At 35.5% G+C, this 53,957-nt stretch overlaps 4 protein-coding genes across 5 annotated transcripts; 3 read left to right on the top strand and 1 right to left on the bottom strand.

Annotated features, from left to right (window-relative positions):
* Positions 1 to 4,663: 4,663 nt before the first annotated feature.
* Positions 4,664 to 14,146, bottom strand: LOC123310017. The gene is made up of 2 exons (XM_044893375.1): positions 13,997 to 14,146; positions 4,664 to 10,127 (listed from the first exon to the last, which is right to left on the bottom strand). The coding sequence occupies exons 1-2, from the start codon at positions 14,073 to 14,075 to the stop codon at positions 4,777 to 4,779; spliced, it is 5,430 nt and encodes a 1,809-aa protein (XP_044749310.1). The 5' UTR covers positions 14,076 to 14,146; the 3' UTR covers positions 4,664 to 4,776.
* Positions 14,147 to 19,575: 5,429 nt separating this feature from the next.
* On the top strand, positions 19,576 to 32,774 carry LOC123309411 (probable cytochrome P450 301a1, mitochondrial). 2 transcript variants are annotated; one of them, XM_044892522.1, is made up of 10 exons: positions 19,576 to 19,942; positions 20,433 to 20,626; positions 24,273 to 24,549; positions 25,358 to 25,551; positions 25,630 to 25,831; positions 27,234 to 27,396; positions 27,663 to 27,832; positions 28,430 to 28,508; positions 32,374 to 32,580; positions 32,639 to 32,774. In XM_044892522.1, the coding sequence occupies exons 2-10, from the start codon at positions 20,446 to 20,448 to the stop codon at positions 32,750 to 32,752; spliced, it is 1,587 nt and encodes a 528-aa protein (XP_044748457.1). In that variant the 5' UTR covers positions 19,576 to 19,942; positions 20,433 to 20,445; the 3' UTR covers positions 32,753 to 32,774. The 2 variants fall into 2 exon arrangements, with proteins under 2 accessions (XP_044748457.1, XP_044748456.1); XM_044892521.1 differs by having other exon boundaries at positions 19,577 to 20,013.
* An 836-nt stretch (positions 32,775 to 33,610) lies between these two features.
* Positions 33,611 to 36,881, top strand: LOC123310109. Its single transcript, XM_044893497.1, has 2 exons — positions 33,611 to 33,897; positions 36,536 to 36,881. Exons 1-2 carry the CDS (start codon positions 33,790 to 33,792, stop codon positions 36,872 to 36,874), a joined length of 447 nt encoding a protein of 148 aa, XP_044749432.1. The 5' UTR covers positions 33,611 to 33,789; the 3' UTR covers positions 36,875 to 36,881.
* Positions 36,882 to 37,508: 627 nt separating this feature from the next.
* Positions 37,509 to 39,110, top strand: LOC123309744 (glucose-6-phosphate 1-dehydrogenase-like). The gene has a single exon (XM_044892982.1). The coding sequence runs from the start codon at positions 37,534 to 37,536 to the stop codon at positions 39,079 to 39,081; it is 1,548 nt and encodes a 515-aa protein (XP_044748917.1). The 5' UTR covers positions 37,509 to 37,533; the 3' UTR covers positions 39,082 to 39,110.
* Positions 39,111 to 53,957: the final 14,847 nt, after the last annotated feature.

Genomic DNA, 53,957 nt, shown 5'->3' with positions numbered 1-53,957 from the left:
ATGAATTCAATTGTTGGTTATGTTTATAGACTGCTCCACATGAGTTAGGGATATTGACTTAAATTGCAAAAAAATATTGTTAAAATAAGATTTTTGTGATGAAAATTCATATTAATATGATTTCAAGTTGCAAATTAATTTTAGCCTGTAGGTCTGCAGCGTATACAGGGTGGTTAAGAACAATCGAGTAAAATAACGAAATTTTATTCCCAGAGAATTCAAGCATTTTAAGACTATCAATACAATATATGGCCTCCGCTGGCATCAATAACAGCTTGACATCTTCTTTGCATACTACACATGAGGTTGTTGAACATTTCTTGAGGAATTTGGTTCCATATACGGGGCAGAGGCTCTCTCAGGTCATTTAAGGATTCTGGGGTAGGTTGATGATTATCTAATCTTCTTTGGAGCATATCCCATGCATGTTCTATGCAATTCAAATCTGGTGAGTGTGAAGGTATTGGTAAATGTGAAATACACCAAGCTCCTCGCGCGCATTCTCAACTATGGCTGCACGGTGCGGTCTAGCGTTGTCGTCTAGAAATTGAAAAGTTTCACCAATAGCAGCGTGAAAATTTGGCACAACATTGTCTATGACATGCTCCCTATAGTGTAAGGCTGTCATATTCCCAGGACAAATGTGTAGATCTGTGCGCCCGTTGAAACATATCCCGGCCCATACCATAACACTACCCCCTCTGAATGGATGGACTTCTTGGACATAGCGACGATAACGGGGTATGCGTGGGATTGTCCATATCTGGATTCATCAGTGAAAAGGACACTACGCCATTGATCGTTCCAATAGATATGTTGCCTTGCCCATTCCACTCTTTGACGCTTATGGCCACGTGTTAATGGAACTCCTCTTAATGGACGTCTAGAACCTAGATTCACCTCTCTCAAACGTCGTCTGATGGAAACTTGGACCTTGGTCTTTCCAACACGGAACCTGTCTCCCTGAACCTATTCCAAAGTCGAGATATCACACATTGGCTGACTTTCCGCTACAACAACCTGAGTTAGGCCACCCTGTAGCATTCCGATAGCCATATTAGCCTCAGCGTTTGTTAATTTACGTCTTGGCATTTTCAGAAAACTCGTTTCAAATCGAAGCCGTTGATAAACTCACTTCATTTCAAAATAAGAACATTCATGAAGCATATGCAAAGAACCAAACTTCAGAAAAAAGGCGACCAGATTGACGAAATGTCTCATACTGATTTTTATTGGATCGATTCAAGTTGTTATTGAGTTTCAAATGATTTTACAACGATTTTCTCGAAGACTACATACTTTTAAAAACGATTGAATACGATATCCCTAACACTTGTGGAGCAGTATATTAAAATAATAAATATTTTATAAATGTCGACATAATAGCAACATTGGCGTCGTACTTGTATCCAGAAGAAGTTGGTGGGTGTAGTTTAGTATCAGTGCTAATGTTATCATAAGACGATTACAGAGATTACTTGAACCCTCCAACTGAAAGGAAGGGTTTTATGTATTTAAAGATTTCTTAGCTCACTTAACTTTGCAGGGATAAGCTGTTACCAAGTTATTCAGCTGAGAACATTTTCGATCAAGTGGCTCCACAAACAAACAACTAAAAAATAATTTCTTCTTTTTTGTAGCTAAGATGTCACAGATAGACACACCACAGATACAATTTATCAAGGTTTACATTTAGGATTACTGGAAACAATATGTAGATATTGGTTTTTAGAACTTTTGCGTTCATATTTTAGGCAGGTGGTGAATAAACAAGCAATTCCCATCATGAAATATAAGAGCTACCCATATTAATTGAAATCCTACGAAAGTGAAAAAAATTTTTATTTTGTAATTTTTTCTTTGAATGTTTACAGTGTTTACACTTTTGTTATATCCCTGGCTTACCTCATAGATATTTAGGTTCATTTAATTTGAACCATCATGAAATATCTCCAGAAAACTTATGTTTTTATATCACGTAATAAATCATACAAAAGCATAAATGTGTGTGCTCTGGAATATTTCAATGAAATTAGTAATTTATTGTTTCAGTTTCATGAATGTCGACATAAAAATCCACTTCTTTTTCACAACATCCTTGAGTGAACAAATGAGGTTGAACAAGAATAAAAGCAAATTGCCAAAACAAATAAGTATTCTAAACCTCGTCCATTCATCCATTCGAAACATCGTCGTTGACGTCATCTAAACCCACGCTCTAGCGCTCTAGTCAGTATGGGGTGAAGACTAATGCAACCATATATAAGAAATTCAATGTGAACTTGAGAAAATACTCGTTGAAAGGGTCCTGTCCTTCATGTCATGAATTAAGGCAATCAAGCGAAAAGAAATTTCCGATCCTTCTCTCTTCGTAAATAGGATGTTTTAGATCTACAGTAACTTTGTGCAATCTGCTGCACCTTGATTGAATTTTCTCTGTACGCTATTATCAATATTTGAATCACATACAAATGTTTGCAATTTTGTTATAGATAAAAATCATTTTTATTGAGAAATTTGAATTAGGAAAATTAGAATGAATTTATGGAAGACTGCGAACTATAGGAAAGTTTCACAGAAAGCCAATATAACTACACTCTACTTATTGTTGTCTTGCCAATAAACTAAGGAACAAATATTGAATTCAATCATGAGATCATGATGAATTGAAACTACAAAAAAATTATCGGTATTCTCACATTGAAAGTATCTAGTCCAAGAAGATATAGGAACCACCTGTTTTAGTAAGATGCATCGTTGAAAGAGATTTGATATTTTGAGCAAGTAGGTACCATATACAGCTAATTCTTGTCAGGTTTCCAGGGGTGGCATAGCTTATTATGAAAACTTGAAATGCTATATCTTTTTATCTAGGCCGAATTGGAATAAATGGTAATAAAAACAGTGTTTCTTTCGATCTCAAGAATCTGCTGTTTAAAAATATGTATGTACAAGTCGGACCCTGTAGAGAATAATGAGCTCTTGTGTTTTATCCTGATACTTGCTGTAGGAATCACCACTTAGTTATATACGAAGCTTTAGGCCTTAGACTTAATATCGACAAAACCAAAATCCTGGTAAGTCCGTCAGAAAGCCTTCAAACACATATCAGCCTGGAGAATGAAACTCTGGAACAGGTCGAGCAGTTCGAATACTTGGGAAGCTTCATTAATACTAGGGCTAACCTAGACACGGAAATACACAACCGTATCAATTCGGCATCACGTGCATTCTGGAAGCTAAAGGTCAGAGTGTTTCAAAATCACGACCTCAATCTAAAGACCAAAACAGCTGTTTACAAAGCGGTCGTCCTCCCAACGCTTCTTTACGGAAGCGAAAGCTGGACGCCCTACAGGCGACATATTAAACAGATGAACAAACACAACAACGTCATCTACGACAAATAATGCACATCAGATGGTTCCACAAAGTTTCGAATGCAGAAGTCTTGCAACGCGCGAGTTGTACAACAATTGAGACTCAAGTAACGAGGGCCCGACTCAGATGGAGCGACCACATTCTGAGGATGCAAGACACAAGACTCCCCAAAATAGCTCTGCATGGCGAGTTCACAGAGGGAGCCCGAAAACAAGGAGGCCAGTATAAGCGGTGTAAGGATATACTACATCAATCCCTAAAATCAGTTAATGCCAATCATAACTGGGAACAAGTAGCGTAGGACAGGTCACAGTGGTGGTCTTTGGTACACAGTTATAATGGAGACTCCAGAAGGATACAGTGGCGGCCAGATCTGGTTGGTGACTATCCTTGACTTGAGTGTGGAACGATCTGCACGTCACGGTTGGGCGGGTTGGGTCTCTTGAGTCACAGTCGTAATAAGCACTAAGAAATCACAAATCTGTTCGCACCTTTGATATTTTTTTTGTTTTTGTCTTTTGTAGATTTATTCCCGGTAACGGGATACATCAATGAATGAATGAATGAATGAAGCAGTTAGTCTAATGGTGGGTAATCTATGTAAGCCTACTAAGATCCAAGAAGAATAAGAAGACCTAAGAAATCAAATGAATTGGCAGACAGCGATGACGTGAACGTCATCTCTGCCAATGAGTTGGTTCCTTTCCAAGGTTCAAATTCTTGTAAAATTCTTTTATAAATTGTAGAAACTCTGTATAAACACACCCTAACTCCGTCAATTCCTAATTCATTTGATACGCCCAGGCAAATGTGAGACACCTTTCGTTTGGGATTTTGTCATCTTTGTATGAGAAATGGCAATATTATTCGAAGAAATATACAACAGTGTTTCTAACAATAGTCACTGTAAAATATACAGATGGTATGCGCCATCTATCGACATATGTGGGTGTTTATGCGTCATCTGAGGCCGTAGGTCAATAAATATGCTATCTGTATAACGTATAATCCCTTTCGTGAGCGGTTATCAGGCCCGGATCTAGGGAGAGGGCGCCAAAATTATCGTTGAAAAAAATGTCTACATAACGATCCATCTGCTGATCTGCTAGGTGATTTCTGAATATTTTATAACATTTAGCACTCTGTGGATTTCAGTCTTGTTTATGTTTTGAAATCTTGGGATGAGAGAAAAGCAATAGGAACATTGTATAAAAGTATCTGCACAATTTATTCTTAGGAAATTCGTATTAATTTTCTCTAAGTGGACTATTGGTAAAAAAAGAACTCCATGTTAAATTCCCTTTAATTTACAAGACTATAGGAGGATCTACAGCAATTACTTGAATAAAAATAGAGGCTTTTTCAATATGCCTACTTCAATTATTTTGAAAACTCGAGCTAAGAGATAGTAATGACCGTCCTTATTTTGATATATGCTCCTTTCGAATTCTTGGCTGCTTTACTCTGCACCTGGATCGTTTTATTTTTTATGACCCCATTGATTGCCTCCATTACATATGTAGTAAGTGTTTCGAGGAAGTTGTCGCCAACTCCTCTAGGAGGATTTATCCTAAGGCCTACAGTAAGGGTGCTCTGTTGCTGCAACAAAGCATGTAGTCGCGACTTGTACATCTTAGCCAATTCTGCTAAACTGAATTGGACGCTATACGCTTGTGACAAGTCCAGAGGTATATCAATATTTGAAGAAGGAAGAGGATCCTTCTCAGGTAGTACTGTTACGGTCAAGGTCGCGGAAGATTTCACATTATCGCTCTTTTGTTGAATCGCAATGGAAACTTCGTTGTAGGGGAAGTAATTCTGAAGTATCCCCATCAAAGATTCTGAGATCTGTTTCAGAGCACTGTTTGGAGGAAGAGCTAGTTGGAAAACCAAAGTCACCGTTTTTCCTTGCTCTAAGTATACTTGAACCTCCGTGAACATTGTGGGGAAAATTCTATCGAATTCTACCTCCAACTTACTACCAGGTTTCGTCAAATCTATATCAATATCCTCTGCACATTGCGTCGGTTTTTCAAGTTTAGAACGCTTGGATGGTTCAAATGTTATACTCATTGAGATGTCGATCAAGTAACCATTGAAGTCGAAGTCAGGTTTGGCCATCCAATTCTTTTTGCAACCACAGAACGGAGACGTTAATGAAGGCGCAATTACTTCAGAAATTATGTCCATAAAGTTTTCTGTTGATTCCTCAGGAGGACGAATATTCAAATTAAGAACGGTTGGTTTCATCTGATCTAAATGTTTCTGAACGTCGCGGATTATATTCGGAAGAGTTTCTTTCAACTGCGACTTGATAGGACGGCTTGGATTGGAAAGGTCCAGTACGATGTTTTCGACTGCTGAAGATCCATCGATGATATATGACTCGATATCTACCTCGAATTCGATCTTATATATTGATTTGTCCAAGTTCCTGGACAAGAAAGGCGTGATACCTATGCAAGTTGTGGGGAACCTCCGCTTTATGGACGCTTTCAAATTCTCCATTATTTTTCGAACTTCCGCCTCATTCGATTCCGTTGTGAGGTCTATGTCCATAACAAATGTTAATTTTCTGCGATCATCGAGGAAAGTTTTCAAAATAGGTGACCAGGAGTTCAAAGTATCTTCTATTCTTTTTTCAGGAGTTGCTCCTGGACCTCCGACCCAAACATTAAAATGGGTCGATTTCTTAGGTGGCAATATTTGAGAGAGCGATCCTTTCAATGTGACCTTGACCGAAAATGACGAGGATTCAAAAGACTCGATACTCAAAATGTGTTCTATATCGGGATAAATCACACTAAGTTCTTGATCTAATATTGCTAGAGTTTCCTCTACGAATTTCGATGATGGACTTTTTGGTTTCGAGAAATTGAGAACAATATCTGCTTTCTGTCCTTGATTTAACGAATCCATCATTTTCTTCTTTGTTTCAGCCAATTTTTGTTTTATTGCCTCCAGAATATTCTGCCCTTTTTCTGCTGAACCGATGTGAATTTCTGTTCGTTTTGGTGATGTTATGTCGACAATGATCTTCGCTTTCGTCACTGAATCTTTATCAATCTGTTCATCTAGTATGTTGGTCTTGAATATGTAATTATCGTTGAAATGTTCGAAGTGTTCGACCATTAACTTCGATATGAATTGTAATTTTTGCTTAGAAATACCCCCAGGAAATTGCAAAAGGAATCCAGCTTGGTACATTTTCTCAACCTTCAATGCATTCCTTATATCGATTAAAATTTTTCTAATTTCAGAATCAACGGCCATTGCTATATTGTCATCGGGCCTTATTGTCATCTCACACACGGATTCATTTCGTATAGTCATATCCCATGTAAGGTCTCGCGGTGGTCTTTCTATTTGGAACGAATTTTCATCAGCGTCCCATAGGATTCCTCCGAGAAATCCTGTATCAGTCATTTCTTTAAAATTTGGTTGGATTTTTACTACAACATCTGTACGCTTAACGAAACCCCTTCTATCCTGGACTCCTCTCACCTCGAAACGTATATTGTGATTGATAAATAAGTTCAGGATCAATTCTTTGATTTCATTCAATTTCATGATTTGATATTCAATTCTTGAGTTTTCTATAGGCTCAATGTTGAAAATAAGAATGACGGGTTTTGACTTGAGTTCGGTGATTATCCTTCCCAAGTTAGATTGCATCCATATACCGATTTGTACAATGGGGCTTCCCGTAGTTTTCGTGACGTCAAGTTCAAAAATACCCGGACTTTCTCCAGTCGAAATGCTGATTTCTTCAGGTGTCCTTCCCGGATATAATCTGACGTTTAGTACGATTTCCGTAATGCTATTCTGATCGCCCATTATTGCATTCGAAATAATTTCGATGAAATATTCGGGGAAATATCTGCAGAGATTATCCATGATTCGGTCTGATGTGAAATACATGAATTTCTCGTCGGAATTCTTCGGTGGTTTTATGAGGAACTGAACTATGTGAGAGTCATCTTTATTTGAATCTCCACCAATTTTTCCGAACAACTGTGCGATTACCTTTTTCATTTGAGAGTCCACTGTGGCACCTTCTCTGAACAATTCCAATACGAATCTATTGGGGTAGCTTACCCACTGAACATCTTCATTTCTTTGTTCCGGTTGTATGAGTATGTTTATTTCTCCCTTTTTTATGAAATTTTCCGTATCCTCTATGCAGTTTATAGTGGTATCTAACCGGAAATCTGGGAAAACATCGATCAATTGTGACAAAATAGTGGAAGCAATAACCTCCAGATCGATCTTCGTTGTATCTTCTTCTATTACTATCTCGTAACTGAAACCAACTGTCTTGTTTTGCTTCAACTGTTGACTAGCAGCCGATGAGGTATTTTTCAGTATAAATTGTATTTCAGAGATAAGTCCGTTAATGTCCCCGTTGAAATCTAACTTGTTTTTCAACCAAGAACCTGGTAGAAAAGCAACCTGATCCTTTCTTCCTGGCTGAAGTAGTACTTCGAAGATTGTCATGATAGTATTTGGTTGGAGGCCACTTTCAACCTTACCACTTATCGATATATAACAGCTGGGGAAACGCTTGTTGAGTATTTCTTTTATTTCTTCCAAATATCTATCGATTGATGGGGTTCCTTCAGACGGGGAAGTTTCAACTACGATTTCAAAGGTTTGAGGAATGCGTCTATCCAAATTTTTCTGGAAGTTCGGCGGGAGATTTGACAAGAAGGCATTTATTTCTTTCTTCAGGTCAATTCCTTTTATTCCCAAATTGATATCGGCAATTGATGGAAAATTTGAATCGTCTAGTTTTGGGAGTATATTGACGTTGAATGAAATTTCAGAAGGATTTTCTTTGACGGGGATTATGGAAATTTTTCTATTTGGAATTTTCCTCTGCATTATAACTGTAAGTTGGTGCTTTATTAGTGATATATAATTAGATCCGAAATTTCTGGGAGGTTTAACCGACAAAGATAAGGAAGCAGGTTTGTTACTGTCCAATAAATTCTGCAATTTGGGAAGTACACTTGGTAAATGAATTGAAATTTGTGATTCGAGGGAAGCACCAGGAGTCTCTAGATTTATTTCGAAATTTCCAGTTGGTGGAGTAGTTGCAATATTATAAAACGGTTGCAATTCTACGAGGAAAATCAGATAGTCTCCATTTCCGACATTATTATTTTTAGGCGACACAGATATACCGCAATTAGGAAAATAAGTTTTGAGTTGTAGCCGGATCTTGTCTTGCATTTTTTGCAAGAAGCCCGAATTCGAACTTTTCGGGGGTCTTACCTTCAGACTGAACGAAACAGTCTTTCCTAATCGTATATCTGCGGTTATTTTGGGCAACAGATTAAGTATAATAGTACGCACTTCAGAAATCACATTGATGCCTGGTGAGAAAAGATCCAATAAGATTTCGATTCCATTTCCTAGGATGCTGCCTCCACTCATCCTTTGTTCTAGAGATACATCGAAAACTATTTGAGATAGAAAACCTCCAAAACCTATCAACGGTCTAGCAGCAACATTAATCTGGCAATCCTTGAAATACTTCTTCAGAGCAAGCAAGAGTTCGTTCTGTGCGATCCTAATGTAGCCCGAACCTTGTTTGGGTGGCGTTCGCACACTGAAACTTAGACTCACATAGTTACTGGTTTTTAATTCCGCCTGTATTTTAGATAGAATCTGTGGGATACTCTTTTGAAGGTCTGTTTCTACACTTACTCCTGGTCGTGTAAGATCGATTATTATCTCGTTCTTGAATCCGAATAATAAACTCCTCTTTCTCATTCTTAACTTTCGGTCGTTTACGGATTTAGCTCGTGGGCATTCGATTTGAAGGGCGAATGTATTTTCAATGTTTGTTTCAGCGGTGAGTTGTGTTATTATGTACTTTTTTTCAGGTGAAAAAGCTTGGAGAACTTTTTGGAAAATCCTCTTTATATCTTCTATTGCTTTTTCACCTTTTTTATCTGGTATTACTTGGATATCTATTGGTTCACATCTTGACTCCACATCGATCGATATTGATTTCGAAATGAGTCTTTGTATAAGTATCTCTGTGTCTACATCTCCAGAGGATAAATCAAGTTTTAGTTTCGTAACGTCGTTTTGTGCATTGGGTAATAACTTGACTAGCAACTGGGCATTCCTCATCGTTCCGTCTCTATTCTCGAGGATAATTTTATCGATGGCAAATGCCGAATATTTCTCTTTCAAATATATATTTGCATAATCAAGTATTTGGTCAACGTAGTCATGAGTCGTTCCATTTGGTAGGTCCAAATTCAGGATGAAACTTATCGCGTCTGCGGCATCTGAGCAATGTTTGCAGGATGCAATAGCATCCTCCAGTATTGCGGTTAATTTGGTATGGAATTCGTCATACATTGACACTATTTTCAACACGTAAGGCTCAGTGATTCTTTGTATATCTGAGTATAAACTCTTAGCGTCTGCGAATCCACTAATGATGTCCACTTTAATGTCCTCCAGGAAATCCGAAATATCGTTCACGACTGAGGTAATTTTGAGGACTGTATCAGTTGCGTTCATGTAACTTGGGAGAACATCTTCCATAACTTTAATAAGGTTTTCGGTATAGTCGATTTCTGCACCTTCCGGTGGGGTGATCAAAAGTTCAACATACTTTCCTGGAATGAGATCACATTTTTCCAATGCATCTTTCAAGAACTGTTTAAATCCCGAAGCGGTTTTTCCTTCATACGATAAATCCACCTTAATAGTTTTGTCTACATCGTCTGTAAAAAAATCAAAAAAGAGTTAATAGTCAGGAGTTTAAGACAATATACTCCATTCACATTTATTTTAGCAGTCGGTTGGCCATGAAATAATTTTCTCAAGTTTTTGTAAATAGAACGGAGTTAGGTTGGCACTCATGAAATGTCGTTAAAGTCATAACGTCGTTGCCACAACTTATATCAATTTTTATTACGAAAATGCCGAAAGTGATTGACAAAGAGACAGAGTTTCAGGAAGTGCTATTTAGAATTCAGGTCCGCTCATTCAAATAGTTATACCCTGATATTCTAAAATCCACAATACGTCAGATGGTAGCGAACATATTCAATGAAAGAGAATTTATATAATGTTTCATCTGAATCTAAACGACTTATATTTCAGCTGAATATTTCCAAAATCAGAAAGATTGTAAATGAAGAGGATGGCAAAGAATTTCCTTCAATTGGGAGACCCAAAAAAGTGGTGGCATTTGAGAATTTTTTGTTTGAGTGAATTAATGCGAAAAGTTCACTACAGGATTTTTGATGAATGTCATCGTAGAATAAGTTCCGAAAATTGATTTGATTTTGAACTGTCCTATACATTGTAATTGTAAATGTCTTAAGATACCAATAAATACCCAATTATTATTATATCATTGTATTAAGATGAACTGCCACAAATACGCGGCAGCTGTCCTGTAATTGTTTATTCATGTGAAATTTTTGTTCAAAGGTGAAGTTCATCTTGACTTGAAACTTCCTTTAATTCCTTCTACTTCCATTGATGCAAGATGATTTTTGTTGAATAATTTAACATTCTTGTAATTATCTGTTAATTCCTTCGAGAGATAACCACTACATCATATGCATTTTATCTTCGGGTTAATCTTTTTTAAATCTACAACTGATGTAACCTCGGATGTAACCTATTCAAACTTTAGCCAAAGAAGATAACGAACATGAACTCTCCTGAAGCTAGTGCATATTATGATATTATACGGATCTCTTGTATTTTCAATGCAAATAACTGGAACTTCAATTATGTTAGTCACATATTTTCCGAAGAGATTCGACATTGTGATAAAATACGTAATAACAGAAACTTTTACGTAGAACGGGCAACATAGCGTTGATTTAAAACAAAAATGTTTTGACAAGCTTCATAACCCCACATTTTCGTACTATACATAGTGAAATGTGTCAAATTTCCATGGTCAACCGAGTGCTAAAATAAAAGTGAATGGAGTATAGTTTTCTATTTCATTTTACATGGTATGCAAATTATCTCTGGCCAAATTTCACAGAGTGATTCTACAAGCTGCAACAAGAAAGTTTCTGAAGAGTATGGTGAAAATGATATTTTTAAATATTTCACAATCTTTTCACTGAACACATCAAGGGCGGCTCGTCAGAGGAGGCAAGGGAGGCTAAGCCTCCTCATAAAGCTTAGAGCTAAAATACATTCACTTCGGGCATGTCCTCATTTTCAGAAAGTAATTTCTATATAAATTTTCCGAACACCTGAACTAGATATTCAGATAAAAATTAGTTCATTTTTCGGTCCTCCGCTCATAAAAATCCAGCATAACAATCATACAATCCACCGGCTGCGTACGCGTCCGCCGCGTCGAATGTGAATATTTCCTAGTACTGCCTATTCGGACGGAGGCTGTTGGGCCTGCTGCCTCCGTTGATAGTGTGACTCACGCATACGTTCTCTGGACTCGCATACTAACCGAACAAGAATTCAGCTGACTTACTGTACCATATTCGCCCGTAAAATGTACCAGAGGAGGCTCAGCTCCCCTGTTCTCCATTGATTCTTTCGTGCCGTCTTCGACTATATTCGCTTGATCTCCGACGGTAGGGGCGTTGTCCGGCGGTAGTTGTTATGATTTCAATTTTCAATTTGAATGTAACGACTTCGTAGAGAACTGGAACTTCGGGAAATTTGTGATATATTCTTGTTAAGATAGGTTGTTTTGTTAGGGCGTTAGGGGTAAGTACTGATACGGATCAAAAAATAAAATGGAATTGAATATTGAAAATTAACTGTACACGTTGTTAAAACCTTTACAAGACCTCCACCAAATTTAATTACACTAAAGTCTACCGAAAGCGCCAGAATAGAAGTTTCAATGTTGTTTGGTACGATAAATGTGATTGGTTAACTGGATCGATCAAACGGGAAAAATTATTTTGCTGGCCATATTTATTTTCTCATCAAACAGAATATACTGCATGGTTCAAAACGGGGTTTTCACAATTGAAAAATTTACCGCGATCTATCGAAAGGCATAACAAGTAAAAGGAGCATATAGCATCCTCTTGCATTCAAAATTAATCTTAGAACTGACAACTTTTCATTATGTTGAAGAAGTATACTTTATTGACTGATAAGAGTTTGTTCCAACACTCCTCGAAAACTATTAGCCTCCTCAGCTCTCATGACCACGAGCCGCCACTGGAACACATACCATAACTCTTAAACTATCATCTCAAACAAAATTTATTGTACGGGTGGGCAAAATTCGATGAGATTGAATGGCAGTTCTGTAACCGTTAGAGCTAGGGAAAAATTGATGGCACGTTTCCGATCTAGATTTTCAAAAGATGGATAATGCCCGAAACCGTATCTTCTTTTCTTTCAAGTTATAAGTGAAAACTCATTTTTCGGCTTTTTTAATTGGAGCCTCTATTTCGCAAAGTTTCAGTCATATCGAAAAAAAAATGATACATTTTCAGACACTTTCTCATGTAGAATGCAGTGGCGTAGTCAAAGTTTTTTTTCAGTCAGATAACAAGTAGGTGAGCTTTGCCATAATGACTTTTGTAGATAAGCATTCATTTTTCGTGGACTCAATACTCTGTCATCGGAATTAACGATTGTCGAATCACTTTTCATTTTTACTTCAGATTATTGAAAATGACTCAATTATCAATTTTCAATTTTTGCTCATAACTCAAAATCTAGAAATGATAGGCTGGTTCTGTTTTCAGATTTGGATTACTCAGGAAAAGAGCCCGTTTCCTTTAAGCTGCTGTAGTTCTCGAGATCTCCCCAGTAGACGAATTTTGCCCAGCCTGTACATGGGTGCATAATTTTGTTTCTATCTAAGCTATCGACTTGATTTTTTTTCAAACAATATTCCAGAGAATGAGCCCATCCCAAAAATATTCTCATTTATACAGCGTGAGTTTTTGAATCGTACAAATATTTTAACAGTAGATTTTTGAGGTCAAAAGAAACACTCGGCCCCGATAAAAAAATATAGTTTTCATGATGAGCTATACCACCCCTGGAGAAAAAAAATTCCCTACAGAATAACACGCCAAATCTACACACCTGTGGAGCCCAATTTTCAGGTACCCAATTTTCTGAATATCACAGATATTTTTTATTTTCGAACATCAAATTATTCGAAATCGGCGCATAAAATATACTTTTATTTTACTTTTACTACTTAGTTTCGAGATTTTGGTTGGTATTTTTATGGTACGTAATGGTTATAATGAAAAATCTGGAAGACGTGGGTGATATCTTGTGTCCAAAAAAGATTTATCAAATGAATGAAAAACTATATTCAGAAATTCCGAAAAACGTGAGATAGAACAAAAATATCATCATTATATGGTTTTTCAACAGCCTGTATCTTTTAAGCCGAGCTGATTCGGAAAAAAGGTAAGGGGAAAGAGTGTTTATTTTGATCTGAAAAATCTACTGTTGAAATATTTATATGACTCAAAAACTCACCCTGTATAGCCTAAAAATTGCTTCAACTTGTGTCAAATGATGATTTGATATTAATACTATTCTTGCCCTCCTCAAAAATTCGCTAACAGTTCTTTACTATCTTGGCCACCTGGGATGAAAAAAGTATACTTACAATAATCGCTAGTGGAAATAAAGCCACTCTCAAAAAAGAGTAGTAATAGTAGATGAAGATGCCACTTGGAGTTTTTCATCTCAACTGATCTTGTATAGCTCACAATTGATCTTATTATCGAAAGGTATAATGAGTTAATGCGGTTATGATGATTGAATCGATTAATTTGGGCGATTATTTTTCAATAAAATTTCAGCCCGCATATTGCTTCACGCGGAACTTTATGGTGTGAGGTACTCAAGAAATTTAACTACCTTCCTTCATTTTATGATTTTCATTTCTAGAAATCCCAATGGACTTCATGGAAATAAAAAGAAATTTCAAATCTATTTTGATATATTCAGCTTGATAAGTAACACAGGGTAGTAAGATGACAGAAATCAGCTTATCCAAAGACAAGGAATAATGAAATCTCTCTTATTTATAGAGAGTTTTGCTGAAAATTATGTATAAGCGGAAAAAAGGGGTGGTTCCTTAAGAAAGAATTAACTTGTTGAGAAGAGTTTTCCAGAGAAATGAATTGAGAAAATTCAAAGATAGGTACTGAGAGAAAGTGAAAGGGTTCTGCTCGTTCTTCAAATTCATAACTATAGCTGTCACTCATTCAAACTATTCCTGACGAAAATTGACTGTTAAGAAAGATAGAGGAAGTAGTACATATACGATTCGGGATCAAAACGATCGACATTGGTTGTTTTACGGATGCTACCCCAAAAACGGAAATGATCAACATTTTTGAGCAATAGCCTGAATTACGAACTGATACAATTGAAAAATGGAAAGTACCACGCAAGAGGTAACATTAGGAATCTTGAATAATTTTCATTTATTCCTGAATTTCAGCGTACTTTTAGTATACAAGGTGTACCAAGTTCGAGGGCCTTTTGGACGTTTCTGGAGAACTGGACTTCTTGAAATCGGAAAATTTGGATCATGATATCGTTCGACACTATCAACTGAGCTGAAATCGAGGCTAAAATATTCTTGAATCATAAGCACTTTCAGTTATACAGGGAATGAACGTAAATTTTTCCGAAACAATTTTTTTTTAAATATGATTTGAACAGAAATATATTCGAAATTGAATACTCTATCATATCAGAAACGACAAAATAGAAAAAAAAATTTTGAAAAATTTATTTCCAATCCCTGTATAACTGAAAGTGCTCACGCTTCAAGAATATTTTAGCTCAGTAGATAATGTCGAACAATATCATAATCCCAATTTTCGGATTTCTAATAGGTCCAGTTCTCCAGAAACGTCTAATAGGCCCTCGAACTTGGTACATCCTGTACATCATTATGAAAATTTTTACAATATATTATTATGAATTGAATCGCCGATGTCACCCCCCGATATTTCATCGAAATATGTTGAAAAACCGTCGAAAAATGATTGTGAAAACAAGTTTTACAGACACTAAGGTTTTAAATTTTTAAACTTCTTTTTTCATAAAATACCAACTAAAGTGGAAAAAAAGAGACATGGTGACATTAAGACGTCCTTTATAGTTGTGGAGCTGACGATGCTAAATCGGGAATCAATCGAGCGTGGATTAGATGGTAGAAAAAAAAAGGTTCTATGAAGTATGCACTTTCAGGGGTGGGGAAAGCGTGTGAAGGTTCTCAAAGATGTAAAAAATATCGTCAGGTGTACATACTCGAGGGTGCCAGATTAAGATATTGTATATGCCCTACGTGCCTTTGATAATGAATTCACGCTTATCTGACAGTTTGCGCGGTGGGGCTGGACGTACGGAAGAGTTGAAAATGGTGAAAAAAAAATTCTCGAACGTGTCAGATTTTTGGAGGATATGTTAATTGGACCCAAAGGAAGCTACTTTTCAAGGGACTGAAAATTTGGAAGTGACGCAAGGTCACAGCGGTCCTTTGAAAATGTAAAAAAATCGTTACTTGTACATAATCGAGCGTGTCAGATTTTCATACAGATGGTTAATTTTGGTGTTGTATAGGTGTTGCCTCATTAATCTGACACTAATCAAGGGGAGGGGGTTTCTTAATCTGACACTTTGGAAATGATGAAAATGCGTTTTTTTTTAATATCTCCTAACCTGTACCTCTAATCGTTTTTGTATTCATTATGAAAATTGTAGATAATAAAATTCTATACAACTTCCGTCTGAAGCAATTTTGCCTACTCTTAAACGTTTTCGAGTTAGAAGGCGATAAGGGCGAGGAGCTTAGCCACACATGCGAAAGGTCAAGGTCAATGTAGAATCCCAGTCTAATGTACATTAATCGCCATATATCTCAAAAACGTAGAAAAAATTGCTTGAGATAAAATTTGTAGGAACTGTTATGCTGTACAATTTTCATGAATGCGGAAAAGATTCGAAGCCCAGGGGAGGATATAATTCAAAAAAACTTGAATCATTAGCTTCAAAATAAAAAAACTCCAACGCGCTCGAGAATGTACACGTGACGTTTTTTTGCAACTTTGGCGCCCTCCCACACATTTTCCTCAGGCTTAAATCGTCAGATTAAGAGAATATATACTTTTCAACATGTAATTAACCACATATATCTTAACCTCACACGCTCGAGTATGTACAATGATTCTGACAGACTGTTCTTGGCAATTCCTCCTATATATACAGGGACCATCTCTCCCCGTATTAATCTGACACGCTCGAGTAAATTCCGAATTTCCCTCTTCGGCTCCCCAACTATTACCTTAAAAACTAGTGAAAGCCGTTTTTGAACGGAGATTCTTGAGGTATTTTTTCCCCTTAAGTGTGAATGACGTATATAAAGAAGAGTCAGGAATGCCTTTTTTCTAAAAACCCTTCTAAGATAGTTATTTATTTAGCAAGTGCGTTATATAGATTCTAATGCCTGAAGTGAAACCTTCGATCCGAGGGCCCTTTCCTCCAACCGTCTGTTCCGATATTCTTGAACAGTACTGTCAGTATTTCAGAAACGATGCCTATTGGCCCAGTCGTTCGAGTTCTATTGTTATTCGATTGCGGGCCAGTACTAACAGCAATATCGGAACAGGCCCCAAATGGTACTCCCATAATTCAGTTTTTTCGTGATTACTTCTGAAAGACGCAATCGATTCTGGGAATTTATTTGAATTTGAGTTGAGAATATCAGAAATTATTTGTTTCCAACCCCTTCCACTTAAGGCTTTCGGACCGACAGAAACTGACTGACCCCAGCACTTGAGGGTCAGAAACTTTTTTTGATTGAAGATATCGGCGATATTCCTCGATTTATTCATTTAATCATTCATTCTGCGAAAAATTGTGAACCGGTGCGTCTTCGAAAAAATGCAGCGTTACCAATTAACAAGCATTTTTATGAATAAATTTCAAGTGACATTTCTGAAATTAAATTTGATGTTTTTTGAAATAAATTTGACTATTCTTAAATACGAGTGATGTTTTGTGAACATAAATTGATCATTTCTGTATTACACCTGGAAATGGTATATTTTCGTAATGGATACAGGGTGTATTTGAAGATGAGGCATTTTTTTCAACAGAAGGTAGAACTGGTCAAACTGAAGCGTTTCACCAAAAATCACCTATACAAAACTATCAAAATGACAAAGTTGAATCAAAAAATTTAAAATGATTACTGAAATAGAATCTAATACGACCCTAGACCGTTTGTTAGCTTATCTCCTGATTCGACCATATGGTTTCGTTTAGGATATTGGCTCGTTCGATATTCACGTGGTAATGAAAATGAAAACTTATGATTGCCGAATTGTTGTCATTATTTTTAAGTAACTCACACGATTATATGAAATGGCTCATTTCGATACCAACTGACAGAAGAGACTTAGGACACAAGTTTAAAAAAATGGAATAATACTTCAAAATCTCACCAATAAAATTCGTTTAAATTTTTTCACAATGGGCATCACAATCTTCTTGTTCGAACATTGCAACAATCGTAGTAAAAATAGGATGAAATGGGGAAACAGCATAGCACTCTTTCAACATAACACATAACTAACATAAGCACTTTCAAGAAAGTGTCTAGATTTTCTACATTTTTTTTTTCATCCCAAATTACACGATACAACAATTATGATTCTCTCAAAAGTGACCTGATGCAGTGATGCATCTAAACCGATGAACTGAACCATTCATTGTCCAGCCATATGTTTATGTTTTGTTTCGTTTTTGCGATGCCGGAGTCACCTTCCACAGCCCCGTACTTGGAATTCAATGAAATTTTGTCGAACTTCTAGGGGTTGTATCTCAGCCATCTTGGATATTTTATATAGATAATTTTTGGTTATTTTGATGAGTTCTACCTTCTGTCAAAAAAAAGCTTCACCTTTGAAAACACCCTGTATACATACCTACATATTTTTATCCGTTCCATATCAAAACCTTCTCAAAATTATATTCAGCACCCTCTTAAACAAAAAATTGTTGCTTTGTTAAATGGGGAATTCTCCTTAATTTGGGTTATCACAGCATATGCAACTTTAAACTGAATAATTATGAGTTTAATTCATGAATTTTTCAAATGCACCGCGGAAACTATTCAAAATCATTCTTCGAATATGAGGTTTTAAAATTCAAATCGCTTCGTTTCTAGTTTACGATTTGGCAACAGCGTCTACTAGAAAATAAAAGGATCAATGGCTTGTTTATAAGATAACAGGTGTTGATTTACAGCCATCATTTGACGCGTACTCACTGGCGAGCATCAAAAGCAACCGGCCATAAAAATCCAATAAAATTTTACGACCTTCCTTGTTCGTCCCAGACTTCATAGACAGCCATCTTTGTCTATCTCATCAAGATAGTGTATTTGTTGTCCTTTATTATCAACGCAAATTTCAGTCGATATTGCCAACTTGTTCAATAGAAACGCTTTAAATTTTAAATACCCATTATTATTTTTCATTTTTAAGTAATTAAAATTATTTTTTTTGGAAACGTTTGAAATGATTATTTCAAAATGTGACGTTTTAAAGATATTTAATGAAAAATACATCATTTTCGTCAGAAGGAGTATTCCTTATTATTACCCCACTCGAATTGAAAAAAAAAATGAATTTAAATGTAATATATCTTTCTATGAGTTAGAATCAAAGCACCTGAAAATATATGGGTGTAATTTTCTTGACTCACGGTTGACAAACAATAATGAATGAAGAACACATGTGAATTTGTGATCTATTGTTTATTGCAACTGAACTTTTAAACATTTTTCTAGCTATAGTGTGAAAATCATGGATGTTCATCATCACGTGAAATTAGATGTTCAATCATTTGGATGCTTCCATAGTTTTCGTGAAATATAAAAAATTCGCAAAAAATAATGGTTCAGGTTCATTATTGAATATGAAAAATAAATTCAGTCATTAATCCTTCGAGTTTACATAAATTGTCGAAGAAACTAATGGCTAAATACTCAGAAAACTGAAGAATTAAATGTTGAACTTATACTTAGGTATTATTTTCTTCCGACTCAGGTCGAACTATCTCTCATATGAATTTGAATTTGTATATCGTCGGATAACTGCCAACACAAGATATTCCGAAAGAATTTCCATGTACTATTCTCAGTAAAGTGAAAAATGGAGTTACCTTGTTGTAACAGTAACCTGACGATATATCTTTCAAGATCTTGTTAAGTCATTTATATCGTCGAATAGTAAGTGATAAATTCTGTGTTATACTAAGCAAATTAGCGACCATTAGCAAATATAATTCATCGAAAGTGCAATCAGATGCATGGAGCTTCATCTCATCCTTATGCAATCCTCCTAATCAGGTAGGATATTACGATAGTTCATAAAATCTCATGGTGTAAGTTCGAAGTGCTTATCCAAGGTCATATGTTGGCCTAGTCCCGAAGACCTACTGAACAACTGAACATTAATTTACCATTCCTTCACCGTATAATCAACGGATCGAGAAAGTTGAATTGAAATGAGGCCGAAACTATTCACAGGTAATCCAACGTTGAAGAAGAAATGTTCTAGTGCTGTGTCCGTACAATTAAAACATATTACTGTCAAAGTTGTGAGTACTTTTGTTTTTCATGAAAATATTTACAAATTTGGATTGGAGAACTATCTTGCACTATCCACTTGTTCAGTATGACAATTATTCATTGGCTTCAGGTTATTGAAAACAATATTTTTCTTAACGAATACAAATCTATATTTTTATCATTTTTCATATATTTAATCAATTCTTACTGACTTCCTATACAAGCTATAAGAATTGGTTGGTTGTAAATTTGCAGTTTTAACTATCCTCTGTGCTTCAATGCAAGAGATCATAATGCAATACAAATTGCTTGTATGTATATGTGCAATCGAACAATTCGTCCTTTTGTAAAGGAAATGAAGCAGCTTCATGAAGACTTCTTGATGAAACTGGTATTTTAATGATGCCTTCAGTGAAAGATTTTGACAAAATGATATTTTATTTTGCAGAAATAAGTGTAGAATGTCCAAAAGAATTATAAAAAACTTCGATAAAAAATGCCTCAGGAAATATTGCTCAAGGGTATCTTACTCAACCACTACAACAGTGACAGCAACTGAAGAATCGAGCTGTCCACATATTCAACAAGTAAATGCTAAACCATATTCTGAAATCCCTGGTCCGAAACCTGTACCATTTTTAGGTAAGTATGTTATTATGGATTTTTATGGTTGATTCTTTATCTACAACAAGCAGTTATAAAAGCAAACTATAAAACCTCGTTTCGAAGCACTTATGAAATGAAGAATTTATTTCAAAAAGATCAAAACTTTCAACGCCAATTAGTCACTATGATATCGTCCACTTTGAAGTGAGTTGGTTTATAGAAATCTTGCAAGTGTCATAGTTGGAGCAGCATTTCCTTGATGGCACCGGACACGTGATAATATAATCACTATATTTTTTCCAGTTTTTCCAGAATTTTTTCCCTTCTAACTTTTACCCTGCTATACTGAGAATGTAAGAAAGTTGAAATTGATAAAATGAATTGTTTCACTATTGAACAAGGTAGCTATTAGCCGGAAATTCACGGTGCATGATCTGCACATGCATGCGGAAATTCTGAGAAAGTATCTATAGCTACTATGATATTCCGAATGCAATATATATCTGCTTTATACAGGACGTAGAGTTAATAACTTGACAGATAATTATTTTTTCGTACTATTTTTATGGAATGTATATTTTTTAGTGCAGATTATTCATATTCTTCATGAAAAAAGTAGTTACCTATTATTGTTTGAAACTTTTTTCATCAGATTTCAATTATTATCGTTCATTAAAGTTTTTTCTCATCGTTTAAATGAAATTCAGTTTAATTTCTTCAGTTGGAAAAAAGTTAATCATTTTTTATGAAGAATAATAATCTGGAACTGAAAATATAGCCATTTAAAAAAATCATGTTGCCCTTGAAATAACCTTGACAGTGTTAAAGAAATATGTTCATTCGTTGTCCGACTTGATACCTAACAATTTTTATTCGAAGTACCTACAATGTTTGTGAAATAATTTACTTTTTTTAATTCGAATAAAAGAAACAAAGACCTTTGGCAGTTTGAATGGAATACGTGAACTTTTTTCAACAAAGAGTTCCTGGTTTTGATCTTCCCAGGAAAATATGGTGTATTCTGAATCGTATAAGAACAGGTCACGGACGTTGCAATAGTATGCTTTTTAGGTGAAAATCATTCGAAAGCCCTAATTGTGAATGCGGAGAACCAGAAGAAACCATAAATCATCTAGTTAATCATTGTCCGATTTATAAATTTTAGGATGGTTTTAGGACTTTACATGCAGTTTACGAATCTTTTTTTAATTGGGTTGTCAATTTTAGGTCACTCAGATATATTGAATTTAATTTTATTATTTGACCTTTTTCTGCTTTTATTTTCTTTCTATGTCAGATAAAAGTTTCTGGTATCTTAGAGAAGGAGAGGATCAATTTTTGCAGTGCGAGGTTCCCTTCAATATAAAATATTTCAGCTCATTTCGTGAACAGTTTCATTTCTTACAATCCACAACACACACGGGGAGAAAGATTTTTTTAATGAGGTTTTTTCCTAAGTTCTTGTATCATACACCAAATTTTATGATACTCCATTTACGCTAACCTCTGCTAAAACTGTATCTCATACACATGCTATAATTTTTGTTTGCTGTTAAAGATTGTAATGCTCTGTATCGAAAGAATATATTATTATATAATATCTTTCTTCACATTCACCAATTACCAAAGGTTCATTCGAGATCAGGCCCGGATCTACGATTTTTTCTGACCGGGGCAAATATTCATGATGGCGCCCCCCCCCCCCCACTAAGGTTCGTAGGAAAAATCTAATTGCATATTCGTCATCGCTTTCAACCCGAGTTATTTTTTTCACTAGTTCGAGGTCGTATAGATTACGAATATGTAATTAGATTTTTCCTAAGATGAGTACTTTGGGATAAAATCACTCATATTTTTTTCCCATTGTTCCATCAAAAAATATTTTTTCTCATTGTTCCATTAAAAGTTATTTTTTTCCCAAAATACTCCCAAAAATGGCATAAATTAAAAAAAATCAAAAAGTTTGTATTTACAAGAATGTCGTTTGCAACCCGCCATCGTCTATCGTTTTTACCCGCGCTTCATGAACGAAATTATTCCGAACAAAAATTAATTTTTTTAACTACATATATCGACCCGTATCATTTTACATATGAATTCAAGGTAGGTCACGAATATGCAATTAGATTTTTGGAGGATCGGTATTTTGAGGAATAAATCACTTTAAGTGCAAAATTTCGGGAATATTGGTCAACTTTGAGAAGCTGTAGCAGCTAGAAAAAAATCACTAGTCATATGCTGTTTTTTTGGTGATGAATTGGTTCTTTGCAAATATAAAAAACCACACTTCAATCATCTATCTCGAACGGTTCAGATTTTATGAATTTTTCCGCGAAGGTCCAAAATTTCCGATTTTCCATCGACCATAACTTGAAAAGTGAATTTTTTTAAAAATATCTGTTTGCATATTCGTGTTCTACGCCCTCGAATTAGTGTACAGAATGAATTCGGTTTTGAACGGAGACCAAAAATATTCTTCAGAAAATCGCCCACTCTGTATATATTTCATTTTGTGAAAACATTAAAAAAAACTCAATTTCGTGAAACTTTTACATAAAACATTTATTTGTACCTCTCTCAGTAACAAAGTTAAAGGGGGGCTCAAATTATGGTGAAAAACTCGGTACATCTATGGAAAATTTGAAAAAATTTCGATCTTACTGATTTCCACCAAAATTGATGTTTTTGTTTTTACTAAGGCATATATTACGAATATGCAAACAGAATTATGCTGAAAGGATTAGTTTTTAAGTTATGGTCTATAGAAAATCGGAAATTTTGGCCCTTAGTTCCAGATGAGAAGGCGATGAGTCGGTAATTCCCCAGGCAAAGAAATTACTGCTTGCGATGCAGTGTAAACATATCAGATCTTTCAACCTATTTCACCCAAGTGTGGCGGTCATTCGTAGATGACTGAATAATATGCAGTTAATTGATCCCTCATTGATTTTAAAGATTTTAGGCATAGTGATGGTATATCATGTTTCCATTCTACAGTTTCCATTTTAGCACTAGGAAATTAATTTTTTCCGAGAAAATCAAAAGTAAAAAATTTTAACCTCTGGTTGATTTTGGCGCCCCCTTAGGCTGGCGCCCGGGGCAAGCGCCCCGCTTGCCCCCCCCTAGATCCGGGCCTGTTCGAGATGAAATTCTGAGAATTGAAATTAATTTTTCTGGCCAGAAACTGAGACACTAAAAACTGTGTTATCTCTCAGTTCTGTAATGTTCGAAATTCGATCGAGAATTGAATTATATCTGAAAGTTTTTCATGATTGAATCATAAGTAGTCTAATTGGAAAAACTTAAAAATAAAGTTAATAAGTAATGTTAAAAAGTTTTCGAAAATAATTTCTTCATGAAATTTTTCATAAGCAGACCATAAGTATTTTTGATATTGAGTTATTTCACTCTATACTCAAAATAGTTGCTTTTTTTAATCAGAAGAGGTACAAATTTTTCAAAATAAATATTTATAGGTTTTTCTTCCAAATGAATGCCCATAAGTCAGAATCTCGGTCCGTTGCTGATTAATATCTACTTATGGCCATTGTCAGATTTACAAACTCTCATATAACTCTGAATAGTTAAATATGCAACTGAATCTTCTGTTTTTCCTTCAATGCATGTGAAGTAGTAGTCTTATTTTTTGGGAAATATTATCGATACTAACTTCGTATTCTAGGCAACACATGGAGGCTTCTACCAGTAATAGGCCAATACGACATTTCTGATGTTGCAAAATTATCGCAACGGTTTTACGACCAATATGGCAAAATAGTGAAGCTGTCCGGTCTAGTTGGCAGACCAGATTTGTTATTCGTTTATGATGCGGATGAAATAGAAAAAGTTTACAGGAATGAAGGACCTACACCATTCAGGCCATCCATGCCTTGTTTGGTCAAATACAAAAGTGAAATACGAAAGGAATTTTTCGGGGAACTTGCTGGGGTGGTTGGAGTGTAAGTAAATCTTCGTTTATACTCGTAGTGTAAATGATATAAATACAGGTGTGATTCAAGTAGGTATTCCAAGTAAGAATTGCATTCCATCACCTAAGTAAACCTCTAAGAACTCTTAGAGGAGTTGAAAACATCTAAACACAATTTTAGACTGGTTTCGGGATCATTGTCTCTCATACAGTACAGTGTAGTGCTAGATATTTCAACCGGAGGATGGGTGCTTAAGCGAAACCGGTGGGTCGTTTTGAGTAATATTTTCACATCTCATCACAATGCGCCACCTTTCCCAACAGTCAACGAATGTACAACAATTCGTTAAGCGATTGTAGGCGGTTCAATAGGGTTCACTAGCTAAACCGCATTCGGTCAGGAAATAATTTGTAGTATAGGTACTGTATATGTAGTACTGTACTCCATTTCCATATAAATTTTTTGTGTACATTTCATACTTATCCTACGTTCTGCATCTTTAAAGGATTTCACCAACTGGCAGTATGCTAAGAAAAGAAGAACTTTATACCTTTTGCCGTTTTGTAAATATGTTACATCGAAAACAAATTCAATTCTGATCACATTCCGCAAAATTAATAGCTTGAACATTTTATATTCATATACCTAATATGACCTTATTTTTACCTGGTCTGTGGTATCAATAGTCCCAATTTTCGTGAAGAAAGCTGCAAACCTGTGACAATAATGCTTTTTGAAATCTCACCTTTTTCACCATATTCAGTCAAGCAAAAATAACAAGGAAAATTCGTTATGTTATCGAGAATATGGTGGGTATGAAATTTTTTATATTCCACAGACACGGAGAACCATGGAAAGCATTCAGGACCAAAGTTCAAAGGCCAATCCTTCAGATACAAACCGTCAAAAAATACATTACACCTATAGAAGAAGTCACAAATTACTTCATAGAGAGAATGTTAGAAATGAAGGATGAAAACAATGAAATGCCCGGTGACTTCGACAATGAGATACACAAATGGTCTTTAGAATGTGAGTGGAAAGCAAATTTATCTATTATTTATCCACGTACTCAACTCGCATCTTTCATATTAAAAAAAAAAAATTTAGGCATTGGACGGGTGTCTCTCGATACAAGACTAGGTTGTTTGGATCCCAATTTACCAACTGACTCCGAACCACAAAAAATTATCAATGCAGCAAAATATGCACTGAGGAATGTCGCTATTCTGGAGTTGAAATTTCCATTTTGGCGCTATTTTCCGACTACAGTCTGGAAGAACTACGTCAAAAACATGGACTATTTTATAGAGTAAGTTTTCTTGGGTATTATTTATACAGAGGTATAGGTGTTTATAATAAAGGTCCAGGGTCTGCAATTATGATAAGATAATATGTAATGTCTTTGTCTGACAGATATACCTAGACGAATTACAAGTCACCTCAAGTTAACTACAAGCGTCTAGCGTGAAGAAAATTAGCACATATAAATCGATGAATTCAGACACAATTGATTATCTAACATCCAACAATATATCATTTTGCTTTAGGCTGCGATAAATGCATATGAATAGTTCGAAATTGAACGAAAACATACTGAAATATAGATATGTATTACTCTAGTTCAATTCGATTTGAATTCAAATGACTCCAAAAATGATATAAAAATATTCAGATGCACAACACCCATACATAAAAAAAGGAACAAATATTACGATCTGAATCGAACTAGCCAACCATCACAACTCACTGTGCTATTCAGCTATTCAGGAAGTGTAAATGCTGACCATATGATTAAGATAACAGATAAGGAATTACCTGCTGTATTAAATGATGGTACCTGATAGAGTATGATTTCAGTGTAAAGAGCAAAATCTAACATAATAATATATCTACAGGGCGAGTCTTTGACTCGTATAAATATTCTTACAGTAGTTTCTTGAGGTCAAAGGAAAGACTTTTTTCCTTACCATTTTTTCCGAATCAGCTCGATTTGAAAGCATGTTGAAAAACCATGAAAAAACTAATCGGGAAAATTATTCGGAATATAGTTTTTCATTTATTTGATTAATCTTTTTCGGACACAAGATATCACCCACGTTTTCCAGTTTCGTCATTATGACCATTACGTACCATAAAAATACCAAAAATTCAAAGAACCCAACTCTTGAAACTAAGTTGGACTAATGAATATTTGTACGTTTTGTAAAATAAAAGTGTTCTCCAGATTTTTTCGTATAATGTGCAGTTACTTGATCTTCAAGTATCTGTGCATGAAATTCGAAAAATTGGGTACCTTGGATGAATACAACTCTGTTTAAAAGATCCACAGATGTACAGTGTCACAGATTAACCTAGTTATTCTGAAAGTAATTTGGTTTTTCCAGGAGTGGCATAGCTCATTATGAAAACTTAAAATGGCTTTATCTTTTTATCAGGGCCGAATCGGAAAGAATAGTATAAAAAATGTGTTTCTTTTGACCTCAAGAATCTGCTGTTAAAATATTTGTAAGAGTCAAGGACTGAAACTGCATAAAAATCACAAAATTTTTGGACATTGTAGCCACTGCTAGGCAAAGATTTGACAGGGCTTGGAGCTGATTGATAACGTATTAATTTGATTCAAGTCCTTTTGGTTCTCTTTCGTCAGACATGCTCAATGGAATTCAATTTGATTGAAGATTTTTTGAGATAATAGTGTTTTTCCTTCATAGAATCTGTATGAAGCACATAGACGCCGCTATGGAGAGGCTCAAATCTAAGAGTGTTACCAATGAAAATGACCTTTCACTTGTAGAAAGAATCTTGGCTAGCGAACCAGATCCCAAAACAGCATATATCCTTGCTTTGGATTTGATTCTGGTTGGAATAGATACGGTGAGTCAGTAAAATTCAGATTAGGTATGAATGTTTGTGTTAGCAAAAGTCGAAAATTATTTAAGGATTATTTCAAATTTCTCACACACACATTAGGTATCATTCCTGAAACTTGAAATGATAGATTGGTGGTTTGAGGATCAAGAAGCAATATCAGTTCGCCGAAGTTTCGGAAATATATTTTTCCATCCTCAGGGCTCTACAAATATTTATTTTATATCTTTTTTGAGAGTCCAAATAACGCTTATACCTACTGATTTCTTCAGATTTCCATGGCTGTATGTTCTATACTTTACCAACTAGCAACTAGACCCAATGAACAAGAGAAATTATATCAGGAATTGAAAAAAATTCTTCCGGATCCAAACACTCCTTTGACAGCATCGCTCTTGAATGAGATGGTCTATTTGAAAGCTTTCGTCAAAGAAGTGCTTAGGTGAGTCTGCGTAAACGAATGAATTTATTTATTTTCCCCTTGAACGCCGAGACATTTGATGATTCTTTAATAATCTTATACCTATGCGAATGCCTATTTCTTTATGGTGTCTATTTGTGAGAAAAATAATATTGAATTTAAGAAAATGAAAACTTAATATTTTTTCAATCGCTGTCTCTAATCGAAACATTAAAGCATTCAATATTCAAAATGATGTATGACACATTTAGAAATTGTGCAATGTTCAGAATATGTACAACGTGTTTCACATTGTGACATTTTACACATTGGTAATGATGTAGCTCTATTGGGTGGCGCAATAAACCTTTAAGGTTGCAGATGTAACACCTTGAAGAGGTAGATCAACAATCTATCGGTGAAAGTATTAGTAAAATTCTTAACAACTACTCATGAAAGTTGTGAAATATCATTCTCCTATCATCCAAAGCAACTGGGAGAAATGTGTATTTTCGAAAACTCATCATTTCAAATGTTTTTTTGGTTATATTATATAAAATGAACTGTAATGCTTAAGTGCGAAAGCAGATATCGCATTCTTTTTCACTTCATTATAGTACAAAATCATTTTTTTGTTAGGATGTACTCAACAGTTATAGGCAATGGACGAACGCTGCAGGAGGATACTGTGATACAGGGATATCACGTACCAAAAGGCGTAAGTAAGTCTTGATATTACCCAATTACCATTAAGCAAAGATTATATAATTATATAATCTTTGCCATTAAGAAGTGAAAAGAGAGGAAGATAAAATATTGGTGGCTTATGCAGGCTTCCTAATAAATGAGAACCAATCTTGCACAGGAAGATCAAGAGATCGCCATCTGCTTACCAGATTGGTTATAATCTCTCAGGTCTATGAATTTGTTGACACGCGTGTTTCGGGTTTTATCCCATTTTCAGAACTGAATACATAAATACAGAAAGAACACATTCATATAATAATCAAATAGCACATGTTGAAATCGGAGACAGGCGGAAATCTAATTAATCGTTTACAATTGGAGATTTTGTTTTTGGGCTATTTCTAGGATTTCTAAAAAATCTAAACGTTTACCTTTATCGCCTTTATGTAGAATTTTTACATTATTACAATCTATGAAGTGGTTGAGAGTAATGCAATGATCAGAGAGAAACCAGTTGTTGATTAATTCTGCAGAATAGATCTTTTATGTTCCTCAAGTCTAACCCCGAGAGAACGGCCAATTTGACCTATGTAAAATGCGGGGCATTCATCACATAACAGCATATATACACCACTTAATTGCGAATTAGTCAGTCGATCCTATTATATTAAAAAATATTGACCTTAAATTCTTCTTTTTTGGTACATATAACATCAATTTCATTTTTTCTGATTCTTTTACAAAGTTTTTCACTGAGAGATGGGATGTAATTGATGTAAGTAAATTTCTTGAAATTTTGTATTGTATTTGTAGATTAGTAAGATTAGTGCTCATACGGAGCATGACGAAGCTTATCGATTTTGGGCAGCATCGATCTAGCCGTGTATGCCGTCTATGTTTCACTACCACAAAGATAAGATTATGGAGAGTAGAGAGAAGGAGAACGATCGCTGCTTTGAGACCACAGATTTTTTGTCCCCTAAAATATGTACCAATAGTAGTAGTTCATGCTTTTGCCAACAGTCGCGCTGGCCATCACGAGAGTGCGAAATTTTGTTTACACAAATCAAATTGTAGTTGGCTCGTTGGCTGAGTGAACTGTTTCCCTGGTGACAGATGATAGGAATATTATTATTGTCGATTTTTGATAAGAGAACAACATATGACCATGGTGAAATGTTGAAGCGTGCGCTAGTATAAGAGTGTTTTGGCATCGGAAAGAAAAGGAGAAGAGATAAAATTTCCGACAGCATTTTTGAGAGAAAATTGGAAAAAACCTTATGTCAAGAATCAACTCCCAATCAATTTGTGTGTCGAGAGCACTTCTGCGATGAAGATATCAAAAAGATGATGGATTCATTATAAACGAAATCGAAATTGTCATCCCTCGTGAGAAGTTGACTCTTCTGAATAAGAATATTTAACCAATAAAACTACATGGTTCAGAAGTAAATATTCTTGAAGAATTTTGTTGGCATAACATAATATATGGTTTATATCGGTTCTCAGCTGAGTATTGGCAAAAGAATCTACTCTAATACCTAAGTGATAAATCTGAGACTGCTACCTTTTGTTGTCTTGATGTGTACTACTCCTCACTACGGATTTATATAATTTTGAAGATTAGTAAACCAACTAACATAGCTGCTTTCAATAAACAATGATAAACAAAAGTAGGTACAATTTTTTTGATCAGTGATTTCTTTTGAATTTCATTGATTTCGACTTGCATTTTATTGCATATAATTCAGAGAACTCATATTCAATATAGATTTGAAGAAAGGTATTTGAAAAATCATCAGAAAAACCACGATGACACATAACCTTAAATAAAATGAAGGCTGTTCATTTCAAATTGACGCTTGAATCCCCACCCCTTATCGATACCCGCTGTAATCGCAGCGACACCTATTTTCCCCGTTTTTGGAGACACATTTTTAGTACGGCGATCGTTCTCCTTCTCTCTACTCTCCATAGATAATATGTCTAAAACACTGGTGTGTGCACTTGTCACTTTTTGCATGCATTAACATTTCAGAAAATCGGGAATACGGGGATATGGGATCAGTTTCGTGGCGGCGCCACCATGTCATTTGCTTCGGTCTATCCTTGTTCTACCAAAGGAAGTCCAATGATACTCTCTCGTTTTATTTTGTTGTGCGTTGATATCGAACATCGATCAACGAATTCAAAATATGAACTGGCCCATTTTGTCACCTGTTAAGGAATATTTGTAACTTACAGTTTAATTTTCGTTGCAAAAACAAACCTGTCGATATGTCAACACTGTCGAATAAGGGTTCGAAGGAGTATTTACTATTCTTCTTCAAGATAATTTCCGTTTCACAAATTGAATTCATGAGGGGGGTTCAATATGATTTTAATAAAACACGGTTGATTGGTCAAATGTCCAATATATTCAGTTCACGGAAAGGGAATTTTCACTATATCTACTCATGAAGAATATTTGAAGAACAGACTAGAATAGATTTAGGTATTTCTGTTTCTCAATAGATGCCCACAATTTACATTACGTATTTTCAATACAGTTTCTTTGAAATACTGCTGAAGTTGCCATAAAACTTAGCTATATCCGTCCCGAATGTTCGTTCATCTGATTTGGTTCTGCCTCAAATTCCAACAAGACCGAATTATTAACTCCATACAGAAAACTGAAGTTACTGAACTACATGTTGAATAAATGAATGTTCTACACTCCTTTCTCGAAACTTATACATTTTCACACACCAATAATCGCTTTTAAATACAGCATATTCGTAAGTCGTAGTAAAGTATTCAAATTATTTTCAAATATCAATTGACAATGCTCTGTCAAATTCTAAACTGCGCTATCTACAGTGGGAAAAACGAAACTGATCCCATATCCCCACGAAATTAAAAACAAAATCGAATCAATGAATACACCAGAGTTTTAGACACCTTACCACAAGATTATCTACAGGTGTTTTATCTTCACTCACCTGAAGATACTATTGTGATAACTAAACTCATTTTGTGAAAACCGTATAATCTGTTTTAAGTACAATAATGGATTTTTATCAAGTAATGGCCACATCAATTCAATCTTTTTCGTTTTCTTGATTTTCCTAGTTTCCTAAAGCAACTTTTAGGACTTTTCATTCCATTATGAAAAGATCAAATAAAGAATAAAGTTTCCATTCGAAATGAAAAAGTTGGATCACTCCCAGACCTTTCCTTAATCAACCTGTATGAATTTGAAAAAGATTTTGAAAATTCGGTTTCTACCTAAAAATTTTCGTACCAAACTATTTTTTTTATTGCCTTTTTAACATACATTGAAAAAAATGTGTTCCATGAAAATTTGGTATTTCACACACATTAAGTGCTTATCTTTATATTGTTGTTTTTTTTAAAATAAGTTATTTATTCGATCAGATAAAGAAAGGACAGTCCATTTTTCTGGCGATATGGTTGAAGACATTGCGTTAAGCCTACCTATCTTCTGATCCACTCTGAAGATATAGATATACTTTTTATCTTATCACCACTTAGGGCCAATTTCACCAACTCCGCTTAACTTAAACTCAGGTCAAAATTCAAACGAACTCTTTCTAACATTGACATCTGTTTTGTCTATAAAGTTAAAAAAAGAGGGTAAGAGTAGGTACCACAAAACACAGGGACACTCCATTTTAACTGTAGTCAAGATGCGTAATCCTCATAAATTGGCAGGTTTTTCCTTAACGCCATCGGCCCTTAATAAGCGAATCCGGGACACCCGCTTCTTGTTCCATATAAGCTAGAATTGTGGCCTTGGAACAGAGTACAGATATTCAAATTCGAAAGATATGCTCACTTGATTCTGATTCTCCATGTGCTAACTCGAATTCCATAAAATTCAAATATTTCTCCAGATCCAAGTCGTCTTCCCAACTCTAGTAACAGGAAGCATGTCAGAATTTGTGAGTGAGCCTGAAAAATTCATGCCAGAAAGATGGATGAAGCAAAGTGCAACGAAATACAAGCTTCACCCATATGCATCTCTACCATATGGTCATGGAGCGAGGATGTGCTTAGGCAGAAGATTTGCTGATTTGGAAATTCAAGTCCTTTTAGCAAAGGTGAATTTAGAATATTTTTTTCTCAGAATAATAAGAATTCAAAACACTAATTTTTCAGCTTATACGTTCTTATAAATTGGAATACAACCATGAACCTCTGGAATACAAAGTTACCTTCATGTACGCACCGGAAGGCGAGTTGAGATTCAAAATGACTCCAAGGGATTGTTGAAGTTACCAAAGAATCAATACTTACCTAATGAGAAATATATTTTTATATAAATGTATTTGTTTTCTTTTCGTCATTTTTTTCCAAATATTTCCTGTACAATAATTTTTACGAGATATGCTTACAGTTCAGATTCACTGTGAAAAAAGAGGTGGCATTGTTTGCTTTCCCTATATTTGCTTTCTCTGTCTGTATTCGGGTTCGAATTTCGGACAGTCCGAGAATTGTTCTAGAACTGCGCAGAACTGTTGCGCCCTAGTATAGAATCCTCTGCGCAGTTCTAGAACCATTCTCGGACTGTCCGAAATTCGAACCCGAATACAGCTTCTATATTCCAGGATAGTCCTTTTCAGCGATGACGGTCTTAATTCGATTTCATTTCCTCCATCATTCGAGTCAAAACGGTTTTTGTTTGTTGGGAAAAGGTTAACATATTTACACTCACCTCACCAACAACCAAACACAGGGTGTTCTCAAATGTGAGCCTTTATTTTTAACATATGTTAGAACTTGTCGAGATGAAAAGGTTGAAGAAAGTCTTCGGATGTAAGCAAATGACAAATGACTAGATATTAGATCTGGGAATGAGTAAGGAAATTTTATATGCATACCTACTAGCAATTTGAATAACTTTCAAGAGACGATTTTTCTAAAAGGTTTTATTCAGATGTGTTCTAAACCCTGGCAGTTGGAAACTGCTCGTATAATTGTTCAAAGAGCTCACCTTAAGTCGATTACTCGATGGTACCTAGTATATTCAGAGCTTCCTGCGCTGATCAAATACTAGGTGTAAGTTGAAATATTTTTATATCAACATAATATTAAATTTATGCAGGAGTGTATGTTCGTTGTCGTGGTAATGGTAACATCGGTCAATAATCTTTGGTTTCTTAAATTAGTTAATTTCATGTTTGGGTGGTTTCATAAATACAATAATTCATTTTAAATTAGATTTTCACTGAGATACAAATAATAATGACAACCGGAATCACTGCAGATGGAATCATAATTTCATTTTTTACAATTCTCGTTATCTATGCATGAGGTTAGGAAGACTGAAAACTTCAATTTTTTTTCTGTTTCAAAGTAGGATGCACATGAAAATTTCTATTTTTTGTTTGTTTTTACTCATTTGCAGTATGAAAGCGGTAAGTACGAATTTTTTTATTTGAATGATGCTTTTTATTCTACATTTCCTGGTTATACAATTACACCTTCTGAAACTCTTTAAGGTTTTCACTCCCAGTCTCTGGAACAAAATCAAATAAAAATTGAAATACTTCATTTGCTACTGCGTAAATTCTTGCACTTATTTGTCAGGAGCAAATCAAATAAAAAAATATTGTTGCCTGATAATGAACGAAAAATAGAACTTTAAAATGGTAACTTCGTAACGTAACTTAACCCTAAAGAGTTTCAGAAGATGCAGAACCTTCCAAGATTGAATTTCAATCGATATATATACAACTACACATAGGTATGTATACAAGGTTATTTTTTTCTTAACCTCACCAAGTAGATATCAACGAAGTTGATTTTGGGCCAAAAATTGTCTTTTTGGAATGATGATTATATGGACTTTCTATTAAACGTTTAAAGAAAGAAATTTTAGGGAATTGTTATTGAACCATGGTCTAAGTTTTCCTCCTAATTTTCATGGAAAATTTTCCAGGTTTTTCGTAAAGTTTTTCATTTAAGTTTTCATCAAAAACTTTCAACTGGGAAACCATATATTTTTCTATCGACATCTATTATACTCCTAGAAATGACCCATCAATCATTTATTTAAATTTTAGCATTTTTTTCGGATAATCAAGAGATAACAATAAAACAACATAGTTTTAGATCCCTTTCAGCGTTATTTGGAGATGAAACTAGGATTAAATAGCAATTCAGTTATTTTTGTCCTCCACAACCTTTCTATGATCCTTTTGATGTTTTCTGACCGTTTTGACGAACCAAAATTTCCCATGTTATTCATTTTGTTTTATTCATACTCATACTCATACTCATACTCTTTTATTTCCCTCAAAAATTTACAGGGTGAGTCAATAAAAATCTATATAATATAATATAAAATATCTTAACTGTATAGGCACGATAACAACATAATCATACACACATAAGTAAATTATTCACATACATTAAAATACGAATCTATCGAGAACTAGAACTGGTGATTCATAAATTCATCAATGGAATAAAAGGCGCCTTCTAGAAGCAGACTCTTCATAACCTTTTTGAAGGCTACTCCACGAAGGGAAATCACGTGATCAGGAAGTCTATTGTACATCTTTATACCATTAAAAACGTACATATTTTGTGTTCTCTTTATGCGGTGGATGGGAGTCAGAATTTTATTTCTATTTCGGGTGTTGTGATCATTGACAGTGTCTCTTAATGTTCTAGGTCGGTTAACAAATCTCCTAACGAATTATACATAACAAAAAACAACATATGTATATAAAACTAAAGTAGGGTGACCAGACGTCCGTCATTGTGACGGACAGTCCGTCAATCGTCCAAGAAGTCCGTCACTGGAAAACGTCCGTCAAAATCTTGAATTTAATTCAGTATTTTTCTCAAGAAAATTTGAGATGGATAATAAAAAAAGAAAGTGCAAGTTTACGGTAGATCTTCAAAAAAACAAAACTTGATTTTTCAATGTACGAAGGGTCAACTCAGCATTGTATTTGTAGAATCAAGGTATGTTATACGGCATGTTTCAAGTAACAAACATAAAAAAATAGTTAATGCAGCAGCGTTTTTCTTTCTGACCAAATATTTCAGACATTCAAATTTTGGGGATGAAGAAGCTTTTCAAGCAACGCCTGAAGCCCTATTCTCATTCCACAGTGTAATAAACAATCATTGTATTAAGATTATTATATTTTCGTTTTTGTGTTGTGATGTATTAACTTGTAACTTGTAACTTGTATTATTTTTCTGTTTTCAATAAATTAATTTTTTTTCACTATACGAGGTAGGAAACTGAGTAGCTGGAAGCATATACAGGGTGAGTCTTCGACTCGTACGAATATTTTACAGTAGATTCTTGAGGTCCAAGGAAACACATTTTTCCTTTACCAATTTTTCCAAATCGGCTCGGTTTAAAAGATAGAGGTTGATGAAAAACATAAATAAATGTTATCTCCCAAACGGTTTTATCGAATGAAATGAATTTCGGAATATAGTTTTCGAGTAAGTTGGCGTTCATATATGAAAAATATCTGTGAAATTCGAAAAATTGGTTACTTTGATCGCATGCAATTCTTTTAAAATCTATATCTTTTCATCAGGGCAAAATCGGAAAAAATATTACCTATACATGAAAAATTTTTTTCTTTTGACCTCAATAGTTTACTGTAAAATATTTTTACGAAGCAAAGACTCGCCCTGTATATAAATATATACACATTCACCAGGTCCGTCCGTCATTGAACTGGGGATAATCTGGTCAGCCTAAACTAAAGTCTTGTAACAACAGAAGTGAAAAGGCAGTGACAGGGTGTATATTGTCTCGATTTTTTCAAATGTCATCAGTACATATGACTTAAATTTTTTATTTTATTTCTCGGATAATTATTTTGACTTGGCCTAACAGCCGGTTTCGACTTGACGACGACATCTGTTACACCCTGTATGATAGCCGTAAAACTATAGCGTCGCTTCAGAACGTTCTTCTTCGACTTGACTGCTCTGGAACAGTAGAGTGGTGTGCTGTTTCAGCTCATGTCTGATTATCAAAAGCACGAACAAATGTATTAGTATTCCTCTTCTTTTCAGTTGAACACTTTCAATTTGGAGGAATGCATCAAAAAGACTGGTGTGAAAGTCACTCCGAATACTTTGAAACAACTTCATGATGCAAACAAGGGGGGAAATTTCGACATCAATTCTATTCCTGATGAGATGCTGTGCCTTCCGAAATGTGTGCTCGAAAAAAAAGGGATAATAGACTCAGTATCTGGGAAAATATCCATGAATAAAATGAAGAATGATTCATTGTTGGAACGTATACCTAATAAAAAAACTTTCCTGGAATGCATGGAGAAAATTGAAGCGGTGTCTGAATGCGAAGATATCAAGAAAATATTGGAATGCAGAGTCATGAGTCAAAATTGATTAAAGAGTTCATTTTTATGATGTATTAAACTATTTATTTCAAACTTCTTCAAGAATATTTGTCTTGGTTCTGCAAAATGAAATTTTTCTTCATTTTTTTTTGTACTTGAACCTTTCATTCTCCTAACCTTTCAACGCAATCCTTCACCATCGAGTTTCATAAAAACGATAAACTAACGGAAATTGTGATCTCACTGGAAATTCCACGGTTTAAAAAAACATTCCTCTTCCAAAAAGTCTAGCCTACAATAAAAATATGGACTCCAGAATTACAAAATAAGTGTTCCATTGATTTCCAACTAGAAAGCCAATTTTGAGAATTGTTATGACTGAGTGTGTACAAAACTGCCCAACTTTGATGAAAGGCAGTATCTACAAATCTATTAATTTGTGGCAAATGAGCAAAGACTTTACGCTCTGTAATAATGCAATAACTATTTTTGCTTTTTCTTAAGAATTATGGACAATGTTACTGCTTTTCATTATATCTGCGCAGAAAACATGTAAGTACACACTTGTACATGAATATAGGCAGGCTTCGAAACGTAAGATTAGAAGAAGAGAGTTCAATGTCTGTGTATAATACATTGAAGGTTAATTATAATCAAAAACCCAACGTCAAAACCTATGTTCACGTCAAACAACCAAATAGTGTGAAAATGGCAGATGCTAATCAAGAACAAGAACTAAACCACCACATCGAGAATGATGATGGTATTGATCCAAATCCATCAGATTGCTATGTCTTCGTAGTCATTGGTGCCACAGGAAACTTTGCTGTAAACTGTCTCCTTCCAAGTCTTTGGCTCTTGTATAAGCACGGCTATCTTCCACCGAACACAACAGTTATAGGATTTTCCAGAAAAGAGTTCACTAATAAAGCATACGCCGAGAAAGTTTGTCCATATTTCCGCCACACTCAAGCAGAGAAGGGGTTGATACAGTGCTTTTTTAGTCACGTCATTTATTTCAGAGGGAGTTGCGACAATAGGAGTGATGTTCAAGAACTCAACAGCAAACTCGAAGAAATAGGAAGGGATAGAATAATGCACATATTTTATCACTTATCACTTCCGCCTAATATTTATGAAATTTGTACGCAGTTAATTAAACAGGAAGCTATGTCCAAAAGTGGCAAAACAAGAATTGCTATTGAACAGCCGTTCGCCCAAGATTTGATGTCATTTCGTAGCTTACGAGCACATATGATATCGAATTTCGATCAAGATCAAATATTCTTACAAGACCATTACCTTGGCAAAGAGATGATACTCAGTATTTTTTCCTTGCGGTTTGGTAATACGTTGTTCGAGAAAGTTTGGGACAGGAATAGTATAGCTTCTGTTCTGTTAAACATCGAAGAAAAATCTGATCTGTCCAAAGGAAATACATTCGACAAATTTGGTATCATCAAGTCCGAAATTATGACTCATATGATGCAAATGATTGCTTTAATCGCTATGGCCAAGCCTAGTAAATTCAACACAGAGTTCATCAGAAAAGCTAAACTCAAGCTCTTGTCACAAGTTACGGAAATTAAACTTGATAATGTTGTCCTTGGGCAGTATGTTGGCAATCCTGAGGGAACAGATGAGGAAAGAGAATCCTACAGAGAACACCTGAATATAGATGAAGACACGCTGACCCCAACATTTGCTGTCGTGGTTGTCTTTATAAGAAATGATACTTGGAAAGACGTTCCTTTCATTTGTAAATGTGGAAGAGCAATGAAAGATAGCAAGCAAGAGATACGAATTCAGTTCAAGGAGACGAAAGACAGTTTATTCTCTACAAATTTGATGAGGAATGAACTGGTCATTCACTTCGATCCTGGTGCTTCGATTCATCTAAAAATGGTCATGAAAGCACCAGGAATGGAGCATAAACTCGATAACGTTCTCTTCACTTTGTCCTACTCAGGAAAACATATGAGTGTCAAACTTCCAAATTCATTTGCTAGGCTACTTTTCGAAATGCTCTGTGAAAAAAGGATGAATTTCGTAACATTCGAAGAAATAAATGAAGTATTCAGGGTGTTCACGCCTGTTTTGAAGGAAATAGAGGATAATCATTTGGAGCCCTTGCCTTACATAAGAGGTGGTAATGGTCCACTCGAAGCTGCAGAACTGATCAACGAAAATAATTACCTTGACAGGGATCATAGAATGTCAAAAACGCACAAAAAACACCAATCAAACACCCAATAAATTAAGGTTCTTCATTTATTCATAATAAACCTAAGGAAAAGTTGTCATCCTTTTTTTTAATTGTTTGTTTGTGTTCGATGGAAGTAACATTAGATTTTGTCATTGCTCGGACTGTGGTAGGGGCAGGTTGGTTCGGAAGGGCTCTTTGTGTTACATAGGGTGGGTAGTTTTTAGTCGGCACCATCATTTGGACCAGAATGGATCGGAGCTTTACCGTTCGTACGTTTTACGAAAATAACCGTTCTGTGATCGCGAAACTTCCGGTACTGTGCTGCATTCAATCCTCCTCAACTCTATGAAAAAACACTCCACCCACCTTGAGTCACAGTTTGGTGTTCTGTGCTCAATTCGCAGTGACAGGCCTTTAATTTAATGGTCAACGTCTAGGGTTACGTTTTTTGAAACCTTCGTACAACCTGAAATGAAAAAGCACGATCTGGGTGACATTTGATTCCAGCAGGATGTGGGTGGAGGCCACACAGCTCAAATTGCATTAACTGTCTTAAGACAGATGTTTCAAAGACGACTGGTCTTACTGAAAGGATATGTGGGTCGGCCAGCGCGCTTACCTGATTTGAGCAGCTGCGATCGAAGAAATACTGGCCATACCGCTCGCCATATGCCGAAAAGCTGACGCAGTGTAACGCTGCTGATTCCTACCACCTTACGGTACGAATCCCTACCGTAAGGTGGTAGGAATCAGCAGCGTAATGCGGAGGCATGCAGTGGCTGCAGAATGTGACTGCTCATACTCAACTACCAAGTCAAAGTCACATTATGTAGCAATGCAACGGCTGCTGCTTGGTAGTAGCGTATGAGCAGTCTCATTCTGCAGCTACTGCATGAATCCGACGCACTACCGAAACCATACCTTTAGCTTTTCCAGATGAACGTAAACGTTTTTTCGCGCTTTTTCCTATGAGCGAGAGTATTTACTCCAAATATTTGTAACTCTGTAAATAGTCCAAGAGGCAGAGCCAAAAAAAGTCTATGAATTCTTAAGCCTGGTTTTTTCTAAGGTGATTACAATCATAATATACAATAAATAGTTGCGGTTAGTCAAGTGGATGTTAGAACATGTACCTCAGGTGCGCGGTCAAACATGTCGTGATCACCGACATAATAAAATCAATTTCTTAAGGCTGAAATTTTATAAACTTTTGTGTTTTAGTATGTAAATCAAAATTATGATAGTCAGTCAACGTCCAATCGGGACACAGCTGGTCGGTCAGCTTTAATGCGCGTAGATATAAGTTGTACTAATCCTTAGAGGATGATTAATGTCAGTAGAATGCATCAAAAATTGGGAAATTCTGTTTGCAATGCTCTTCCTGGACTGCATGGTTCGACTGGATGTGATTTTAATCCATATTTTTACAAGAAAGGTAAAGAAAAACCTCTGCAGATAATGAAGCAAGTCGAAGATTTTCAATAAACATTCGCTGACCTTGGACTTGCAGATGAAAGCAACCAGAATAATATGTTCAATAAGGTTCAAGAATTTGTTTGCCATTTATGCGGCTTGAAAAAAATAAAATCATTTGACGAGACAAGATTCGTTTTATTTTCAAAGACGTCTAAATGTCTTAGAACCACAAACGGTTATTTTAGAATTAAAATAAGGAATGTAGGTAGATGGGTATGCCACCATGCCAATCAGAATTTAATTTCTTATCCACTGATTGACGGGCGTTGTTCTACGGAATGACGGACTGACCATTTTAGTTATTAATAATTTGGTCAGTAGTAGTAAAAAAAATTTCACGCTTAATAAACGAATTGCACCCTTATAAACGACGCTACGCACATTAAATCTGACTTACCAGATATTTGTAATGAAGCTCGCTCTTAAGAACTGCTGCATCAATTCTGATTGGCATGGTGGCATACTCGACCTATCTACATTCCTTATTTTAATTTTAAAATAATCGCTTGTGGTGCTAAGACACTTATACGTTTTTGGCAAACAAATTCTTGAACCTTATTGAACATATTATTTTGGTTGCTTCCATCTGGAAGTCGAAGGTCAGCGAATGTTTTTTGAAAATCTTCGCTTTGCTTCATTATCTGCAGAGGTTTTTCTTTACCTTTCTTGTAAAAAGCTGGGTTAAAATCACATCCAGTCGAACCATGCAGTCCAGGAAGAGCATTGCAAACAGAATTTCCCAATTTTTGATGCATTCTACTGACATTAATCATCCTCTAATGATTAGTACAACTTATATCTACGCGCATTAAAGCTGACCGACCAGCTGTGTCCCGATTGGACGTTGACTGACTATCATAATTTTGATTTACATACTAAAACACAAAAGTTTATAAAGTTTCAGCCTTAAGAAATTGATTTTATTATGTCGGTGACCACGACATGTTTGACCGCGTACCTGAGGTACATGTTCTAACATTCACTTGACTGACCGCAGCATTTTATTGTATATTATGATTGTAATCACCTGAGAAAAAACCAGGCTCAAGAAATTCATAGACTTTTTTTGGCTAATTTGATTTGAATTTATCCCTTTCGTCAATCTTTCAACTACAGTTGCATTGCTGAGGGTGTATTATGAAAGGAATTATGAATTTTAAACTTCCAAGGATCCTTGGTTAGAACACCCTGATAAGCCGTCTTCTGTAATTTACTTTCTAACAACGCTCCAAACTGCCTAGCTATTTTGTGTGTGACTCTTTAAAGCATAATAATCAATTGTTTTCTGGTCAATGTCAATAAATCAAACTCTTCCTCTGATGCAATATTGATATTGTTCGAATCGATTTCACGGGAAAGAATTACGATAGAATACACTCGGCGGAAGCTATTCCTATTCAGGGAAAATATCGACCTGGATAAGAATACATATAGAACAATGTAAACATTGTGTCGTCTCGCTGATCTTATCCTTAAAAGACGTTGTTTGCAAAATATATTGTTATAACACCTAACGCAATTTTATGTATAGTTACCGTATCAATTGCGGAAATTTCTTGCACATATACGAGCCTTGTGAATAATAATTCCATTGAATTTTTATATAACTTATTTCTATATAGTTCCTTTATTGGGGCTAGATATTTTGTATTAAACTAAGCAGCAAATGAAGTGGGATACTACTTCCTCAGATCTTAAGTTTGTCTAGTTATAACTTCGACATTTATTTTGATGATGTTTCATTTTCACCCCAAGATGCCAAGCCTTATCCTTCGCCAATATGATATTATTATATCATAGGGTAATTTTTTTTACTCTCTTTTTGTTGTTCAGGGTGTGAATGTAAGGCAGCCAAAAATTTTCGTTTTTGGTAAATAATTATGGAATGATAGAAGACTTTGAGAATTTTTTTTATTTGGGTGGATTGTTAGGTCATTACTTCGGGTTGTTTCCGTCATTTTGTCTATACATATATTGCGTTGCTATAGAAATAACGCTATTTTATGAAATTTCGTTTTTTTTTCATTAAATTAGTATTTTTTTGAAAAACATTAGCAGAGATTAAGTTTGAACTGCATCGAGGAATACAATGTAATGAAATTTATCAAAAGCTGTGTCATGCATATAAGTTACCTATCTAATAAAAAAACGAGAAGAACCTTGATTTTATTTGAAATTTTCTGCACTTCGAAGGAAGCTACAGATTAAATGAGTTCTTTTTAGGCGTTCAAATTGGTGTTTGGTGAAAAAAAAACATTTTCTCTTCATTTCTAAGATTTCGACTGAGAGTTTCCGACTGACTACGTTCATTTAGGAAACATTCTTTTCACGATACTAATTAGCACTGATTATGCTCGATGAAGCAACATATTATCACCCACAAAAACAAAATCCGCAGTTCATGTTACCTTCAAAGCTGTAGTTCTGAAAGAAAGGGTAGACATTGTGATTTTACATTCAAAAAACAATTTTTGGGGAAGCTGAGTATGCACCTCACGAAATGATCCTATATTTTCATCTGACCAATACCGATAGTTATGCCGGTTTACACTGGTCCGAAAAACAGATATCGAATATGTAGCCACGTCCCTTGCTTCGTCTCTTGCATGCACCCTCTTTTTGTTTCCCACAAAGTTGCACAACTTATCAAAAAAAATGTATGACAGAAATCTGTAAAATATGCAATCATGTTGGAGTTTGGTGTTGGAGCTTACTCTTCTTTATATATGTCCAGAAGCAGAGGGATATTTGGCTATTACAGCCAAGTACTCGTAGTCCGCAAGCGCTCACCTACAGGGCTTCAAAGTTCAATTTCTTTTTAGTTTTTTTTAGCTTCTGCAGTTTTCAAAATAGTCTTAGATCCCACTGCGGAATTACAACGTTCATTACGTACAGAGAAAAACACAATTTCACATACGTTTATTGATAGGAGAAGGAGAATACACTGATAACACCGCAGCCTGTCAAAAGTTTTTCAGAGTTTCACCAAAGCATTGTGTGCTTTCCTATGGGCTAAACACAATGCTTTGGTGAGACTCTGGAAAACTTTGCTATTTGCTGTTAAAAACATCACAACGTTTTTTGATGCGTACGATCGCATATATTGCGAATGCTCGAGAATAGCAGTCCTGGTTGTTTTTCAGTGCGAAACTAAACCGGATCATGTGTAAAAGATCCCATAATATCAGTAGATATAATTCGGAACATCTGGTAAGAACCCGATGGTGCTAAATGAGTCTAACTCTCTCTTACTTTATTTCGGATATTTCGCTACTTTAACAGATGGCAGACCTAACTTGCGGCTATTTTTTCACAGGCAGCCATACATCATCCTATTGGAAAAGAAATTAGCTTTAATTTGATATCAAAAACATCCGTGTACGTCATGAACGTAGAAATACGTCGAAATGTTACCTGCTTACACCTGGCTGCGAGGTAGTTGCGGCCGAGTGTGCAACGGCAGCTATGGATTTTAGTATTCTTTGCATGCATTGCTATCATGTGGATGATATTTTATTTCAAAACGGAGTGAACGAAATTTCTCTTGGAATATTGATTAACATTAATTTAATTAAAATTACTTTTACTACCACTTTTGACAGGCTGCGTTGTTATCAGTGCATTCTCCTATCCATAAACGTATGTGAAAATGTGTGTTTGTCTCTGTACGTAATGAACGTTGTAATTCTGCAGTGGGATCTCGTACTAAAATATTTGGCTCAAATTTGAAACATACATTGAGCTCAAGGTTTTACATAATCAGACGTCAGACGTATCAAATAAAAGGGGAAGGCCAGGCATAACGACAAAGCAGGGGCAAAATGACATATCAGCATGTGTTCAAGGTTAAATATTATGAGGTTGCTTTCCGAGATGTCTAAGATTTTCATGAAGGGCACCCCAAAATTGCAATTTTGGAAATGAGTGTAGGCGGATCTTGAATAGTTCATTTCAGAAATATTGTACCGTTTCATTGAACGAAAATTAAGCTCTTGAACAACGTTGAAGCATAGAATTTCTATTGAAAAATGCGGTTCAAAGAATTAATTTCTGTTAATGAAACGATGCATGGCTGTACCCGGCTTAAAGCTTTTTCCAAATTCTTAGTACATATGTTCACGCAAAAGGTTCAATAGACGTCAGTTTTAGTAAAACCTATTTATGCATTATGAAGCTCATATACATATTATTGTTTTCATTATAGCACTATCCATTCATCTAGGAAACACTATAAAGATAATATTTCGTAATGAAACTTTAATTAATAATTTGGTCATCAGTCAATTGCGTCGTAATTGTCAGTGAATTGTTCTCAATATCTACAATCACCTGCTGAAACAAACGTCAACAAAAACTCTCGAATAATCCTTTCGCTAATATTTCATGGTGGAAAGAGTGCACCAGTTGAGTCACTTGTTCTTGAGTTTTATGGGCATAAATTGTTGTGAGAGGAAATTGCTAAGATGCGATATCGAATACAATATAATAATGGGGACAAGACAAATTAAACCTTTCCATCAGTAATTGATACAGAGCCGTAAACATGCGATGACAAAAATTGGGAGAAATTATTTTCTCCTACAGCACAATAGTTAAATCAGAAATATATCTGCTGTGACGTGGCTGCAAACTTAATTTCCTTAGAGAAGTGGTGAAGCGTAACAGAGATAATTTCACCTCGGAAGTATTGTATCTACTTCATATGAACTTCAAATGAATTAAACATGTAACTGATCAAAACATAAGCATTAGGATCATGCATGGCCAGCACGAAAATCCTTGCCGAAGTGATAGTTTACAACTTGCAAGAAATTTTGCCAATTTCCAATTCCGTGCTAGTCTTGAATTTCATTATGAATGGTAACGGAGAACGCATTCTACACTTCGGCCTGCGAATTGATTGTGAATGCAGCTTAAGGAATTAGAGAGCCTTGGCCTTCACTGACCAAGTACCTCTCATCATCTGAGTTTAGGGATGATAAAGAACTAAAGAAGATCAGCATCGAGAAAATGTCCAGTACGATGGTAGAAAAGAAGATTAGGAAAAAGACCTCACACTCTAAAAACCCCAAATCCTCAAAAGAAATACCATTAAATGGTATAGACATGGACATGGACTGGTCCTGAAAGGATAGAAGCTCAGAGCTCTCATATCAACGATTCTAAGCTTGTATGGTATGAGAGTGCCTGAGAAAACTCAACGAATTTGGCAAGAATAACAAAATCTGTTTTGTATAAGTTCTTGGTGACTTGGAAATCTAAAGAAAAAAGAGGCCAACACACTTGCCAAACCCTCGTAAGGTGTAGGAAAATGTACCTGCAAGGGAGAGTTTCAGGAGAAGAGACCCTGTGTTGGAATGTTCCGAGGATGGCTCAATCCAAAATGTTCCTTGGGTACCTTAACTCTGCGAGATTTAATCTAGCTGAATCGTTTCAAGAATATCTGCCTCAAAAGAACATAATGAGAACAGGTCTAGCAGAAACTGACGAGTGGAGATTCTATGGAGAGGAGGAAGAGACTCCAGATCGCCTGGTAATGGAATGCCTCGTCATTGAAACCCAACGCAAAAAAATTCTGACAAGTAACTTGAAGAAACGATGAGATAACCTCATATAATCCATCCCAGATACTGGAGATGATACAAATAACAATTCTGAAGCTGTAGACGACATAGCGACCAAAACACAATTGTAGTAGTAGTGTATTGCAACCTCCCTCCAAATCTATATAATCTACTCACACTCCTCTCCAGAAGAGCATTCACTTATGCCAGATATCTCAGATATCAAAAGGATTAAGCTCTGTTGGAGCCCTTTCCAGGTTTTCGCGATAGTGGTGGTGGTTCTTGTTGTTGGTTGAAATCTTGATCTACCCGCACTTCTTGTCGGAGTAGATGTTGTTCTGCATTCCATGTACTTGAGGAACGTTCTCGTCGTCCACGGCAGTACCGCTTTCTGCATGACTCTAGATATTTTTGTTCAACTGAAGTTTCTTCAAATTCTCTGGTAGTTTCTTCGGTATCAGGCCTGTAGATGAAATGACAATAAGCATGGTCTTGATATCTTTCAACTGCCACTGTATCCCGGTTTGTTCCCCGAGATATTTCGAAATGTTTTCAATGTTTCTATCAAGTAGATTGTTATCATTTGGAATCGCCACGTCGATGAATAGTAGTGCTGTTGTTCTCATCCTTATTCAGCAATATGAGGTCATGTCTTTCGTGAGTTATTTTCTGGTCTGTGAGAACCGTGCCATCCCAGTAGAGCTTGTCCTGGTCAATTTTCAAAACAGCATCCGGATGCTAATTGTAATAGGGAACCTTTTCGGAACTTTGATTGTGAATGCAGCTTAAGGAATTGGAGAGCCTTGGCCTTCACTGACCAAGTGCCTCTCATCATCTGAGTCTAGGGATGATAAAGAACTAAAGAAGATCAGCATCGAGAAAATGTCCAGTACGATGTTAAGTCGAAAAGAAGACTAGGAAAAATACCTCACAGAAATACCATTAAATGGTAAAGAGATGGATTGAAAACAACGACATGGACTGGTCCAGACTAGTATAAAAGATCAGAGCTCTCATATCAACGATTCTAAGCTGGATGGTATTAGAGTGCTTAAGAAAACTCAACGAATTTGGCAAGAATAACAAAGGCTGTTTTGTATAAGTTCTTGGTGACTAGAAAATATAAGCAAAAAGAGACTTGAGGAACGTTCTCGCCGTCCACGGCAGTACCGCTTTCTGCATGACTCTAGATATTTTTGTTCAACTGAAGTTTCTTCAAATTCTCTGGTAGTTTCTTCGGTAAAAGGCCTGTAGATGAAATGACAATAAGCATGGTCTTGATATCTTTCAACTGCCACTGTATCCTGGTTTGTTCCCCTAGATATTTTGAAATGTTTCCAATGTTTCCATCAAGTAGATTGTTATCATTTGGAATCGCCACGTCGATGAATAGTAGTGCTGGTGTTCTCATCCTTATTCAGCAATATGAGATCATGTCTTTTGTGAGTTATTTTCTGGTCTGTGAGAACCGTGCCATCCCAGTAGAGCTTGTTCTGGTCATTTTTCAAAACAGCATCCGGATGCTAATTGTAATAGGGAACCTTTTTGGAACTTAGAAGTTGGTATTTTGTTGCCAATTCTTGCTATAAAATTTTGGCAACAACATCATGTCCAACCGGTGATGTGCTGGAAGGTTTCATGTATCAAACATCCGTACCGGCAGCTATTGTCCGGCACTCAGGCATCCAGGGCATTGTTCCTTGTTGGAATCACCTGATCCTGAATGGCAAGGATGAAGCCATCTCTGTCTCGGGAAACAACCTTTCGGAAGTCAACCAGTAGTTCGACGCAGAGATGTCGAAGTCATAATGGTTGACATCGTTCTGATGCCTTCCATGCAAGGTTTGCTAATCATTTTCTGAATTTTGCTTTCTCCAGAGTGTTCAACGGTTTCCAAGGGGTCCTGCTCCAGCTTTAACGGAATAGAATTATCAGCGTCACAAACTACTCGATGAAGTTCTAATGACGCAGCCTTGTTCAGGATATATTCTCGAAGTCCTTCAATTTCCTGAGACATACGGTTTGATAAGTCCACAATTCCTCGACCCCAAGGTGTTGTGGCAGCTCTGTTCGTTCTATTGAGCTCTTAGGGTGATGTTTATGATGTTTTGTCAGCATTGTTCTTATTTTTCTCTGAAAGGCTGCTAAATCGGTGGTGGTCCAAGAGATGAAACCAAGAGAGTAGCTCAGTGCTGAGCAAGCGTAGGTATTAATTGCTTCGTTCAGGTTCTTTCTGTTTAAACCAGTTTTCATTATCCGTCTTAAGTAGGGTCTACACTTAACCGTTTTAGTGGTCAGTCAAAAAGCGAAAATGAATATCTTACGTCAGAAACCACTAATTTATACGGGGTTTCCATTATAATTCAGTTCAATCAATTCGTCATCTCGGGAAGTCAGAAACTTTTCATTAGTCAAAAGGAAAAAAAATGTTTTCACTGAAGAACAATATTCATTCATGCCATTAACTTTCCGATGTGAAATTATCTCTTCTATGAATTTCCACATGAAAAAATTTCTCGAATAGTCTTGCCATTGTATACAATTCGTATCCTGGTGAAATTGAGAAAAGACGTTCGTTAATTGCTGCCACCTTTTCGACGAAAGTGGAAACTATTGTAATATTCATAATTTCTCCTTATCGTTCAAGTGTTCTGGCAACACCCCACATTCTGGCAGTCTTTCCCCCTTTAAGCCTTATACGGATGGCGAGAAAGTCTCGTGGTATAAACTCCTCTTAATCTTCGAGTAAACTCCTCCGTCAAGTCTCTCCTCATCTGGGTCTGATTGATCCGTCTAGCGGCTAGCCTGTTTGATCCCTAGATACTTTCCTTCAATTATCATCATTATTATTTCTTAGCTTTTTTTACATACTGTGTCTAACTTTTTGCGTATTGTAAATGATCATCAGGCTTTCCTAAAAGGAGAAAAATTGAAGTTATTATGATTTAGTGCCTTTATGCTATTGACAGCCACAATAACAAAATAAGCATTCAACTGTCGCGGGCCGGTTTTATGACACTGGCAAGTAAAGTAGTTTTAACCATCGTGAACAAATACTGCAGGTAACCAAAAGCCTAAATAAGAGTTTACCTTATTCAATATAAATCTGATGATGAAGTCGGTTCCATTTTCTACTTTCAGAAGTCAATACTAAAATACAGATAATTATTTCAAGACTACTTTATGATAAGAGAACAACGGTAAGGGTTACCGTGTTACCGAGATAGGCCGTCTTATATTCTCTTATATTCAGTTCAATGGTTACCGATCGTCTTGTGGAATACATCTCAAAATGAATTCTCACTACACGGTGGATAACCTTGCATAGGTTGAAAATAAACCAGTTCAAAATATGATTCAATTAATGTAAATGGAAGAAAAATTCAGGTGTAATTCTTCAGGACACCATATATGGATGAATTGAAAAATGAAGCTATCTAGATCATATTGCGAACTGCAAAATAATTATTCATACCTCATGTTTTCGCACTCGGTCAACTTTTTCTTTCACTTATATTCAGTCAGATCTGATAATCTAATCTAATTCACTTAGATGGAATGATAATTAATAATATGAATACTAATCTTCCGCGTTGTCCTTGGAAAATTTTTCAAAATTATTATACATTCCCTGTTCTCAGTGAACAGTAAAAATGTTTCAGAGCAAGATATTGAATGTCCTTAGTAGTATTTTTTTACGGACGTAAGTATATTTTAATGATTATATTGAGCGTGGTGGTATTGAATAACTGAAATATTGTAATTAAGTAATAAAATGGAGCATGAAGACTTGAACTTTCTATGGAGAAATTTGTCATTCTATAATATGTGAATGCATAAGGTATGAATAAGAACTATATTTTTTGTTGTTTTGTCTAATGCTTCCTACTCTATTCGCCATTCGTATGTAAGATTATCTTAAACAGATACTAGCATGATACGTATGGACAGAAAAAAATGTAGTTTTACAAATATAGACAAGTATTTCAATTGAAAAGTTACACACCAATACAATTTTCAATAATTCTTGAATGCTGGGAAAAACTTGAAACAACTGAAAGTTGTACTACTAATAATTCTATATTCTAATATATCAAATACCTATCATCGTTAAAATAGATCCTAAAAGTTCGAAATTGGATGAAAAATAACGGATAAGAATACTTGCCTTCCTTAGAGTCCTGCATGTCCTTCAAAGTTCTACAAGGGAACTTGTTTCCATTTTTTAATCGAATGGACCTATTTTGATACGACTCGGGTAAAAGAAGCCATTTTTACATTCGTTAGATCGTTTTTATAAGGACGACGTGTTTTGACTACAATTGATAATTAATTTCAATTGATATACAGGGTGTTTTCAAAGGTGAGACTCTTTTTTCGACAGAAGGTTGAACTCATCAAAATAAGTAGTTTCACCAAAAATGGTCTATATAAAATATCCAAGATGACTGAGATACAATCCCCACAACTAGAGATTTTGAAGTAATATTCTTTTTTTTTCCACACTTGTGTCCTAAGTCTCTTCTGTCAGTTGGTATCCATAGACTTATAATACATGGACTCACTGTCACGTGACTTTTCAGTAGATCGAGAGGTTGTGTGCATTAAAGAGAGAAGAGCTTATGCGTTCTAATCGAATAAGAAAGAGATGAACTGATTCCGTGTGGGCAATGTCAAAATCATATGATGGATATAAACGCAGACGTTGCCCACAAGGTGTTCATACGTTGAGTATTATTCACATTATATTTATTCTTGAATGAAACTCACATAATTTTTATATTTTCCATTTCGAAGGAATGTTAAGGAATTCCTGTTTGCCTTTTCGGAAGCTTGTTGAACATTTAATATGGAAAATTCTCACAATTTTCGCAGACTTTGCCCACAAGGTGTTTATACGTTGATTATTATTCTCATTACATCTATTTTTGACTAAAACTCACATATTTTTTGACATAATTGATTTCGAATGAATGTTATGGAATTCCTGTGTGTCTTCTCGGAAGCTTGTTTGAAATTTATTGAAGAAAATTTTCGCATAACCTTGTGTTCTATAACCTTTTGACAGCTTGCCCACAAACTCTCCATCTTATTCAACCTAACGACTTCTCTCTCACAGGCGGAGTCCATGTTATTTTAAGTCTATGTTGGTATCGAAATGAGCCATGTCATAAAATCGTGTAAGTTACTAAAAACTAATGAGAAAAATTCGGCAATCCTAAATTTCCATTTTGATTACAAAGTAAAATATCCTAAACGAAACCACATTGTCGAATCGATAAGTTTTTTCCATTTTTTTTGCGATAAGTCAGCTAACAAACGGTATATAGAGTCGTACCTATTAGGATCTATTTCAGTAATCATTTAAAAAAAATTTTTCAACTTTGTCATTTTGAAAGTTTTGTGATTTATGGTGAAACGCTTCATTTTGACCAGTTCTACTTTCTGTTAAAAAAGTACACCCTGTACTTTTCAGTTCACTTCTACATCTCTACAGCCTCAATGTAAGTGTTTCACCAGGAGTTGCAAACATTTCATAGCCACATCAATTTCAATTTTGTCTTAGATCCTCTTAAAAGGGAAACCAAGAGAAGCTTTACAATTAAAAATACCTTATTTGAAATTGGCTGTAAAACTCATAGGTTCAGATGGTAAATAACATTTAAGTGTTCGTTTTATGAGCTAGTAGCATAAATGAATCATTTTTTTCCGAAGGAATGGTAATAATTCCAGTAACAAGTACCTACGAATGATTATTTTTGTTCCGAATGAGATAAACCTTGAGGTATCAAACAACAAATCATGTTGAAATAAATCAGAGTAATTGTACAAGAATAGATTTTTGTCATTGCAAAATGAGTACCATGATTGTACCATTATGGAATTTTTAGGAAAGAGAATATTAATTGAGGTAGATGCGAGACAAAATAACAATTTTAAAATATCGTTTTATAAAATAAAATTGTACAAAAGATGTTTAAAGTGGCCATCATGACCATGCTCTACATCTTCTAAATGAATTCCGCTTGCATATCGCGACAATTTTAAAATAAGTGTCGTTGTATTGAATTTCACAAAAGGTCCTCAAATAAGCCAAAATGAGCCCTAATGCATAATGATCACCTTCTGATGAATGATTGCTTTAAGTATTTTGCTTGAATTTCACATTTGACTTGTTAAAAATTTTAAAAACAAGGTTAACATTAAACTAAGCCTCAACTGATTGTAATAGGAATTCATTTTGTATTAAATGCTGGAATTACAGAGAGTTATACCATTTCGGAATCACAATGAAACAGGCATGTTTTTTCTTGCTTTGGCACTCAGGTGAGCATATTATTTTTTACACCACGCTAGGTTGAACTTGAAAAAAAAATAAGCAAAACAGAAAATTTGAGTTAGATATCTATGTATGCGCCGCCAAAAAAATAACCCCTATTGAGCATCACTGTCGAATCTTTACAGGTGTGAGCAATCGAAAGGATGTACGCAACTCACTTTCGAAATTCTTTTCTCAATATAATGCCATTGTGATACAATGTTAATAATCTTCGATCTCACATAGAACCTTCCGTAATGACAGGGTCGTTTACTATATAGTCCACGGTTTTTCTGCTGAAACAATTCTCTTTTGCTTCATGAATTAACAATGACCTCCTCCGATTTACTATACACGACACACCGAGATATGTCTCACAATTCGATGTTTATTAGAGCCTAAGAGGCATAAATACAGCCACCTTGCCTACCGATATTGAGAAATAGCGATCGGTGATTCTCGGTTCGGACCTTTCATTTCACTGTCGCATTGATCTTAACCTTTCAACAGTGTTATCTTCCTCACGAGAGTTTCGGTCCCACAAATATTGACACTCCTACAAGAAATTGAAGAACATTCCGTTCATTCCACTGCTCCTTAATATTCCTGAATATTTTATAATTCCCCCACTTTTTCGCTGATCAACAGAATGTTCAAATTTCAGTTTTTAGTTTCCTCCTTGGAGCTTCTCCAGTTCCTTCGATCTCTCTAAGTGATTGATAGAAATAAGAAAAAAGGTGCATAGGATCCATCAGTAGCTCTATACTAGTCTATACCAATAAGGCCTCTGGAGTCTGGTCTATACATGATTCTGGCTCTGCTCCTTGAGAAATGTGCTCCTGAGCTTGCTCATATTCTAATAAAACTGTTCCAGCTCTCATGAAACAGTGGAACATTTGCCGAAGGTTAGAAGAGACCGTATTCAGCCAATACAAAAAAAAACTCCACCTTCCAATTCTGAAATTCTGTCCCATATTTTTCGACATTCTGCTTGACTAGCTCCAGAAGAGGGCTGATAGATGACCCTAACATCGTCACCTGAAAGCATTTGACCAAAAACGGATATTCTTACTTCATATGGTATGACTATCAAACTGACTCAAAATATTTCTATCAATAGTCTTTTGTTGTCCATAAACATCATTTGTTTTAAAAATAAAAAGTGTTTGTCGCATGATTTTTTATTTTATGATCTCTCTATCCTTTTATCACTTCCGAGGGCTATTTGGCTCCATTGCGAAGTTTGTACTTCGACTAGTAAGCAAATCGAACATATGCAGACATATCCGCAACTTAGTTGGGGAGTCCAAGAGGGTAATTCGGGATTAACTCGAGCATGTCAGATTAATATAAGGGGCGATACCTTGGACTTTGTAGAGCACCTCTACCAAAAATTAGACCTTTATATAGGACAGCCTGCCAGAATAGTAAAAAAAAGCGATCATTTTACATACTCGACCTCGTCAGATTGAGCTATATATGGTTAATTACATGTTGAAAAGTAAACATTTCTTAATAAGACAATTTATGCATGACGAAAATGTGTGGGAGGACGCCTTCCTTCCAA

The sequence above is a fragment of the Coccinella septempunctata genome, chromosome 3 (genome assembly GCF_907165205.1).
Source record: "Coccinella septempunctata chromosome 3, icCocSept1.1, whole genome shotgun sequence".
Lineage (NCBI taxonomy): Eukaryota > Metazoa > Arthropoda > Insecta > Coleoptera > Coccinellidae > Coccinella > Coccinella septempunctata.
Note: the sequence above shows the minus strand (reverse complement) of the source record. Positions and strands in the feature narration are given on the sequence as shown.

Bases quoted from the DNA above. Each gene is read 5' to 3' on its own strand.
- LOC123310017 (XM_044893375.1), bottom strand. From the start codon at position 14,075: ATGAAAAACTCCAAGTGGCATCTTCATCTACTATTACTACTCTTTTTT. The intron at 10,128-13,996 runs GTAAGTATACTT...ATTTTTTTACAG, and splicing joins TATTTCCACTAGCGATTATT to ACGATGTAGACAAAACTATT.
- LOC123309411 (XM_044892522.1), top strand. From the start codon at position 20,446: ATGTCCAAAAGAATTATAAAAAACTTCGATAAAAAATGCCTCAGGAAA. The intron at 20,627-24,272 runs GTAAGTATGTTA...TTCGTATTCTAG, and splicing joins GAAACCTGTACCATTTTTAG to GCAACACATGGAGGCTTCTA. The intron at 25,552-25,629 runs GTGAGTGGAAAG...AAAAAAATTTAG, and splicing joins ACACAAATGGTCTTTAGAAT to GCATTGGACGGGTGTCTCTC.
- LOC123310109 (XM_044893497.1), top strand. From the start codon at position 33,790: ATGAGGTTAGGAAGACTGAAAACTTCAATTTTTTTTCTGTTTCAAAGT. The intron at 33,898-36,535 runs GTAAGTACGAAT...TCTTCTTTTCAG, and splicing joins TCATTTGCAGTATGAAAGCG to TTGAACACTTTCAATTTGGA.
- LOC123309744 (XM_044892982.1), top strand. From the start codon at position 37,534: ATGGCAGATGCTAATCAAGAACAAGAACTAAACCACCACATCGAGAAT.